At 32.5% G+C, this 72089-nt stretch overlaps 1 protein-coding gene and 1 long non-coding RNA gene across 4 annotated transcripts; one reads left to right on the forward strand and one right to left on the reverse strand.

The window, feature by feature from the left end:
* Nucleotides 1–1036: 1036 nt before the first annotated feature.
* LOC123538523 (uncharacterized) lies at nucleotides 1037–50541 on the reverse strand. 3 transcript variants are annotated; one of them, XR_008372090.1, is made up of 4 exons: nucleotides 49204–50541; nucleotides 42147–42527; nucleotides 5396–12771; nucleotides 1037–3158 (listed from the first exon to the last, which is right to left on the reverse strand). It is a non-coding gene; the product is annotated as an uncharacterized LOC123538523 (long non-coding RNA). The 3 variants fall into 3 exon arrangements; XR_008372088.1 differs by having other exon boundaries at nucleotides 1037–1515; nucleotides 2921–12771; XR_008372089.1 differs by having other exon boundaries at nucleotides 1037–12771.
* Nucleotides 50542–50700: 159 nt separating this feature from the next.
* On the forward strand, nucleotides 50701–54878 carry LOC123566252 (uncharacterized). The gene is made up of 2 exons (XM_045360194.2): nucleotides 50701–50843; nucleotides 50992–54878. Exon 2 carries the CDS (start codon nucleotides 51025–51027, stop codon nucleotides 52627–52629), a length of 1605 nt encoding a protein of 534 aa, XP_045216129.2. The 5' UTR covers nucleotides 50701–50843; nucleotides 50992–51024; the 3' UTR covers nucleotides 52630–54878.
* The last annotated feature ends 17211 nt before the right edge of the window (nucleotides 54879–72089 follow it).

Here is a 72089-nt window from a genome sequence, read left to right on the forward strand (position 1 = left end):
GTTAAAAATGAGGTATTTCTAGTATTGTATAGAAAGGTAAAACTGATAGCCATTTCAGACAATTTAGATCACTTTTCAAAAAGTTAAAGTCATCAGTATTACTTTCGGCAGAAAATCACAAATCAACTTCATTTAAGCATGCTCATTATGCTGTCTTTAAATATTTAAGTTTAAAACTGTGGTTTTGAATTAAATTGTAACTTGTAATAACAGCGAAAAAATGTGCAGCCCAATGCAGGACTCGAACCTGTGACCTTCTGCTTACAAGTCAGGTGCTTTACAAAGTGAGCTAATCGGACAACCGATATCACAGACCAATTATACACATTATATACACACTGCTACAGACTGAAAAATCTTTAAATTTATGAATTGTACGTACTAAGTGATTTAAAGTCGGGGAATAAAACCACACGACAATAGAGGCTGCTGATACATGTTTAACAGCAGCGTGATAGCTCAGTTGTTATTGTATTCGCACTGTAAGCAGCCCGATAGCTCAGTCGGTATTGTATTCACACTGCAAGCAGCCCGATAGCTCAGTCGGTATTGTATCCACACTGCAAGCAGCCCGATAGCTCAGTCGGTATTGTATTCGCACTGTAAGCAGCCCGATAACTCAGTCGGTATGTATTCGCACTGTTAGCAGTCTGATAGCTCAGTCGGTATTGTATCCGCACTGAAAGCAACCCGATGTCTCAGTCTGTATTGTATTGGCACTGTAAGCAGCCCGTTAACTCAGTCGGTAAGTATTCGCACTGTAAACAGTCCGATAGCTCCGTCGGTATTGTATTTGCACTGTAAGCAGCCCGGTAGCTCAGTCGGTATGTATTCGCATTGTAAGTAGTCTGATAGCGCTCAGTCGTTATTGTATTTGCACTGTAAGCAGTTTGATAGCTCAGTCTGTATTGTATTCACACTGTAAGCAGCCCGATAGCTATGTCGGTATTGTATTCACACTGTGAGCAGCCCGTTACTTAAGATAGCTTGGCACAGAAATAATAATACTAAAAAGAAGAACCCAAGACAGTTGTATGAATACATTACTTTTACTATTAACAATTTTACTAAAGCAAGCAATTAGTATCTAATTTCGTTTTAATTAATGGTTGGCAGAAACTGGACACAGCTTCACATAAATGTCAATATACAAATACATATGATATAAAGTATATGTTTAAAATGCAGATGTGGAGTCCCTGTGAACAGAGGCCTAATACAGTATACTTGAAACAAACAAACTTATTACACAACGTTTAGATATACTGGTGGAGGCTGACCTAACCGCCGAACCTGGGGTCAGAATTCAACGGAGATCAGGTATACAAAAACAGACATTCAGAATCAGTGACTACGTTAAACGTTTATATATAACACATACACATTTCACATTTCTTGAAAACAGACACTGTCATGTCCATACTTCAACATGTGAAAACTGCCGATATTCCATGTGAAGCTGTAACGACTGAAGGGAAGGATGGTGTAGGCTGAACTTGAACACATAAGATGTACCTGAAATTATAAAGAAAAAGGAGAACACAAGCAAAAAAGGGGAGTGGAGGGTGGGATATTAAACATCAGCAAGTATAAACAATCGAGGATTCCTTCGATAAGAGGCAAAATCAACCCTCGCATCTATTTGCAAACGACCTTCTTCTTCCATGTGCAAAGCTGAAAGGACCCAAAAGGAGATTAAATCGCAACAAGTATATTAATATACCAACAAGACATAAGCTAAAACGGGTCCTTACAACAGGATAAGACCTCCTTCAGTAACAGGTTTCGAATGGTAATCATTAAAAACACATTACCGAAGATAGCTTGGCACAGAAATAATAATACTAAAAGAAGAACCCAAGACAGCTGTATGAATACATTACTTTTACTATTAACAATTTTACTAAAGCAAGCAATTAGTATCTAATTTCGTTTAAATTAATGGTTGGCAGAAATTGGTCACAGCTTCACATAAATGTCAATATACAAATACATATGATATAAAGTATATGTTTAAAATGCAGATGTGGAGTCCCTGTGAACAGAGGCCTAATACAGTACACTTGAAACAAACGAACTTCTTATTACACAACGTTAAGAACCCTGCGGGAAGGAAAGATGGTGTATAATCCTCGAGCTACCATCTTTTTGGCCACAAGACTGATCGCGGATTGCCTGAAATTTGGAACAGGCATTTCTTTAAAAGGAACCGCAATTCTGCTTAACTGCTCTTCCTATATAACTTTTCATTAGCTACAGCAGAGTTTTGCCTAACGGAAAATAAAAGTTTGACATAATGTTTGGACTCTAGAACGCTGGTTTTGTAATGGAAACCCTTTGTTAGAACCCACTAAAATTCAGCTGCCACTTATTTATTCGGATATAAAGAAAGATAGACTTGTAATACTGCTAAGTCAATAAGGGTTTTGGTGAGGGAATGGAGGTTTAAGGGACCCTCTTTGAGATGCCGGTTTTGGCTATCTGAAGATTCCACGAGGTCCAAGTGACGAGTACCTAGAACGATATTGATTGGTAGCTACTAGTGATTCTGAAAAAAAAAACTTCCTAGAGTGTTTCCCATGACAACGCGTACAGCTATGTTCGTATACACAAGCAAATTTGGTACAAATACCTTGAAAACTAAAGTCATAACATTTTCTTGCGCACGGTATATATAGATACTCATGTACATTAAGGACCGGCAATGAATCTATCTTTTTTGCCCGAGCCTTTGACTTAAATTTTAGCTATCAGTCTGTTTCAGTAACAAGAAAACTCTGACCTTGACTGTTATTAATGTGATCTGAGCGTAACAATACTGTTTACTCTACGAATTCGCCATTAACCATCGTAATTTTAACATTTGCTGAAACGAGGTCTCCCAAGTCGTTATAAATGCTCTACGTCGGAGCCAACTCACCATTTTGTTGAACACAGTCTGACAGTGCAGCGAATCATCAGCCAAAATGCTCCTTCGCTGCGCAAACACGAAACAATGGTGTTCTGCTACAAGGCTCACCACAACCACAAGTTGTTGCGGGTTCAGATTCACCAGTTGCGGGGCTGAAACGGTTGGATGGCGTTGCGGTGTGGCTGTACCACCTGGACTGTGTTGCGGAACTCCTTGGGTTTTTTTGACGTGTTGATCGTGACTTTGTCTAGAAGCATTCAATTGTATACTTAAAACTTTGGCATAAAGTATATTAATATATGTAAATTTGTCGCTAGCCCGTTATAAACTTTGAGATAGAAAGGAAAATATGATAAATTTGCAATTTGGCAGCACATCAATTCGAAATCATGTCATCAGCATACACAATGTCCATAGTGGGCAATCAGACATTAAGACTGAAATGGTCAATCATTTAACAAATGGGCTAAAATAAGTTCATCAATATACATTAGTCATGAATTCAAAATCTAATTACCATACAACACAATGAATATAATGAGCAACTCTCTTTTTTATGATAGAATATAGCCAAATGGGCAAACACAGTTCATCAATATACATTAATCATAAATTAAAAATCCGATTACCATCCCAACACAAAGTATATAATCGGAAACTATCCGTTTACCATCAAACACAAATTATATAATCGGCAACCATTTTGTTAAAGATAGAACAGAGTCAAATGGACTAAACACAGTTCCTCAATATACATTAATGTTAAATTCAAAATCCGGTTACCATCAAACACAATGGATATAATCGGCAACCTATTCTTTTATAAATGATTGAACATAGCCAAATGAGCTAAACTTAGTTCATCAGTATACATTAATCATAAATTCAAAATCCGGTTACCATCCAACACAATGATTATAATCGGCTAAAATAAGTTCATCAATATACATTAATCATAAAATAAAAATCCGGTTACCATCCAACACAATGCATATAATCCGAAACCTTTTTTTTTTTAAATTATTGAACATAGCCAAATGCGCTAAACACAGTTCATCAATGTACATTACCCATAGATTCAAAATCCGGTTACCATCCAACCAAAGGGATATAATCGGCAACCTATTTTTATTTTATTATTAAATGATCGAACATAGCCAAATGGGCTAAACACAGTTCATCGATGTACAATAATCATAAATTCAATATCTGGTTACCATCCAACACAATGGATATAATCGGCAAACTTTTTTTTTTATTTTATTATTAAATGATCGAACATAGCCAAATTGACTGAACATAGTTCATCAATTTACAATAATCATTAATTCAAAATCTGGTTACCATCCAACACAACGGATATAATGGGCAACCGCAACCTATTTTTTTTTTTAATGATCGAACATAGCAAAATGGGCTAAATACTTAATGTACAATAATCAAAATATTCAAAAATCTTGTTACCATCCAACACAATGGATGTAATGGGCAACCTACTTTTTCTATTTTTTTTTGAAATGATCGAACACAGCCAATGGGCTAAATAGAGTTCATCAATATACATTAATCATAGATTCAAAATCCGGTTACCATCCAACACAATGGATATACTCGGCAACCATTTTTTTTTTTTTTTGAAATGATCAGACATAGCCAAATGGGCGAAACACAGTCATTATACATTAATCATACATTCAAAATCAAGTACCATCCAACACAATAGAGATAATAGCAACTTTCTTAACTTTCTCCTTTTTTTGTATTAGAAATGATCGAACATAGCCGAATTGGCGAAACACAGTCAATATACATTAATCATAATTTCAAAATCAAGTACCATCCAACACAATGGAGAAAAACAGCAACTTTCTTAACTTTCTCTTTTGTTTAATAGAAATGATCGAACATAGCCAAATGGGCGAAACACAGTCAATACACATAAATCATAAATTCAAAATCAAGCACCATCCAACACATGGATATAATAGCAACTTTCTTAACTTTCTCTTTTTTTTATTAGAAACGATCGAAGATAGCCAAATGGGCGAAAAACAGTCAATATACATTAATCATAAATTCAAAATCAAATACCATCCAACACAATGGAGATAATAGCAACTTTCTCTTCATCCTTAAGCAGTAATCATAAATTCAAAATCCAGTTACAAACCAAAACAAAGAATAAGGATGGCACCCTTTTTCCTAAGCCAGTACCGGCTGATACAATCAGACATTAGCAATTGGGCTAACTATAGATTTAGATCTGAAAGGCTGACTATAGATTAAGATCTGAAAAACAGTCATCCTTCTACAAATGACAATAAGTTATAACTACTTTTTTTTGTAGGAAGCCAACTTGCTTTATATTTATTCATTCGATTGTTTTAATAACAATATTCTTCTATACAAACCATATACATTAGCCATCAGGACTAAAAACAAACATACTGCAAGAAACGGCGGTATATTGAAAAGTGAACCTACCTATTTTCCTCACACATGGGCACTTAATTACTTGATCCGTGCTCATAAAAATTTAACTTTGCTTAATATATATGTGAAATGGAATTTTAATTACTTCACTTTAGAAGAAAATACTTTTCAGCGAGATTAAGTCTGATAAAATTGCTTAAACCCTCTGTTTGTAAGCAGGTATCATGAATAATAGACTCTTCCACGTGTTTATACTACATATATTTTAACAGACTACATGAATAACTCGCCACTTGTATACAGACGTCGTCTGCTACACTGCTAGCAGTGATGTTTACACATGTCTATTATTAACCCTGCATTACAAAGGAATGCATTGTTATCAAAATTCGCGTGGGAAAACACATAATTACCTACATAAATTTGCAAGACATATTACCAATTTAATAATTCATATTATCTTCGAATATCGACCCGCTCTTTTACCTCTCGTTTAAGTGTACACCTTCCAGTAACACACAAATAAACCCTCAATACTCAAGGATTAAATTGTAGCAGGTCACAAAACAAATACTAGTAGTCATTATGATAACTGCAAAGTATAATAGAAAAGCTATTAATCAATTTAATGTTTAAATCCTTCGATAATTACACAGATATATCCGTAAAAGAAATACAAACTTTATTAAAAATAAGCAAATAATACCAGCCTACCTCATTGCTATATAAACTGCATAACTTACAGATTTAAATCACTCAACAAAAATTTCAAAATACTATTTAAGTATTCTCTCACAATATCTAAATGCGCATAGAATAATTAAGTCCATATATTAAACATCAGCAAGTATAAACAATCGAGGATTCCTTCGATAAGAGGCAAAATCAACCCTCGCATCTATTTGCAAACGACCTTCTTCTTCCATGTGCAAAGCTGAAAGGACCCAAAAGGAGATTAAATCGCAACAAGTATATTAATATACCAACAAGACATAAGCTAAAACGGGTCCTTACAACAGGATAAGAGCTCCTTTAGTAACAGGTTTTGAATGGTAATCATTAAAAACACAATAGCACAGCCGGTAATGTATTCACACTGTAAGCAGCCCGATAGCTCTGTCGGTATTGTATTCACACTGTGAGCAGCCCGATAGCTCTGTCGGTATTGTATTCACACTGTGAGCAGCCCGATCGCTCATTCGGTATTGTATTCACACTGTAAGCAGCCCGATAGCTCAGTCGGTATCGTATTCACACTGTAAGCAAAATGTGCACCAATAGGGGCTCCTAAGCCCAGGTATGGCTACACATTTTTTCATTCTGTGACATTGGCAGTACTGATCAAAGTGCTCGGAAATAGTTGTGACTGTGACAATAATAAATTCTGAATTGACCTACCTTACCACAGTACATACGATACCTTTTGTTAGTCCCATCTTGATCTGAATTTTCTAGCTATTTATGATATTTAATGTATTATGACGAAATTTACACATTCTTCTATCCATAGCATTCTAGATACTTTCTGGCAGCATTTTCTACGCTTAAAATGACTGCAAAATCTTGGTGGATCTTTGTCTTGTTCTGTGACAGGAAAGGCCGTACCGGCGACAATAACTATTTCTATTTTCACGGGATTCACGATATAGCTGGGAAATCTGCTACTTTGGCGCGGATTGAAATTGACAATTTAAGGCCCGTTATAGTGGTTTTGGGGATAAAAACATAAATTACTGAAGTTTATAAAATATCAACTGTCTTATTACTGAACCGAATTTAATGAAATTTACATGGAAATTTAAGTTATGAAATACAGAAAAACATTAGAGGTATGTTATGCGTGAAATCTGACATTTACCTCAATAACTCAAAAATTTACAAAAAGATGATGCAATACCTGCATTTACACTACAGATAAAATAAGGCCCGTTTATCAATTTGTGACACACGTCTCTCCTTAAAAAGAAAATTTATAATTTTCTTAAATGAAAACAAATTGACATACTGAAAATAGCAAACACAACAAAAAGAAACAAACAAACAAAAAAAAAAACACACTGTCACTATCTGTACACCATATAATATAGCCACCTGTCTACACTCTACTCAAATAATCTGCGCCTACATTTTCTCTACCAGGAATTGCTCTGACACTGATCCTATCTGGCTGTAATGCCAATGCCCATCTCATTAGCCTGGAATTGCTAAGTTTAGCTTTATTCAAATAAGTGAGCGGCTGATGATCCGTCTCTAATACAAAGTCCTTACCGAACAAATACCGGTGAAACTTAGCTACTGCCCATACTATCGCTAAACACTCCTTCTCTATCACTGAGTACTTTTGCTCCCTAGGTAGTAATTTCCTACTAGCATACGCTACAGGTAGTTTCTCTCCATCACTTTCCTGAAGCAATACTGAGCCAAACCTACATCTGAAGCATCTACTCTCAATATAAAAGTCTGATCTAAATATGGCAACTTCAAAATAGGCGGAACCATTAAGCTAGCCTTCAAAGTCTGGAAAGCCTTTTCTTGACTTTCACCCCACTCTACAAGATTTGGCTGACCCTTTTTCGCCAAATATGTGAGTGGAACTGCAATGGCGGCAAAATTGGGGATAAACTTTCTGTAAAATCCGACTACACCTAAGAATGAACGTATTGCCTTCTTAGTTTTCGGTCTCTCGGCATCCTGTATGGTCTGTACCTTATTTGGAACTGGTTTAAGTGTCTGGACATCTCCGATCATGTGCCCTGGACATTCTAACTTCTGAAAACCTATAAAACACTTAGTCGGTTTTGCTGTTAACTTAGCCTCTCTTAGTCTTGTCTTAAGTCTTGCTACTACATGTTCTGGCCATGTGATTGTATACACCAGGATATCATCAATGAAGCTATCTGAGTGCCCCAGGTCCTTCAAAACCTTCCGCATCAGTCTACAAAACGTTGCAGGTGCGTTAACTAATCCAAAGGGCATCTGACGGAATTGAAACAAACCTTTCGGGGTTTCAAAAGCAGTCATGGGTTTAGCCTTTTTAGACAAAGGAACCTGCCAGTAACCTTTGCTCAAGTCTAGTTTAGAAAAATATCTATACTTAGATTGTTTTGAAAACATCTCCTCCATGTTTGGCATAGGTTCAGCATCGAAAACCGTCAGTTTGTTGACTTGGCGAAAATCTATACAGAACCTTATACTGTTATCTTTTTTCCTTATGAGGACAATAGAGCATTTGATGGTTCGATTAATCCCAACTCCAACATCTTATCTACTTCCTCTTTTACTACTGATTGTGAATGAAAAGGAATAGGATCACCCTTTACTCTTATCGGATTTGTAGTTGACAACTGAATATCATGTTCAACTAAGTTAGCATTCCCAGGAATATCTGTCAGTACATCTGAGAAATTTTCTAACAAATCTACTACTTCCTGTTTACATTCTACCGGTAACTCTACATCTTTGTAAGTTTCTGTACCCTGCTTTATAAAACACAAAACTATATCCTTTTCTACATACTCGAAAACTCATTACTACTTTCATTCGGATCTAATCTGTCATAATCTTTCTGATCCTCCTCTAAAATAGCTGCTCTAACCTTACTTAAAATACCCTTATCTGGTATAGACTTACTATCATCCTTTTTTTCACAGTAATGTTTTAGCATGGTTGCGTGAAAAGTTTTCAACTTTCCGTCTACATCTATCCTGTAATCTAGTCTATTTACTACCTCTACTACTACGTAAGGACCCTTCCAATGTAACAACAACTTATTATGTTTCGTAGGTAACAATACAAGTACCTTACTACCTGCCTTAAACCGTCTATCTTCCTATTGTAATACTTCTTGTATCTAGCACTACTTTTTGCTGACTGTTTCTGAGCCATCTTACACGTATCCTCCAACTTTTCTTGCAAATCCATAACATACTGGTAAGTGGTTTTAACCTCATCATTTTTCGTCTTACCAGCCCATAACTCTCTTAGCACAGTTATCGGTCCACGGATTGTTCTACCATAAAGTAACTCAAAGGGAGAAAATCCCAGACTTTCTTGCGGAACTTCACGATAAGCAAACAACATAGCATTCAAATACCTATCCCAATCTCTAGGTCTCTCACTACACATACGCTTCAACATTTGCTTCAAACTACCGTTTAACTTCTCTACTAAACCATTACACATAGGGTGATACGGTGTTGTAGTTAACTGCCTTAATGACAATAACCTACTAACTTCTGCCATAAGGTCTGACGTAAACTGCGATCAACAATCGGTAAGCATTTCCTCTGGCACTCCTAATCTACTATACATATCTACTAATGCCTCTGCTACTCTCTCAGTTTCAATACTAGGTAGTGCTATCGCTTCCGGATATCTAGTAGCATAATCTACCATAGTCAAACTATATCTGTTTTTCCTATCAGTCATAGGTTCGATCGGACCAACGATATCGACAGCAACTCTCTTAAACGGAGTATCAATCAAAGGCATTTTTCCTAATGGAACTTTACTTACTCTACCCTTAGCTATAGTACGTTGACAAATACTACATGACTGACAGTACCTCCTAACCTCTGCCATTACTCCTGGCCAGTAAAATTCGCCTAATACCCTATCACTAATTTTCCTTACACCTAAATGGCCTGACAGTAACGAATCATGTGCAACTTTCATCACAGTTTTTCTAAGACATTTAGGTACAATCAATTGTCTACTTTTGTCTAAATTCTGGGCGATATACTCTCTATATAACAATCTATTCCTAATCTCAAACCTAACTGAACCCTTACCTCTACACTGCTTAATCGTACCTTCCTCAGCCTTCTTTCTACACAAATCTAAAGTCCTATCTTTCTGTTGCTTTTCTAATAATTCCTCTCGAGATATATTTAAATTCGGAGCCGGATCTTTAAGCTTTACTTGCTTCTTAACTTGGCTTGCGCCCTAGTTTCTACTGCTGACGCTAAGCTACTAAACTGAGGTTCTACAGCTCCTTCTACATTACCAATTATAACATCATTGGTAGGATTATCTACAACCAACGCCTCTACTGTATCCTTAAAATACGGACAATCAATATCTATTCTAGCTACATCTAGCCTATGTTCACTCCCATCTATGTACTTACATCTACGGGTTTTCTCTACAAACTGACTTGCTTCTACTAAGTCACTATCACACATGTACAACCCGTATCTCGCATAGCGATTACATCCCTACCATTACAAGTACCGGGTTTTGTAGGACATGTACTTACACTAAGCATACCTAACTCCTCTACATCACTGAGTTCTATAATACTATTTCCACTCTCTGACCTACTTGACTTACTCCTATCTCTATCTCTTTCTCTATTTCGTCCTCTACCTCTACTCCTAGATCGGTCACGGCCTCTACCTCTATTTCTATTTTCCTTACTATTTCTATTCTCCCCTTTACTACTTTCTTGTTCCTGTTCTACCTCTAACTCTGCTGCTGCATTAGCACTATTACCGTACTTTCCACTCCTACAGTAATAAGAGCTATGCCCTATACGACCACAATTAGTACACTTCAGTACACCAAAGGGTTGATAACCTCTACCTCTATTAGTAACATTGCTACTACCTCTATTACTAGTGCCTACATTACGACTACTAGGATACTGTCTCTGAGGTATTTCATATGGTTTATGGCTCTGGTCCTTATTGGTTCGATTCACGACATACTTTGGACCTCCATGAGTCTTTGCAAACAAATCTGCATCTTCTGCTACATCCCTAGCTTTAACTAACCTCTTCCTACTCAAATTCTGGTATAGTTCTCTATTACATACATCTAAAAATTGGTCACTAAGTATAAAATCTAATAATCCTTCGTACGTTTTCTCTACCTTACTTAGTCTAAGCCAACCGTCTAAACATCTACTTATTCTGGCTAGAAACATCGCAAAGGTCTCATTATCACGAGGCCTTTCAGTTCTAAACGTTTTCTTATAGCCATCGTCAGTGAGTTCGAACTGACGTAGCAAAGCGGCTTTCAGTTTATCATAATACTTCCTATCTTCCAACGGAAGCCTATCAGAAACCTATCTTGCCGTACCCTTTAGAAGGAACGATAAGTTAAGTGGCCATATTCTTTATCCCAATCCTGCGCAACAGCGTACGTTTCGTACACATTCAAGTACGCATCCATGGAATCAATTTTCTCATCAAAGGGAGACATCTTAACCTTTACCTTTTTCTTACTCATCCTTTCTAAGTCTGTCTTAAACTTATGCTTTGTTTCTAATTTCCTACTTTCTGCTTCCTCCTTCTCTGTTTCTTACTTTCTAGCTAACATTAACTTCTCCTTTTCCATTTCTAACTTATCCTGTTCTAACTTACGTTCATACTCTATCTTTTCTTTTTGCAACCTAACTTCTAACTCTAATCTTTCCCTATCTGCTTCTAATCTATTCTTTTCTGCTTCTACTCTTAATCTCTCTGCTTCTAAACTACTTTGTTTTTCATATCCTATCTTTTCTTTCTGCAACCTAGCTTCTTACTCTAACCTTTCCTTCTCTGCTACTACTCGTAATTTCTGTGCTTCTAATCTATCTTTCTCTGCTTCTAATCTACTATGTCTTTCCTCACGTTCCCTAGCCTGCTCTTCCTAAACAAAGTTACGTAACTCCCCTCCTCATGTTTAAATGATCACACTATGTTAACACTATACAACACTACAGTACAACAGCTACTATAACAACCTGAGACACTAGTTAAACAATCGTGAGGGAATACTAGACTACACTAGTTTACACTAAGGCTCTAACAGCCACCACTGGAGCCAACACAAAATACTATAATCTACGTATATGCTACACAAAACGTCCTCACTAAAATAATAATACACTAAGTTGCGCAACAGTACTATGTGTCAATCAAGGTTGCATAGGCAACAATCAACAACGTACAGTGACAGTAGGCTGCAACAATACCCTAGCCTTATCAAATATCAATCAACTGTAACTAGTGTTAACACTTAGTGTAACAAATAAAACAAAAATAAATCAAAGTGCTTTATCCTAAGATAAAGTATAGATATAACACAACTGTTTAGCACTAAAACTTAAAAGCAGGTAAAAGTATATGCAAGTAAACAAGCTTGCTAACACGCACAAAGTAAAATACTGTATCTAGTATGTATACAGTACACTAATACATAATAGGATCACTGGGAGAAGTAGGGCAACGCACAGGTAAGAGTGAGTAGGCGGTCACTCTCAGCACAAATATATGGTGGCTTAATAATAGAGTGACACAAAATAAACCCAAAAGAAAAATTAAAGGAACGAGCTCACCCCAGAATCCAAGTGTCGTAAGCAACTGTCTATCAGTCTGTGACCACTAAAGCTGGTTAGCTGAAGCTATGGATCTGTCTTGTCTTGTCTGAGGTAAGCCGTCACTCTGAAAAATGAATAAAACTATTTTATGTGTACCAATAGAACAAAACAAGAGGAATCTTTACAAATTATTGCTGCAGTTAAATGGGTGTTAATAATGTTCGAATAGCTACTGTGTCTGGTCAACCAATCCCACTTCTGACACCATTGTGACAGGAAAGGCCGTACCGGCGATAATAACTATTTCTATTTTCACGGGATTCACAATATAGCTGGGAAATCTGACTACTTTGGCGCGGATTGAAATTGACAATTTAAGGCCCGTTATAGTGGTTTTGGGGATAAAAACATAAATTACTGAAGTTTAAAAAATATCAACTTTCTTATTACTGAACCGAATTTAATGAAATTTACATGGAAATTTAAGTTATGAAATACAGAAAAACATGAGAGGTATTTTATGCGTGAAATCTGACATTTACCTCAATTACTCAAAAATTTACAAAAAGATGATGCAATACCTGCATTTACACTACAGATAAAATAAGGCCTGTATATCAATTTGTGATAGTTCTCGTCGAAAATTCACAGGAAGTTTACATACAGGTACGCGGTCCGATACGATTATAACTGTTGTGATATTTGTAAATCAATTGTGCTTAAGGTCATAGGCTACAATTTTCTTAAGAATCTTACCACAAATATCTTGTTTTTATATCGAAAAGAAAAGAGTCGGCTGCTAATCCGTCATTTTTGTTTCCCCTTAACTGTGTCCTCAAAAGTTAAGGTACCTCTGTAGGTACCTTACTTTTTAAGGGAAAAAAGTCTTCAACTTAAGGAAAAAATGATCGACTTAAGGAGTTTTTTAAACTAAGGTGCTTTATGAATAACACTTAAGATATTCCCTAACAACTTAGGAGAAAATTCAGAAAACTAAGGCAAATCTCAATAACTAAGGAATATTATTTCCTTATGTGCTTTATGAATACGGGCCCTGGTCTGTGATATTGGTTGTCCTAACTTGTCTAATTAGCTCAGTTGGTAGAGCTTCTGGCTTGCAAGCACAAGGTCGCAGGTCGAGTCCTGTAAAAGGCTGCACATTTTCCCCCTCCTATTATTAGTTACACTTTAATTCGAAACCACAGGTTTAAACTTTAAAAAAATGGTTTCAGTAAGTAATTGCCAGTATTTCTTGCTATTCTTGGAAATACCAGTTTTTGGGGTTTTTTCTTTTTTTTTTTGGTGTTTTTTTCACATAAATGCCAACACTCTCAGACGTTGTACTTTCAAATCAAGGTGATGCTAAAGGTTACACAACAGTTTAATAATGACTGTAAATGCGGTGTTATTATTAATATGCAGGGGACAGAGAGTTTAAGACTGAGCAAAAGATTATGTTACATACGACATGTTTTGAATATTTGTTAACCCTTACCCTGCTAAATTTCTATAATGAACTTGTCCATCTTTCAATTTGGACAGTACCATTAACTGTTAAAAGGGGTGCATACCAAAAATATACTGAATGACGAACAGTGCAGATCTTTATCAGAATGCACGGATGTGCAGGCTGATCAAGATCTACACTGGTCGCAAAGGCAGGATCAATAGCATGATAAGGCAGGGGTGTGGAATTCCTATGCCCGACTTGTGCAACTCGGGACTTTTTGAAGGCAGACAAGTGAGCTTTTGCACTCTGTTTGTCTTCAGACAAGCCCAAATTTTCTGGTTTTGAAATGAGAAAAGGAATAATTTTGAAACGCCGAACATTGCTTCAAGGTTATGGAGTCTAAAAAGGAATTTGAAGTACAAGACGAATGTTTCACCGGTTGCGGGCCTCCCGATTTCAGCAGTTTTGCGAAAACCATACTACATCTAAACTTAGCATGTCATTTTCTACATTTTTATTGGTTCCCTGTCTCGGTCTTTCGTGATTTTGCAAATGGTCACTCGGCGAATAGAAACTGGAAACGTAAAACAGTTATCACAAAGTTTTGGACAAATTCGACGTTACAACTTCGTCTGCCGACAAAATCAACAGTCAAAACACAAAGAACTCGCCACTACGAGTCAGAAAGTTTCATGTGTCCTAATACGGCTTCGCATAGCATGATGGGCAGTTTTCTAGGCATTTTTGTTTAATGTTCCGCTACCTAGCGGATGAACACATGTAAGCAAGTGTTGCAATCTTATTTTTTGAAACAGTTACGGTATTACACTTTACTATGTTTGCTTTTGTTACTACCTGTAGATTGCTGTCCAAAACAAGGAAATTTGGGCGAGAAAGTTTTGACTGAGGACAAGTGGATTCTCATGTCTCATTTGTCCGTGGACAAGTATAAAATATTGGGATTTCCACACCCCTTTAAGGGTTAAGAAGAAAAAGATTAAATAGAAAAGAATTTTATAAAAAAAATATGTCCCTAACTAGGGCATGTACTAGTACATGTACATACCAACCCAGCTTTTGATATCATAGGTAGTGAAAAGGGGAACAATTTTATTTAAGGTTGTTCTTTCCCTTTTGTTGCGTTTAAACTTAAACCGTAGTAAATTAAAGAAAATGAGCGGTAAGGAATTCCCAATTCAAGACCAACCAAGGTGACTTTCAATTTACAGGTTACAATTTAATAAGGGAAACAGTCCTTGCATATAATTTTTTTTCATAACATGACATTACTTTTTTTCCTGTCTAACTATATGAACAGTTCAATCATCCTTCAAATGTTTAAATTAGGTAACACATACAATTACACTCCAGTGTGTATAATGATGTTTTTAGATTACCAGATGAAAGAACAATTTGATTTATCTCCTATTTACTTCCTCCTGTACTGATCTTAAAAGATCACAACTGTATGATGTTTAGACTGAATGAATTGAGACTTGAGGATTCCATCCATAGCTAACTACATCTGCACAAATTCATAATAAGAATCAGAATTACATTTTATGCCCCTAAAGGGCATATTAAAATTGCACTGTATGTGCATATGTGCTTCCGGTTAATTCTTGTCCGGGCTCTTCCATCCATAACGGGATTGTAAAATCACTTGGCATAAATGTTCACCATAATGAGCTGATGTGTCATGCGCAAGACAAGGACTCCTAGCTTCAAGGTCAAGGTCACACTTAGAGGTCAAATGTTATCGTGGTCTGTTTCCTGCATGGATGGCCATAACTCTGTCATCCTTGCAGGGATTTTCAAATAACTTGGCATAAATGTATACCATAATGAGATGACGTGTCATGTGAAAGATCCAGACACCTAGCTCTAAGGTCAAGGTTACACTTTGAATTCAAATGTTAACAGGGTCTGTTTTGTGTCCAGCCCATAACTCTGCCATTCATCAAAGGATTTTAAAATTACTTGGCATAAATGTTCCTCCTTATAAGACGCTGTGTCTTATGCAAAATGCAGACCCCTAGCTCTACGGTCAAGATACACATTTTAATAGAGGCTAATGGTTAACATTGTCGGTTTCTTGTATGGTCCATAACTCTGCTATTGATGAAGGGATTTTAAAATTACTTGGCAAAAATGTTTCCTATAATGAGATGAGGTGTCACGCATAAGACCCAGACCCCTAGCTTAAAGGTCAAGGTCACATTGAGAAGTCAAAGGTTTTTCTTGTCTGCTTCATAACTCTTCCATTTATCAAGGGATATGAAAATAATTTGAAACAAATGTAAACATTATTGAGAATGTGTGTCAGGCTTATGACCCAAGCCACTTAGGTCAAGGTCACAAAATGATGTGTGATATTTTAAACGCATACAGCTGTAGCATTCTTGGGCACTGTTCGGGGGCATTTGTCACCAATAGTGACAGCTCTTGTTTGGAATATACGTTAAAATGCTTCTTATTGCTTTTTATTCATGGTAGTTATTTTAGGTATGCACTATTAACAAAAAAAAGTTATGAAAAACATTTGATTATTAATTTAACAAAGAAGTATCAAACTACTTTGCACTCTAATGGAAAATATTCACATTTGATACACAACAGTTGACAGCTTTTTCCATCTGTTCCTTATTGCAAAATAAAAAATAACAAAGTGTCCAATCCGTTTGTTCTTACAAGTTACAACTTACCAGTGTAACATAATTTTTCAACAGAACTAATTCCCCAGTACAACAAATGTCTGTTCTCAAAACTGTATGAACAATGCTGCACAACATTGATTTAAAGTATTTATGAAAAAATAATATTCTCTTCCTCTTCAAGATAATTTTATGAATAATTTCAAATATTTGATTTTGGTTCAAGAATGTATATTTCTGGATTAATTTCAATATTCCCAAGTTCTTTAAATAAAATTATTGTTGAAAGAAACTAGGCAAAACAACAATTTTCATTGTGTCATTAAATAATGTATCAAAAGTTATTCTGATTATAAATGAAATTCAGAATATACCAAAATCATTGGATTTTCCAGTTTTACAACATTTAGTTTTCCTCTCCATAGTTCAATGTAAGAATGCTTCTTACTCCATGTAAGAAGAGGTCTGGGTTCAAGTCCCAGTGGAGAGTATCTTACTATTAAAAAGTTGTAAACTGGACAAAAATACCTTCTTTAAAATAAAAGTTACTGAAAGGAAATGTGATATGACAAAAGCCTATCAATTACATGTAAAAATCAAAGCCTTGAAATGTCTGATAGTTGGAGGGTTTTGGTTGATTTATTTTTTGTTTAAATACCACTCTATGAATGTACATGAATGAGAAACAAATACAAATTCAATGTGCCTCATATCTAAGATAAACTCTGCCTGACCCAGCTTTTGATGTAACCATGGGCTGGAATACCTTATCATTGATAGATCTTATATAACCTAAATGGTCAGTGTGAGTGGATACAGGTTGAATAAGAACTGCTTGTTCATTGATAATTCATCCGCACTGTTCATGAATGGGACAATTTTGTGCAGCACATAAACATCCTTTGGATGTGATTCGGAATCAAATAAAGATGCTATGATTGTCAGAAATACACTTTACTTTGGTAGCGGGATAAACCCGCAGCCAAAAATCTGAATGGTTGAAGTTTAGATATAGTAAGTTTCATTTAATGACACCATGTTTACTCATGCATTTTGATGGAAACAAGTCAAAAAATGTTCATTTTGCTTCCCGAACAGGGAAAAAATTACTATATTTAGTAACAAGTTTCCCATTTGTGAAGTAGGAAAAAACAAATTGATTTCCCGAACGGGAAGTTTCCCCTACTCTTTATTATTGCTACACATGTTATTATAATGTAATGCATTTATCAAGAAAATATTGAATGTTATAAGCTTGCTAATAACAAAAGTCTTAAAAACACCATTATTCACATTTTAGTGTCTCTAACATAACTTTGGGAAACAATAAATCTATACAACAATCAAAATAATTATATACTTTGTTTACTTTCCTCTAGAAAAAAGGCAAAATGATGGAATCTTCAAAAGATACTAGTAAATTCAGTGTTGGGACATTTTTCAGTAAGGTAAAAATGTTGCTATTAAGGTATTCATTGTACAGTATACTTTTGCACAACCTACTGTAAAATGTTCTTTAATAATTTAAATTAAATTGCCAAATGCAAAATTTTGATATGATCTTTCTTGTCAAGAACCTCACACCACATAGAAGATTTAAAATGAAAATTTTTCATTAGGTTATAAAAATTGTCATAATAAAACATTTCATCTTCATACAGCAAGCAATATCCCAAGTATTCACGTTAATGTTGTTGTTGTTTTCTTTCTGTCGAGCCCATAACGGAGCGAAGACACAGTTGTCCAAATGGCTGTTCGGTGTATGTGCGTGCATCCATCCGGATGTCTTTGTCTAGACCATAAGTTTGCCATTGATTTGGGATTTTAAAATAACTTTGCACAATTGTTTACCAACAATAGACGGCATGTCGCGCCCAAAACGCGTGTCAATATCTTAAAGGTCAAGGTCACACTTGGAGTTTAAAGGTCAAATATAGCTATAATTGACCTTGTCCGGACGATAACTTCGTCATTGAATGTGGGATTATAAAACAACTTGGCACAATTGTTCACCACCATGAGACGGTGTGTCACGTGCAAAACAGTGTCAATAACTTAAAGGTCAAGGTTACACTTGGAGTTTGAAGGTCAGATATGGCTATAATTGACCTTGTTCAGACAATAACTACGTCATTAAATGTGGGATTATAAAATAACCTGGCACACTTTTTTATTTGGCATAAATGTTTGTCTCAGTGAGACAGAGTTTCGTGTGCAACTCCCAGTCCTTTTGACAGCTGGCGGGCTCGACATGTTTCACTTGGGCATCTAGTTTTAAGATAATTGCATTTTTAGCTCAACTATTGAAATATGGTTTAGCTACTTGGTTAAGGCATATTGCTTTAAAACTTTTTTTCTTTTCCTAGGTCAAGTACCAATCTCACTGGGTCAAGTCACATAATTCTGACATGACATTTGGGCCAAATTTTCATTTGAATTGACTTAAAAAATCAAATCCAGGTTAAAGTTCTGCATGCACGTTACTATCTCCAAAACTAATGCAAATATTGAATTGAAACTTTACACATTTCTTCTGGTTTATAAAACTTGGTCAAATCCCACAACTCTGACATAATATTTTCCAAAGTTTGTCCCCTTTTAACTTAATACTTCTGGTAAGTTTTGCATGCAAGTTACTGTCTCATACTTGATTGAAACTCTATGGATATTTTAACATTTTATAGTAAAATTCCTATTTCTTGGACAACAATCTGATTGTTCCAGCACTGGCTGTCTTACGGACAGCTTTTGTTAGTGTTACATTTGGAATATACTGGTACTACATTAAATTTAACAAATGAGAACTAAAAACTTGCAAACTGTCATGACAATGACAATGTGTGGTCAAATTCACTGATCTGATATAGAAGTGGCAATCATGTTAAGTGTACCATTCATAGACGTATCTTGTAAGATACTTCATTTGGCATTTTTTTTTATTTTAGTGATAGCCGCGTGAGATGTACTTTGTGAAATCTGCGTATTTCCATGTTTGTTATTGTTGTATTACAATTTGTATTGTTTCTTGTTCCTGTTTTTACTGTTTTATATTTTTAAGTTTTCCTTGTTCTATATAGGTACTCTGTCCAATAAATGGAATATATCTACAACATTGCTGAGTTCACCATAAATCCAAATATATATACGTACCACTAGAAAACTAGTCTACAACACAAGTAAGAGAGAATCAACTTTCTTTAACTAATATAATTAAGACAGTCTCTGTGTTCAATTATTTTTTCATCAATAAAAAAAGATCATGGAATGAAAATATAAAACTATAAAACTGGAAAATAAATTTGAAATTGGTAGTCGCAATTTTAATTACATTTAACTTACTTATAATTCTTGTTTTTTAATTCCTTTTTTCAGTGTACATATAAATTATCTGATAAACAAAAATCTTTTGTTATACATGTGTATACAACAAACACTTTGAAAGTCCCCCTGACCAGGGACATCGTTATAAGCAGAGTTTACTGTACATATTTCCAGCACAGTTTAATTTCACTGTCTTTTATTTTAACTGTATGCCATAGCCTTTGATTTGCATTTATTCTTACTTTCTTTGCTTAAGGACTATGCATTTTTAATATTATGAATTAGGTGGGTGGGATACGTGATATTATTTGTGAGGAATTTCGAAGTAACTGTAAAACAAGTTTTATTCAAATACGACAATACATTAAAACCATGAAGTGCTGAACTCTTACTTTAATTAAAAAAAGTAAAGTTGGAAAAATTATCAGTATATTAATGTCCCAATTTTCGGTGACAGTATTTTATGTCATCAAGCATAACTGCAAAAAACTTTAACATGCATAATAAAGCTGAACTATCCGTGTAAATGAGCTGAGAGCTATTTTTCTAGTAGTGCTCATTTACAGAGATTGTACTGTTCAGGTATATATGAAATTAGTAAAATCCTTGTTCAGGTATAAAATATATAAAAGTTCAATTGCAAGGAATTAACAGAAGTAGACTTCTGTGGATTTTTTTTAATAATTTTAATTCTTCACTGCAGGCACTTTCAATTGTGCACATATCTTCAGGCAGAAATAATACAATGACGTAACGTCATAACAAACAAATGCGGGAAACGTCGTAAACAGACGTTGAGGCAAAATTCAAGAAAAATGTATAATACACTCGCCATGAGAAAACCAACATAGTGGCTTTGCGACCAGCATGGATCCAGACCAGCCTGCGCATCCGCGCAGTCTGGTCAGGATCCATATTGTCCGCTTTTAAACGCTATTGCAGTTAGAAAAAAACATTAGCAAATAGCATGCATTCTGACCAGACTGCGATGATGCGCAGGCTGGTCTGAATCCATGCTGGTCCCAAAGCCTCCATGTTGGTTTTCTCATTCTGCGGCTCATATATATTTACCTTTACTTTTTATACACTAGGGATATGTTTTGTTTTACATGTAAGATCAAAGCATTAACCCCTCGTGAAAATATAATGCATGTGGCGTTCACTGTTGATATATAATTGTAATATTATATTTTGACTTTACACTGAAACAAACGTTTTTGCATATTCATTTATACAAAAATGTAATAAAACAAACAAACAAACAAACAAACAAAAACGGGAACAATCTTTATTTTGTTTGATTGAGAGTAACACTGAAACGACAAAATGATTTTTTTCCCCAGGTTTTGTTGTAGGGGAAAGACTACAGGTGCCTCTCCAGACATTTTTGGGGGACTCAGACTAGTATCTAGATCGAGACAATAACCTAAACTGGATGGCTTCTTGAGGTGAAAAGTTTTACACCTCAAGTGAGGTTTTGATCCAACGTAAGTGATGGGCGAGGAATTCGAAGCCAGCCACCATGACCATCAAGTTAACTTTTTCTTTTGCAAGTATAAAACTTAGATATTTAATTAAATTTCGTGAACATATATGATACTCTCAATGATATTTACCACGTCAGAAATTACAAATGGTTTGCCGAATACACCATACTTTTAATTACAAAAGTTTACAAACCATGTAGATTGGAAAGCACGAAATTTACGTTCTTAGACGTATATGTGAATCGTCATGATTGAAATGTTAACAACGGAATAAAAGCAACTGTTTTCATGTTCGTGGTAAAGATCGAGTTGTGATTGTCAATGTTCCCGATACGGAATATATATATATATATATATATATATATATTAATGTATAAACACGAGCCGTTTCATCTTACAGGACTTACAAGAACATAGTAAGTGATTGTTTATTTATTGTATTCATGTTCAAGTAACCTTTGACACTGGTTTCAAGGACAAGCCGGGTTTGTAACATATACATGTCTGTTGTTGGCCTGGAAAAATATAGGTCGAAAATTAAAACTAAAAGCTATATTGCATAAATTCTTCTTTATTTCTGTGCATACAATTCAGTTTTTTAAAGGTTAGAATATCAAAAATACAGGAAATTAAACATATCTTCCAAAAGGTCCCGATCTTTCATCATTTGTTTGGTTGGCGCATGATTACAAATTTAATGTTAGTAGGCCGAGATGAAGCCGTGCAGAGTAAACGTTTTGATGACACGTTGGTTTTATTTTGTAATTGTGAGTGATCGTTAGGTGATCAGAAAGTTCGGACAGTGGGATATTATAAAAAAGTGATGCTTTATTTAGATTAGAAAGTGAATCGTATTCTACAATGAGGAAATCTAAGGTAAAAGACACCCTTTATTTCGTTCACTGAAGGAAACATGGCGGACATATTTTTGTAAAAAAGCGGTGCATGTATGATTTGTGTAACACAGTTAAACGACGATTTCCTAGAAAACTAACTGTCAGCTCATTTACAATGACATATCCTTGATTGATTAATATATATATATTGTATAGATATGAAAGACTTACGGTACCGAAAAATTATATGCATTTTCTTCTAGAGCACTGTTGGGACATGCATTTGAGAGTCATTGATACTTTGTGATTTACTCGGAGATACATTTTTATACGTCCGTTTGAAAAACGGGACGTATTATGGGAACGCCCCTGGCGGGCGGGCAGCTTCCATAGACGTTGTCCGGAGCATATCTTCTTCATGCATGGAAGGATTATGATGAAACATGGCACAATTGTTCACCATCATAAGACGGAGTGTCTAGCACAAGAACCATGTTCCTAGATCTAAGGTCAAGGTCACACTTAGAGGTCAAAGGATACAAGAATTAAACCTTTGTCCGGAGCATTTTTTCTTCATGCATGGAGGAATTTTGATATAACTTGGCATAAATGTTCACCACCGCAAGGCTGAATATCTTGCGCAAGAACCAGATCCCTAGGTCTAAGGTCAAGTTAATAGTTAAAGGCCAAAATTCAGATACAAGAATGACTTTGCCCAGAGCATTTCTTCTTCATTCATGGAGGATTTTGATGTAACTTGGCACAATTGTACATCATCATGAAACGGAGTGTCATGAGCAGGTCCCTTTAGAATTATTTCCCTTTGTTGTTACTATAAATAGCTTATATTGTAACTTTTTCATTACTAGTCATAGGGAAACATCGAGACCACTTTTCTGCAGTACAACTTTCATGTTACATCCAATTTTGAGGTGTATTTTGATCTATCTCTACCTTGTAAGGATTTTTGTGTGGACTTTTGGGTTTTTTTTTTATTTTATTATATTTTTTTTTATATTAATTTTCCATACTTGTTACTATAAGTAGTTAGAAACATGATGTTTTTGAAACAGTATAACCTCATTTGACCTTTTAACCCTTGGTCAGGACTGGTCAATGCCGGACAATTTAAAATCCACAGGTTTTAAACCCAGTAAAAACCTCTGATTTAACTAAAGATGATTTAACTAAAGATGATTTAAAAGGAAGAAAACATATGTCTTTATTTAAAAATAGTTTCCACTTAAAAACTTTAAACACTACACCGAGAGACAAAATGTAGAATAAGTTTGGCCTAATATAACATACATGAAGTAAAATATAATGTGGTTGAATTTATACCACATTTATTTTCTGTTTAATTCACTCTTTTACTTCCTTGTTTTGTAATCCTTCTACATAGATAAAACAACTGTTAAAGACATTAGAAATGACACAAAATGTACACAATACCAATAAATACATTAATAATTATCCATGAAACAAGAAAATTTCAAACTAAAAATAACACAGACCGGGAAACCAAATGCTAAATATAACAAATATAACAAGGTCAGGTTATTTACAAATCTATCCCCCTTTTTAATAATTGAAATTAAAAAAAAACAAGTAATATCTCCCTTTGATAACTGAAATTCATACAAATTATTTTAATTAATATTGGAAGAATAAAATTACTTTAGGAGTTGTTATTATTTAAAAACAAAAAGTAATTGAATAAATTATAACACACGAAAAATAAAATTATGATAATTTCAAAACCATAACAATATTATAATAAAGAATATACACTATATAAAACCGGTTTCAACTTTTATATCTTTGAGTCGTGTTGTGTTACGCTTAGTTCCGGAAGTCGATCTGACGCTTCCTTGTCTGTTTAAAGGTATCTTGCAGTATGGTTTGTGTACTGGGTCGCCTTGTCTGTTAACGGTTACAGACTGCTGTTATGACATTAACTGATTGTGCACATAAAGAATTCTTCCGTCAATGTTGTAATAGCACTGAATTGCCTTACTTCGTTCTTGTCTCTAGTTTCGAAGGTTTCGGGAGGAAACGAACCATGGGGTTGAAGGTGATTCTGGCTGCAAAACCGGACAAGTTTGTTGATTTAGGAAAAACCAGCTGTATGGTGAGCCTACAGATGAGGTCTCTTAGGAAAGACTAATGGTTCACCCCGGCGTCGGGTGTGCACGTAATAAATTCTACCTGGCGTCGGGGTTAAAATAAATGTATACAACACGGCTTTTGCATTTTTTTAATAACTATTAAACAAGTATTACAAGATTTATGTACAAACAACTGAAATCACTCAACCGTTTGAGTATGCTATAGGTATACACATGATTGAATATCATAATACTTTTATGTTATGAAAATCACTCAATCGTTTGAGTATGCCATAGGCATATACATGATTGAACATACGCTTTCATTTATATTATTAAATATTCCCATTATATTAATTATTCCAGTTAAATAAAAACACAGTAATTAATAAAAACTAAAGATTAACTCAAAAGTTTGTTTCTATCATAAAATGCATATTCATCCGATATGTAGAATCTAATGTAACTATCCGCCAAAAGCGAAAATATTACTTTTGTAGATGTTGAATCGTTATAAGGATGAATGTCAAACATTGTCCCTTGTGTTAAATAAATTTTAATTTTTTTCTTATACATAGATATTAACTGATCAGTGTCAAAGTCCTCAGCTGCTATATTTACATTTTCAAATATACCACCAAATAACCTAAAAAATGGATTATTAATCCGCTCCAAATCATTCCGCCATCTAAATATAAAATGTGATATTGGACTTTTAATCGGTTGATCCGGTTCGCCTATAGGCCTGGTCCCCGTTAATAAAATATTAATATCTATTATATAAATTCCAGTTTTTTCGACTAAAAACACACCCTTTAAAAGCACATCTGGTACAGCTAGTTTATATTCTTGGTCTATGTGTATAAAATCTTTATAATCTACAATAATTCCAGGTTTTAATTCAAATGCATTTAAATAGTTCAAACCGGTCATATCTTCATATGTTGAATATATCCAGGCACCCCGACGGTCAAAATACTTTGTCATTTTTACGTAATCATAAAAACTTTTATTAAAGTATTCAAAGAGAAACACTTCATGTTTTACTTTTTCTATTTCTTTTTCCAATTCTTCTTTTATTTTTTTATCATTCTTTTTAAGTTTAAGAATTATTTCAGCTAAATCATCAAGTCGTTTTGTTGTAGCAACTTCAGAAGCAGATAAATTGTCAACAACGCCTTTTGTTCTAGCTTATTTTGTTTCTTGTTCTAGAAAAACATTTTTTACTTTTGTAATTTCTTGGGTATTAGCAGTAATTACTTGGGTATTAGCAGTGATTGATTCTCCTTGTTTAGCTGATATTTCAACTACAGAGTCCAGATAATTTTTTATTTTTTTAATTTTATCATTAAATTTATCTTTAAATTCATTAATATCTTTTTGTAATAAACCTGTAAGTTTACTTAATTCCGCGTACTTTATATTGTGACGTGTGTCAACAGTACTAATCAAGTTCCGAAGTTGTTTCTTAAAATTTTCTAGCTGATCATTAATTGTGTTAATTGCTTTAGCATTAGCAGTGATTGATTCTCCTTGTTTAACTGATTTTTCAACTACAAAGTCCAGTTCATTTTTATGTTTTTCAACTTTAGCATTAAATTCATTAATATCATCTTGTAATTTTTTTGTATTATTACTTAAGTCTGCATACTTTAAATTATGACGGTTGTCAACAGTACTAATTCAAACTCGAATTTGTTTTTTAAAGTCATCTACTTTAGAATTGAGCTCTTTTTTAAGGTTATCTAATGCTGTGTCATGATCATCACCTCTTTGTGAAGCTGCCTTTTCCAATTCAGATTTATATTCTGCAAGTTTATTTGAAATTAATTCTAATAAATCTTTATGTTTATTTACAGTTTCAGGATTTAGTTTATTTATTTCTGTTCTGAATTCTAACTGATACATATTTTGTAACTTTTTCTCAGCCTCAATAATCTTGTCTTTTAGTTCTTCATGTTTAATCATACTATCTTTTAATTCTTTAACTTGATTGTATAACTTTTCAAAATTGGTTCTAAATACTTTTTTTATGTTGTCATCTGTCAAATCAGATTTCTCTTCAAGTTCTTTAATAGAATCAACCATAGCTTTCATTTCTTTTTCAATTTTATCTTGTAATTCAACTATTAATAATGAATTATTTTTAAAATCTTTTCTTAATTCTTCAATATTCTTTACTTCTTCTTCTAACGTCTGTTTTATAGATTTGATGTCTTCAAGATTACAGTTATCTATTACACTTTGAACATTTTTAAACATAAATCGTCTTGAAACTGCATCGTTGGGTTTATCTGGGTCTCCTAGGTTTATATGGTTATTACCTCCCATATCTAATGCTCTGTTCATTGTATTATCAAGTTCCTTATTTTTGTGAAGATACGATTCCGTTTCCTTTTTAAGTTTTTTGAATTGTTTTTTAGTAGCATAATCACTTAAATCAATATCAAATTTAACTTTACTTATACTACCAATATCACTTATTTGTTCTATATTATTAAAAACTCCCATTATATAATTATTATATATTACCAATAAACTTTTTTCTAAAAAACTTCCTTGGTTTGTCAATATATAAGAAATCATATTTTTGATTTGTTGCATTAGCAAAAGATTTAGGGTTAATATTTTGCTCATTACAAATCATATCATTTTCTCGTTTACCTGGACTTTCAAATAAAATATAATGTGAACAGTTAATTCGGATATCTTTTGGTGTTTTATAGTAAGACTGACTTAAATAAATAACACAACAGTTTTTGTGACGTCCTTGAATAAAGTGTTTTGTTATTTCATTTTGAACTTTTTTATCTTCACATACAAAATCATCAAATATTACTACTTTTTGTTTTTCTGATTCAAGATTCTCACAAGGTTCAATTTGGTTGGAATCAGTGAATATTCAAGTATTTCATTTGGATCTACTTTAATTTTTTTTGCAATTTGGCTTAAGTTGTTAATTAAATCTTGATATTTAGATTGTTCTAGGTTTTTAGCATACAAGTATAATTTATCATAATATATAAGAGGTTTTCGAAGTATATGCATTAGTGTATTTGTTTTTCCAGATCCAGAAGATCCACATATTAACATTCTAAAATATGAATCTGGCATAAAGGGATAAAAAATTTAAAGTTATTGGATTTATTACTTTTTGTATCATAATTTGGAATTTCCATTTATATATAATAATACATTATTCACGTTATCTTACGTTATCTTACATTATTTTACATTATTTTATGTTATTATATAAATGCAATCAAAACTCAATGAAATAAGAATAAGAAAAAAATAAGTCGGGCAAAAGATGAGAGCTCTTAGAGAAGAAATAATGAGAGAAAAAATTTAAAAAGCTACAAATCGGGATATGTACACTGAAATGTATAAGCCAATTACTGAAGGAATAAAAAGTCAAAAAGAAGAATTGTCAAGTCAGTTAAAAGCATTACCTGGAATTAAAGAACAACTGGCATTAATTCCAGAACAGTTTGCTGATAAAATACAAGAAGCAGAAAATCTAAAAGGGTTGGAAGAGCTATTCCAAGAACCAATACGATTGTTACCGCCGAAAGATCATATGGGTTTGGATGATGAAGATGATGAGTTTGAAGACACTAAAGAATTTCCTGAAGAATCAGAAGAATAAGAAGAAGAATTGGGAGCAAGACCAAAAGAATTTACAGTTAATTTTAATAAAGATATTGATTTAGATCTTTTAGATGAAAAACAATATCATACGCCGCAAGAAGTGTTTAATATTTTTCACAGCAAATCTAAAGATCCACATAAAAAAAATGACTAGAGAAGAAGTAGAAAATATCATAGAAAAGGTATCAAAGGATATAAAAAATTTGGGTAATGAATCTGGTGCAATAACTAGAAAGAAAAACAAAACAAATTTCGATCTGAAGCAAAATGAAGCAATTATAGCTAAGTCGGAAAATTATAAAAAATATAGAGACGTAATCATTGATATTTTAAAACAAGGAAAAAAGTATATGGGAAAAGGAATAAGATATCATAACCCATATAAAGTTTCACCAAATGGACAATATGGTAATTTAATTATTAACTTAAATAAACTTTATGGTCACAACAAATTAATTGCTAAGGATCAAAGAACTGGAAAAGAAGTAATAAATACTGAAGTAGATAATGATTTGATTGAGTTGATTAATAAAAGATATAACAATAATAAAAAACATTCATTTCATTCCAGAAAAATATTCAAAGAATTAACAGAAAAGTCAGGATTACCTATCAGTAAAAGATCTATGAAACTTAAAAAAGTAATTAGAGGACAAGGTTATGACGTTTGTCCATGTAATCCAGAAGAATTGGTTAATGAGTTGGAGTTAATTTGTGGTTCGATTGATGCAGGAAATAATAATGAAGAATTAAAAAATGAAGGTATTAGGGTAGTAGATCAATTATTAAAAATGGATTCACTCTTACCAGAACAACATGAAATGTTATATAAAAAATATTTTTCTTGAATTTAAATTTTAGTTATATATAAATGGAACAAAAAATAGTATTAAGTTCTGAAACAGTTAAAAATAATAACAAAAATACTCCGAGTGATTTTACAATCAGATTTAGTCGTTCTTTAATTTTAGATAAAAATAAAACTTATGTTGTTGGTTTGGATAGTATTAACACTATGACCTACTCTTGGCATAATATTAGTGATGAATATGATAATAAAATAATTCGTTATAATAATGGTAAGGATTGGAAAGATATCATATTTACAAATGGTTCTTACAGTTACACAGATATTAATAATTATATTAGGGAAACATTAATAAGTAATGGTGATTTTGAATTTGATAAATCAGACAATGCTCCAATAAGTTTGGAATTTGATTTAAGTAGTTTTAAGATTTTGATTTCAATTAAAGATCATTTTATGTTGGATTTAAGAATGTCAAATTTTCATACATTGCTTGGATTTGAGAAAAAAAAATGGAAAATACTGAATGGGGAACTACAATACCAAATATAACTAACTCTGTGGATACAATTTACATTCATTGTGATCATATTGATAATTCACTTGTTGATGGTAATTTCAGTGATATTATTTATGCTTTAGGTACTGCAGATTTAACAAGAGCTTATCCATTTACAAAAGAACCACAAAGAGTTGGATATTCAGAAATTAATAAATATATTATAAATTCAATTAGAATATATATCACAGATGTATTTGGTAGAATAATTAATTTTAATGAGGTTGAAACAAGTTTTACACTAATTTTAAAAGAAATATGAAATTATAAATTTTAGTTTTATATAATGTACAAAAAAGTTTATGACAAAAATAAAGGAATATTTATTTATGTTGATGCTCAGACCGAAGAAGAAATTATACACGGAACAGGTATCTTTGACACTTTAACGAAATTGTTTTCAAGCGGAGTTGCATCTTCAATTAGCACAGCTGGAAAAAAAGCTCTGGAAACAGCAGGAAAAGCAGCACTTGAAAGTGGAACAAAAAAGGTTGGAACAGAAGTTGGAAATTTAGCTGCTAATAAAATTGTTGAAAAATTTAAAAAGAAACCTGCTCCGGCAGTTGGTAATTTAATTGCTAAGGAATTACAAGAAAAGAATAACTGTAAAAATAATAATAAAAATAATAAGGAGGAGGAGGATATTAATATAAGACTAAATAGATTATTGTCAGGATCTGGAACACATAAACGTATTAACAGATTAATTTATAAAAACTAAAGTTTTAACTTTAATAAAAACTAAAGTTTTAACTTTAATAAAAAATAAAATAATATATAATATATACATGTTTAGAACAAAACAATATTGTGAAAGATATGAATTAACTCCTATTCAATTAGATACAGCTTTAATATCTGTCCTGGGAAATAATGTTAAGCAACAAAAAAACGGATATCACTTTACAATTAATGATAGAAGCTCATATTTTGATTGGTTTAATGCTTATTTTGAAGTAAGTTTTAAAGTAAATAAGCTTGCTAACGGTAATAATTATGCTGGTGGAGATCAAATTGCTTTAATTAATAATGCAGCTTCATTAATTGATCAGTTAGTGGTTAAACAAAATGGAAAAATTGTTTATGATTGTAATAATTTATATAAAGTAGTAAATGTAAATAGTTTGGTTGAATTGTCTGAAGATTATGTAAGAACAAATGGAACAAATGAATTTATCTATTTAGATACTACTGGTGTTGCTGCTACTGCTGATAATTCAGGTTTTGCTTTTAGAAAAGGATTAATCCAAGGTGGTGCTGAGGTAAATGCTAAGATTCCATTAAATAATTATTCATTTTTTCAGGGTTTAGAAACTAATATTTTACCTTCAAGTCAAATTCAAATAACACTGCAGCTGACAGATGATGATGAATTAATTTTTAGAGCTAATGCTGCTGATCCAGGTAGGGTAATTGTAACAAAATTAATTCTATGGGTTCCACGTTTGGTTTTTAATGAATTTGGACTTAATTTAATTTCTGAAAGATTTACAAAAGCAAGATGGTCATACCTTCGGGAAATGATGACGCAATCAACTGATACACAACGGATTAATACAACTTTTAGGATAACGGCTGGTGTAACAAAACCACAACATGTATTTGTTTATTTACAACGACCTGATAAAAGTAATTCACAAGAACATAATCCACATTTATTAGATACATTTAAACTTAATGCAGCAAATGATGATTATAATTGTACTTTGAGTTCTTGTCGTCTTGAAGTTGGTAATGGTGTTTTTTATCCAGAAACAGAATATACAAGTATATCAAGAATATATGATGATGTAATTAATTATTATTATAAACAAAATAACAAAACTACTGGAAGTCTCTTAAATAGATTTAATTTTCGGAGTTTGTATGGATTTGTTCATTTTAACTTGGAATATAAAAAGGAAGTAATAACAGAAGATCCTAAGCAGATTACATTAACAATTAAGTTAACTACACTTCCCACTGCAAGATATCGTATTTACGCAATTGTATTATATGAGGAAACAGTTGAAATAAATACTATTGGAAATGAACTTGTTATTGTTTAAATAAAATAAATATAAATTATATATAATGGTATCAAATTATATTGAATATAAAGTTAACCTTACAGATGGACAAAAGAAAAATTTAGCACAAGCTTATAATAATAAAATTCCACATACTTTCAGATTAAAACATGAACAATTACATGGAAACTTTCCTTTACTTTTAACAAAAACACAAATTAATCAAATTAAAAAAGCTGTTGCAAATAAGAAGGGATTAGAAATTAAAATTTCAAAAAAACAAATGTCCAGTCAAGGTCAAAATGGTGGATTTTTAGGAGCTTTGGCTGGTTTGTTAGGAAAAACAATTCTTCCAATGGCAGCAAAAATAGCTCCAAAAATATTAGCCCCTCTAGGCATCGGAGCCCTCTCTGGGCTGGCCAGTACTGGTGTTAGTAAGTTACTTGGGAATGGTATGATCGGACCCAATGGGTCCTCTCTTCTCCCAGGGGGAAGAATTTCAGTAGCTAATGATAAGAGAAATATGATATCACCATATCTTACACCTAATCAAAGAAAGCAACTAGTAGGATCTGGAGTGATTAAATTAACACAAAAACAAAAAAATAAAATGGCGGGTTCCTGGGTATGCTGGCTGCTACTCTAGGAATACCTTTGATTACATCTTTGTTAAGTGGTAAGGGACATGTTCAGGGTGGAATTATAAATTCCCCAGGAATCAAAGGTTTTGGTCTACAGATTGATTCTCAGAAAAGACCTTATACACGAATTCCGAAAATAATATTAGAGTTCTTGTTATTATTATTATCATTGTAGTTGTTATAATTATTATTTATTATTATTATTATTATTATTATTATTATTATTATTACTGTTAACTTGTTGTTGTTGTTATTATTATTATTTAAGAAAATCAGTTGTAATTACAATTTGTTGCGTAAACTACCAAGAACAGATTCTATATATGAAAATAAGAATAAATGGGGGAATAACCCCATTTTCAAAACAGGAGAATAACCCCATTTTCAAAATAGGAGAAATTCTCCCGCAGGTGAACTCTTCCGCTGGAGTTCGCCAGTATCACATTTTCAGAACGCTTATTTTCAGGTCTAATATAGAAACAACACGAGAGTAAAGACTAAGAAATACTTACCAGCGATAAATAATGAATTTCAGAATTTTTGTTAAAACCCAATGGGGTATTTCTCCCGCAATTCTTAAAGTGGGAGAAAACCTCCGATTGGACCTCCCATGGGATAGCGAAAACCCCGCGGGAGAAAAAAATACTCCCATGGGAGGACCAACTTTGAAGCCGTCCCAAAAGTTCGTTGTTTGAGATATTTTAAAGGAAATGGCCAATTATTTCTCTATGAGACCCGAACTATTGTTAGGTGTCAAAAGATCACAAAAAAGTCAAAGATAAAAGGTAGCTGAGTTTGCGAAAATTCCGGATTTGCAAACTAAATCCGGAGACTGTTAAAGTATGTTTAAATGCAGACATTTAAAGATGATGAAGATAAGAATTACTTCGTTTGGCTTTTATGTCTTCCGGGGGGCTTATCTAATTTAATTGGTATATGTAAAACAAAATACAAGAATACGCAATTTTCACGTTTCGACAACGTCATGCCTCTAAAAGATTACGAATATTTCTTTTAGCATGGATTGATTATGAACACATAACATATTATTTCATGTAGCTAAAACGTTATATGACCATCGTAAAATGACAAGTTTTATTTATTTATTATAATTACAGAAAATAAAAGTGTAACATTGCACCATTTGGTATGCCTGTTTCATCCGGATATCAGTAAAAATAGGAAGATGCACAAGTACGATACTTAAAGTATTAAAATATGTAATCTTTTACCTTTTGCTTTTATGTTTAGACATTCGATTAGAGCTGTTCTATATCGATCTTTTTAGATCGTTCAGCATGACTTTTAAGTTGTACTATTGGTACGTTATAGTTTTTCAGCTTAAACATTTCAGCGTTGTGGTTCTAATACTCCCTCAGCTTGCCGAGCTTGCATAAATTTCTTTTTATGCCCCCAACGGTGGGCATATTAAAATCGCACTGTCCGTCCGTGGGTGCGTGCGTCCGGTAAATTCTTGTCCGGGCTGTAACTCTTCCATCAATACAAGGATTTTAAAATAACTTGGCATAAATGTTCACCATAATGAGTCAAAGTGTCATGCGCAAGACCCAGACCCCTAGCTCCAAGGTCAAGGTCACACTTACAAGTCAAAGGTTAACAGGGTATGTTTCGTGTCCGTCCATAACTCTGCCATTCATTAAGGGATCTTGAAATTACTTGGCATAAAAGTTCACCATAATGAGACGACGTGTCATGAGCAAGACCCAGACCCCTAGCTCTAAGGTCAATGTCACACTTAGAGGTCAAAGGTTAACATGGGTTGTTTCTTGTCCGGTCCATAACTCTGCCATTGATGAAGGGATTTTGAAATTACTTGGCATAAATGTTCCCTATAATGAGATGAGGTGTCATGTGCAAGACCCTGACCCCTAGCTCCAATGTCAAAGTCAGACTTAGAAGTCAAAGGTGTTCCTTGTCTGGTCCATAACTCTGCCATTTATCAAGGGATTTGAAAATAATTTGACACAAAGGTTAACCATATTGAGAAGATGTGTCACACTTCTGATCAAGGCCTCTTAGGTCAAGGTCACAAAATGATATGTGATTATTTTGCGAATACAACTGTGACATTCTTGAGCCTACTTCGGGGGCATTTGTCACCAATGGTGACAGCTCTTGTTATTCGTGTTGGGCAACCTGTGGAGTTTCCGCGTTTTTCTACTTTAAAGATATTTTTGTCACGCAACCGTCACATGTAAGACTATATTCCAAGCATTGCAGAGAGTCATTGTCAGTTTCCTTTCAAATCTGTCAGACACTGATATCAAAAAGTAGAATTTTAATGAATATTAAGATATATATTGCTACATTACGCATTACATGTATTATTAGAAATGTTATTAAAAAAAAATAGTTATCCTGGGTTGATTTCATCATATTTAGGAGAAACGGCAATCACATATAATGATAGTCTGAATTTATGTTTAATGAAAAAAGTCATACAATAATCTCATTTGACTGAAATAAACTATCTTGAAAAGTACTGATAATGTTGGCAAATATCAATGTGCTGTAATTTTATTTGGAGCCAATAATTTTTGTCTTTGCCGTCTGTGATTTTGTTTTTTCAGAAATTGAAAGTCAGAATATTTTTTCTCAACAAAATTTCAAGCGCAATAAAGAGACACGAACTAGATGAGTGCAAGTCTATCTGATTTTTTTTTTCTAATAAGAAACAATTTAACCCAAATCAATGTTCCAAATCAAAAGTAGATGTTGGTCAAACAAATTTGGATGAGGGGGTGGGGGAGAGTCCTCCTATGAAAAAAAATATTAAAAATTTGCAGCTCTGGTTCATTTCGATGCATATTTGGAGATACTACAATTCTGTCTTTTTATATAGGAAATTATACCTGTGAGCAGCTTGAGCATGCCTGGACTCTGAGCCTGTGTGGCTTATCTGATATAAATGCAAGCAAATTGTTTTGTAAAGTTCACCTTTATTTTTAGTAATACTTGCTGTTATGTAAAATAAAGGTCATAACTGTCTAGACCTAATACTAGGTACAAGCATTCTGATGGGTAGAGAAACTAGAAGACAGTGGTTGTTTTTTTTTGCTCTCATCCTGGCAAAAGCTTAATCTACAATTATTATATTTGCAAGCGCAGCAACCAGAACATCTATTTTAACTGGCTCTGTATTCTGAATTAAACTTTAAGAGATTTATGCTTGAAGTTTTTTTAGAAAAAAATGGTGCATTGGGTGCACCCCTGAATCAGATAGTCTATAACCTTATTCATCTGGCGGGTTGTAAAGGCTATATGCCTTTTAAATATCATTTACAAACTAATATAGTGGAAGTGACTTTTCATCATATAATTGGAATTATCTTATTATGTATGATTACGATATGATACTGCTTGGACTGCGAAAAATAAAATAGATACATGTGAGTCAGTTTTAAAATACTGCACCGCAAGGACAATGTTTTAAATATTTGTGTTTTTATTTGCAAAGACAGAAATTAACTTACATGTAGAAAAGGTGAACAAAATACGTTCACAGACCGATTTCGTTAACCATCGAAGCTTTCAATGCGTGCATTTATTTGGTTCAGTTTCGGTGTACTGTTTATTTTGAAATAATTCATTCTGCTTTTTGGTTCGGCTTGAACAGTTTCAGTTCCTTTGATATTTGAAATGGTCATTACATTTTTACCTTGATACCTTTCAAATCTAAATCTACGGATACTTATCTTACTTTAACAGAAACATATTTTTCCCATTTCAATTTTAGCAGCAAAAATAAATACTCATATTGTCGTGTGTTTAAATGACGTTTACTATTAATCTATTAAAGGCAATATCCATTAAGCATAAAGCTTAAAATATGACTTATTTATCATTTGTATAACTTTCTTTAAAACTATCAAGAACGTTTCAAAACATTGCATTTTTTCATTTTGTTATGAAATTTGAAATGAATGCTTACAGTACAAATGAAACGCATCTGCACGCTTTTGCTTTCAGTGTCCCTGATTTCTGTAACAGTACTAACCTGTTCTCTGCAAGTAACTGCCAGTGACATCAGACACAGTGTCTTTAATCACACTACTACAGAGAACACGCGCATCACCCATGGATTAAAATTACGACCTTGTGATCCATAGATCTGCGCTCTCCCCATTGAGCTGTTTTGGCGTGTTTCTTTTATTTCTCTTGTAATAAATGTGTTATTTGTTCAAAAACTAAAAAAAGATTGTTGCAAATAACGAAATATTTTCATCGCTTAAGTGGTATAGATTCCTTCAGATGTAATAAGTAATATAAAATATACATACATCTTACAGTATGTTTTCATCCTATCGTCAAGAAATAAACTACTCATTGAGAAAACAAAATAATTTGAATGTCTTTAGAACATAAGCAAGTCAAAAGGGTAGAAGAATCCGATTTGGGGTTGGGTGTGTGTGTTTGTGTGCGTGTGTGTGTGTGTGTGCGTGCGTGCGTGCGCATGTGCGTGTGCGTTCGGGTTTAACGTCTTTTTCAACAATTTTTGAGTGATGTAAACGACGGCGTCTACATGAGGCTGTAAGCACAATGCAATCCGATTTGGGGTTGGGTGTGTGTGTTTGTGTGCGTGTGTGTGTGTGTGTGTGTGCGTGCGTGCGTGCGCATGTGCGTGTGCGTTCGGGTTTAACGTCTTTTTCAACAATTTTTGAGTGATGTAAACGACGGCGTCTACATGAGGCTGTAAGCACAATGCACACTGTTGCCTCACTGGAATATCACGCCGTAGATACGTGACATAATATGTCACCCAATCACATTATACTGACACCGGGCTGACTAGTCCTATCACTATCCTCTTAATGCTGAGCGAAAGTGATGAAGCTACTAGTACCATTATTCACGTCTTTGGTATTGTGCGGTCAGGGATCGGACCCACGACCTCCCCAACTCAAAGCGGGCGCTCTACTACTATGCTACCGAGGTGGTCCCGAGTGTAAGTTGTATTGAAAAAATAAGTATTAATGTCATATTTATTATCTAGGATGATTATAAAACCAATCATTTCAACTATTTAATAATAGTTGTGTAAAATGTCTGAATGATGGATTTTTTTTTCGTGGCTCCTGAGAGACAATTTCTGCTAAGTGTTAATCTGAGGTGTCTGGAGTCAGTCAAAACTTGAACTGATCCAGTATAATATAGATTAAACTCAAATTTGCAAATTCAGATAAAGGGTATACCACTTTTTTGTCACTCCTTGTTTTCATGTAGCCTCATACAATAAAAGCATACTTCCCTTTTAGGTTAGTCATTAGACTGTCATCAGAGTCTTTTCAAATAAATATCTCTGCAATAAAATCCTCTCTAATAGCACTTTGTTAAAAACGGCGTTAAACCCCCACCACCATCCCCCACCCCACAAAAAAAAATATATATATATTTATATTTATCGCATAGTGCGGCAATTTTCCTTTGATCTTTGCAGCATGTTATACATAGTAACACACATTATTACTACAAAACTGTGCTGATATCTTACAAAACTGTTGCGATATATATCAACACGGAAATCTCTATGGAGTTTCATAAGAAAAAAAGTGTTCCGATATATATCAGCACAGTAAAACTGTCCCGATATATATCGGAACACTTTTTCTCTATTGAGGTCCTATCAAGGGAGTATAATTTTTTCCTTTCAAAGAAAAGATGATTTTAGCTCCAATTTACAGTTCACAGAGAAAGAATTGTCACAAACACCTACATTTATAAAGTAAAAGAATAAATAAACTAGAATATTTCAAAAACTTGATAGTTATTGCCAAATTCAGAAATACATGAAATATATGAAATTCTGAGATTTCTCAAATGTTTCTTTTTCTTTGATTTTTTTTACAAACATAACAACAAGTTTTACAATATGTCTGGCCAATGAAATGCAAAGATTTAAAACCAGTGCAGAATTTTGTTGGGTACTTTTATCTGGGGAACACATTTTCTAAAACAGATGTTTTAGTGTTTCAGTCAGCGAGGCGCAGAAAGGGAATCAAAACAGTAAAAATAATAATAAACAAATTTAAATGAAAATAATATATAAATTTTAATGATAAACTATGCGATAAAACAGTTATAATATGTAGTGCTCGTGTGTTACCAGGATATATCAGAGCTAGGGGTACATCTCGTTATTTTTCTCTTCACATATCTGTCTCGGCCTACCGGCCTCGACGATATGTGCAGAGAAAAATACCCTCGATGTACCCCTAGCTCTGATATCTCCTGGTAACACACTCTCACACATACTATAACTATTACATATAATTATATCCCTTAATGCAAATTATCTATATATATTCAATGTATCCTCGAGATCCAGTTCAATTTCAGAGAGAGAAAATATAGCTTCTCTGGTCCCAACCAGTTATAAAGACTAAAAAGTCACTACTGATTTGTGAGACATGAAAACAGAGATTTGAGTATATATATGCAAATGTTGAACCAGTACGAATATGTAGTACAATTCGGGCTCGTATATAAAGCAGCATCGAGACTAATCTTATTGGGTTAGTGGACTTGCTGTGGCATGTGCGTGTTCGTTTGTACTGCTAGGCGCTTTGCCGTAATTGGTCTGGTATATTGTGATGGTGATTGAGTTCGTATAAATTCTCTCTACCATATATATATATATATATTACCTCTGACTCTACCAACTGTACAAATGCGATCTGAACTTGGCAAAATTCGGATTAGCTAATAATCACCATGAAATCGGAAATCATTGCAAATTTGTTCAGGATGTAACATAACCCTTGATTGACTCCAGTGCCAAGGACCATAGAATTCTTAATGGCCTTCGCGGTTTGTATAATGAAGAACTTGCCAAGGAGTACTTTTTTATTACTAGGTGCATAGAAGAGGTTTTATCCAACCTTTACTTCAAGAATATTTAATAAATGTTTAATCTTTAAAATGTTAATAATGTAGATATGAGTAAAAAAACACAAGGATGAATATGCAACAGGAAAGCATCGTTCTAAAATCGCAGCCTCCCCAAACCTAAACCTAGCAAGCGGGCGCGCACAAGACCAACACACACAAAGTAAGCACACAAGGACAAAATGAACAAATAAAGGAACACAGTGGGCAACGCCTTGGAACGGTCAGTGGCAAAACCACCACTGGTGAGGTTAAACCGGTTTATGGTGCACCTATCCCCACTCTTACCCCCACCATGTTCCAAAGTCACAGGACAGTGTAAATAAAAGTTATATACCTAAGCATGTGGAAGGGTGTAATTATTTAAAACAAGAAGTCATTGTTATGTTAAAACATGCTTTAGATTCAGTTACAGCAATATCCTGTAACATAGTTTATTCTGTATATAGAAATACAAAACCATTGATGATAACACCAACCAAATGTTGATCATTAATCGGAGAATGTTTATTAATGAAATCACAATCGATCAAAACAATAACTCGCGGTCACGTTCATGAAATTCTTTAATTACACTTTTGCACTGTCCACATAATATCAAGAGATGCCTCCATAGCCGATTGGTAAAGGTTACATTTAATTGCTGGCATTTCACCACTTTTCGTTCCAAACCCCACATAAGATGTTTGAATTCTTCAGGCATGTTAACGGTCCAGGTCGCTTATGGAATGCTTGTGTCTGCCTATGCCTGTAACAATGCCTGAAGGTGCATCTGGTGTTTTCCTCTACCATTGGATACCGCCATATGATTAAATGCTGACAGTTTGACTCTACCCACATCCCACATCCCGCAAAAATGAAAAAAAAAAACATTAAAAAAAATATCTACGAATTGTTGACCCCTTCATCTGTGAAATTGAGTATTTATACTAATGACGTCTCTGTGAGACATTAAAAGAAGGAACATTTCTTATCATTTACAAATATATAACATTTAAATATTCATGTCGTTAAATGACATTATACATGTTCTGTTAATTTTTGTTTCTCTAAAAATTCACATTACCAGTATTTCATCAAAAAAATCTTAGGGTGTCAAAAACATGTGCATGCTTAAATTGACCACAGAAGTGGCTCTGCTGTAATATTTTTTTTTAGTTTTTAAGGAGGAACCATACTATAACTTTTTTTCAGAGCCCACTTTATTGACTGGTACCCACAAAAACTGAAAGGTATTTCTGATTTAGATCTGTGTATATTTTCACGTTTTATGCATCACTGACGTTTCCATGACGTCGCAAACATGACCACTTCGCGCACTTTTGACGTCAGATATACGTGGACAAAATCTGCCTTGAAATTATTATACCGGCAACATTTTTAACGTAAATCCATAAATTATAATGAAATGAAAGCTTACATGAATCACCAGACGATGGTTTAATCGGAATTGCTCTACGTTTTCGCTTAATAAAATGAGAGCCAAAAATACGAGTTTTCTTTTTACTTAAATTTTCCACAAAGAATTGCTTCGCTCAGCATTAAAAAATATCCATCCGTAATTTTTTTACCAAAATTGAATATGTTTTACACTAATACGTCCCGTAAACACAAGTTTTACCGTGCCGTTTTGTGGCTATAAGAACTTTTTAAGCATAACTACAGTAACATTTTTCGACGCCGATGTGAATATATGACCCTTAAAGTTAGGCAAAAAAAAGTTGTTTCTGGTAACGTGCTAAAAAATAGGAAAGGTAATTTTCCATAAAAATGGCTTCGCTCAGCATTAAAAAAATATACATTCGTAATTTTTTGACTAAAATTGAATATGTTTCATTTTAGAATGTTTTCTGAATAACAGCCAGAATTTAGAAAGTTCTGCGGTGTCGTTTTTAGGTAATTAGCTGTTACGTTGATACTAGGTCAACAAATTTACGTTTTTTCGACGTCATCGTTTTAAATTTTTTTTGGAAGAATTGACAAGTTACGTAACGTTCAGATGAATGTGAATTTACATGTGTTATCCCATTATTTAGTAATTGTGGTAGCTTTTATGAAATGTGTAATCACAACGACGGTAACAATATCATTAGTTAAAATACTGCCAGATCCGAATATCTATCGTTCAGACCCGAAATACCGAAATATTATGTTTCTGCGAGGATATAAGTACTATTTAAAGAATAGGCTATCAACTGAGACTATGGCATTCGTTTAGAGTGATAACAATAATCTTCACATCAGTGGAAACACTAGTGTAAATTTCCTTTCAGTGACCTCGTTATCTGCGTGATCATATTCGAAGTTATGCAAGATAATAAACATGTATTATTTGAAACTCTTCTAACATATACAAAATTATTTCTAATACATTTTCCGCAAAAGAGAGTAACTGTTATAGACATGAGCCTATTTAAAAACACAAATAGTTAACATTCTCTATATACTTGGTATAAAGCGTACCATATTTATGTAGTACTTTTATAGAAATGACCGAATTTGTCTATAATAGCATAAAATATTTCACATTTGTTCAGAGCAAATTGGCCGATCGCAAACACGTGCTTTTGTGGTCAAAAAGACATGTAGACTCAGATAATAGCACGTAGTTCTGCACGGATTTCTCGACGCATATTTTACGATTTTTATCGCTTCTTTATTACTAGGTATGCGACATATTACTCTATAGTACTAGTAGTTACAGAGTTATTTCTCTGTTTTGCGGACTTGCGAGAAAATAATATTGACCTAAGACTTAATCTCCAGTCAGTATAAATTTTCACAGGTCAGCGAAACTAAATTATTGACCTCAAAATTAGTCTATAAATGTACGATGTACAAAATTACTAGGCATACGATATACTGGGATATTTCTTGAGGATAATTATATGTTATTAACTTTGTATTGGGAAATATGCACGAGTTCTTCAGCGGAAATATTGCGCGACTTTATGAGCGCAATATTCTTCCGCTGAAGAACGAGAGCACATTTCCCGATGCGAAGATAATAACCTTTTTATTACATACGCGTCTATACGTATAAAAATTATGCAAATATCATAAATATACCTCCCTGTAACATTTTGCAAGCCATTTGATCGGTGAGGATTTTCTTGTTTTGTCCAGCGCTTAGTTGTGTTGGCACAGAATTGACGTTTACTCTGAATTTCATCTTTTCTTTTGCCTTCGTAACAGACGATGTTATCTAGATTGGGTGGGTATATTCAGGTTTTGGAATATTTTAGCCAAAGCGACTGCATCAGCTGTTGCATCATGGCTTTCGAATTGTTCACCAAATAGTTCATTGTAAATATTTCCAAGTGTGATGTCTTTGGTAAAACATTTTTGAATATATCCATGCTGTCGACGACTCCAGCGACGACTTGTATGAAACGTGGAAGTAGACGATGGCGTTCTAGGTTTCTGTATAATAGCGATATGGCCTTATACCTAATAAATAAACAATTATGACAGTTAATTATAACTGTGTAAATAAAAACTGACGGCACCTTAGCTACCTATCCTAATTTTTAGAATGTTACCAGGAACAAACTTTTTTTTTGCCTAACCTTAAAGGTCATATCACGTCATTATTTTTCAGCGTCGAAAAATGTTACTGTAGTTATGGTTTAAAAGTTCTCATAGCCACAAAACGGCACGGTAAAACTTTTTGTGGGCAGCGAAGCGTGACCACAGATTTACCATACCACAAATTTACAGTCAAAATGCTTATCCGAAACTGAAGAACAAGTAGTTCCATGTCCTCTATAAATTTTACGTAATTTAAGTCTGGTTAACTTTCAGAAAGCTTCTGAGATTCAACTTTATCAAAAAATGCACTGCTTAAGTACAAATTTGCCGTGATCTATATTTTATAACAAAAACAACGCGTATGAAAATGAGCATGCTTGCTTTGATCACATGACCAAAACAATTCTTCATCACGTGACCAAAATAAACTATAAATAACCTACGAAAATATAGTATAGTAGGCTACTTCAGCACCATCCGCGTACATCTATAATCGGTATTAAAAGCAAGTTGCGTCTTTTGTGAACGTTTTAAATTAAAACTTAGTTCCTGCTAGAAAAGTTAGTCGAAATTTTATTATCGTAACAACACCAAAAAGCTTGTTTTGGTCACATGATCAGAAAACATATAACTAGCACGGCGTGCGTTCTATTTTCGGATAAAATTGCACCCAAGCATCCGTTGAACTTTGTAGCAAAGAAATGGGTTTATGGAAATATATTGCATGAAATCAACAGAAGAGGTGTGAGCCTATTTATTTTTCATAGAGAAAGATACGATAATTTCATAATATTTACGTAGATAATTTTTATTTGCACGACTTAGGAAAATAATTGCAGCCGTAACGGAGGGGGGCGAAAAATTCGTACCTGTTTTCCGAAAACACGATCGTATATATATGCACTTCAATTTGATTTAATATTACATTCCAGCTGGTGTTTGTGATTGACAAATCATTAAAGAGTATAATTAATTCGAAAGAAACATAATATTTTTAACAAATTCGCCTTTTTAATCGCCGGTAGATTTGCAGTGTTTTCGTCCCCAAATATTCACGTTCTGGCGTACGATTTCTTCTCGGATAATTATACAATAGCGGGATTTGGAAAACTGCAATTAAATAATTTGAGATCATTCAAACAAAGTTGGAAAAATTTCAGTTTTTAATATTTGAATTTGAACAATAAAATTCGTAAAAAGATACTCTGAATGCATAGAATGCAGCCAAGAAGAATAATAGCAGCTAGACTCGGTTTGACTAAGTCTGTTCATGAGAGGTAATGAAAAGTGCCCCTAGCGCCAGCTTAAGCAGAACTTTATTACACATATGTTGAATGGACTCCATGATCCCAAAGGACCAGAAAATATAACAACACTAAAACATGCATATTGGAATGATTATGAGGCATATAAGATTAATCTACAGCTGAAAATTGACTAAATGCAACCCGAAGATCATGATGTGTGCTGATATTGGAGATAGTAGTAGTTGTTTTGGTTGTTTTAAAATTGAATGAAACATTTAATTTCATTGTAAATATTCTTTTATGATTGTTTTTAGTTTAAGAACTATTCTGTAGATTCTTTTGTCTATGTAATTTACGTATAATATATTCATAGCCTGCTTTTACCAAGATGAGATCTCAGTTGGAAAAACAATCATCTGTCAATGTCACAGGGGCCTGAACATGGAAAACCCGTTTCTGATCAATAACTGGAGGACCACTTGACCCAGAATGTTGAAACTTCTTAGGATGATTGGACATGTAGAGTAGATGACCCCTATTGATTTTTGAATCACATGATCAAATGATCAAAAGTTAAGGTCATATGAAAACAGTTTCCAACCAATAACTTTAGAATCATTTGAGATAGAACATTCAATCACGATTATAGGAATTACAAAGTCGATGACCCTTAATGTTCTGGGGTCACTTGACTTAAGGGAAATGTCTTGAATCACTTGACCCAGAATGTTGAAACTTATAGGATGATTGGACATGCAGAGTAGGTGACTCCTGTAGATTTTGGACTCACTCGATCAAAGATCAAGGTCACAGTGGCCTGAACATGGAACACGGTTTACTTGAGAACCATTTGACCCAGAATTTTGTAATTTCATAGGGTGATTGGACATGCCAGGTAGATGATCTCTATTGCAGCAAACATTAGTGTCTCTTTGTCTTTCGCTCCTATCCTCTACTGACTTCTTGCCTAGTACGACAATGCATTTGGGTACTAGGGAGAGACATGGGCATTTTCTAATTTGAAATTTAATTGTCCTCACTCGTAGGAGGAGGGGTATATTGTAAATTTTAATGTTTGATGATGGATGTTGGTCGGTCTGTAGACAAATCAGTTTCCGGATGATAACTGGAGAACGCTTGCGCCTAGGATCATGAGATCGGGAGATATGTCATGACCAGCAAATGACCCCTACTGGTTTTGAGTTCAGTAGGTCAAAGGTCAATATCACAGTGACAATAAAAAAAAATTGCCAGAAAACTAGATTATGCTTTGGTCTAAGATTACATTTGATACGGAAGTCATTTAAGACTGGTAAATGACCCATGATTATTGATTTAGAATCAATACGTTAATTGTCCAGTACGCAGTGACCTAAATAATTTCTGTTTCTTGTCAGTTAAGTTATGCAAGTGTTCTACAAGCTCTTATATAACTAGAATCTCCAAATAACATATAATTATCAATTAGTCGATGACCTTTACTCACATTTACTGTTATTCCCCTTGTTCCGGTAAAAGCTGGGTGTTTCCCATTGATTTGTTTAAAAAACACTTATAATTCAAAAAAGGTTTTGAGGTTAAAGGTCAGTAATTCAAATCCTTCTTTGTTTCATATAAAAAACAACAACTTCAGGTCGTCTTTACGTATCTTTAGAGAACATCACTTTTTCCTACACCTATTTTTCATGAAAGTTCTGTCACAAATTAACGAAAAAATGAAAAGAAAATAGGGGGTTATATAGTTCCTAGTGAAATGCCAATCAGTTGTGGTCTGCTACCCTTGCCATGTGGGGTGTATGAACATGAAACCCGTCTAATTTCATGCAGAATATATTCTAGTAGTGAAAAATGGTGATTAAAGCACTCTTTCTACACGAATTTCTACCGAATTACTGACCTTATTCCTTGAGCAAAATTAACCAAACCTGACAAAAATATTAATAATCACACGAGCTTTGCTCATATATTATTTTATTCCCTTTGACGCAGTAAAAGCAAAGTTTTACCCCTTGATTTTGGTAAAAGAAAGGTTGAAAATGCTTATTAATGAAAAGTAGTTTTACTAGAATCACCAAACTTAAGCTAACTCTTCATGCGCATTACCAAAAGCTATCAACCGCTGCCCACATCAGTCCTCTCAGTGCTTTGATTTACTATGTGTTTACGGGACGTATTAGTGTAAAACATATTTATCAATTTTGGTAAAAAAAATACGGATGGGTATTTTTATTAATGTTGAGCGAAGCTATTTTTTTGTGGAAAGTTTAAGTAAAAGAAAACTCGTTTTTTTTTTGGCTCTCATTTTATTAAGGGAAAATGTAGAGAAATCCCGATTAAATCATCGTCTGGAGATTCATGTCAGCTTTCATTTCATGTATAAGTTATGGATTTACGTAGCCGGTACAATAATTTCAAGGCAGATTTTGTCCCCGTATATCTGACGTCATAAGTGCGCGAAGTGGTCATGTTTGCGATGTCCTGGAAGCGTTAAAATATAAACAGGTCTAAATCAGAAATATCTTTCAGTTTTTGTGGGTACCAGTCAATAACTTGGGCTCTGAAAAACAGTTATAGTGTGGTTCCTTCTTAACTTTCACAGAATGTCTGGCTTCATGATGTTCTCATAGTGTTCTACAAAATGGAAATATCAAACGTAAACTTCGCGAAAGAATGACTGTCGCTGATTGCAATATGATACTTAAATATTCTGGTAGACATCCTTTATTATCATGTTTAACCTCATTATCTGTTCCTTCGTTGATGAAAGTTGCTCAAGAAGCTGACGATAATGTTATACGTTCACACCCATTTTATAAAACTGCGTCTCTGATTCAAAGTTATACACATCATTTTCTCATATTGATTCTGATTCCGATCATAAACGCAACTTTCTAAAATTATTTTTCCTTTATTAGGGAATAGAATTTGTTGATTGAACCGGCCAGTCATATCTTACGGATGATTTGAAAATCATTGATGATTAAAGAATCAGAAACAGTTTCAAAATATAGAATTCCTTCATACGTAATCTTTGAAACTTGTCTCTCTGAAATAACTCGGTCTATTGATGACTATGCTAAGAAATGGTGTCGGAAAAAAATGGAGACCCGAACGTTCTTACAGAATGGAAACAAAATAGATTTAAAATCATTAAAAGCGATTACAATTCTATGAATCAAACCCTTGCTTATTACATCCTAAACTTAAATTTATACTCCGAAATTTAACGAAAGCTATATCTAAGTTACATACGAATTTTGTCTTAACTCCTGCAGACGAAGCTTCAAGTAATATTATTATTCTATGAAGTAGCCCAAAATGTAGTTCCATGTGGTTGATGAAATCTGGTATAATGAGTTATATGAGGAAATGGCAGCTATAGTTTTGGCTTAGTTTTGTTGCTTATTGTATTGAGAAATGATCTAGACCATTTTCCTTGTGAATATCCTGCTTTTAGTGCAATGGAAAAATATCTACATTTGCGTAATTCCTAAACGGTAGTTTAAATGGGAGCATTTTAAGAGGGTGACGATTTTCAGAACACATTATTTTTCTTATTCTTCGTATGTAACATAACATCTCAATAGTTTTATTTTTAATAAGAAGACATGCTATGCTAAATGGCTATGTATGGCTTTTATACCATTGAAATGCTCTAAGTACTGTACTAAAAACGAGGTCTTAAATTTCATTGTTGATATGAAACAAAGACGGATGTGAATCGGAATAGTGTAACCTATAAGTACTTTTTTCTACTCTTTATACTTATTTACCACATGATCTCATAAAAGAAATAATGGAAGCTTTCATTAAGAAAATATTTGCAAGAGGAAATGCTAATTATCTGGCATGTAATGAAACCATCTAGTATTTTCTTTCTAACATTTAATTTAACAAACACACCGTATGTAGTTTTTATCAGAATTGTGAAGCGCTAAAGTTTCTGCTTAACACATTTATTTAAATTGGAAATAAAATTTATAGACAAGTAATTTGTAAACAGATGGGGACCCCCTGCGCCCCATGCATTGGTGATTTATTCGTATACTGTTATGAACGAGATTTCTATGCTCAGTTTGTCCACTGAGACAAAATTTGACATTAGTGAAGCTTTTCATTGAACCTCAATGTACATCGACGATATTTTAGACATGTACAACCTATATTTTTTCAGAAATGGTGAAGCACAATTATGCAAGAGTTGCAGCTTAACAAGGCTAATACCTCAGATAAAGAAGCGCCATTTTTGAACTTAAATTAAACTATTGTGAATAGTAATTTAGAAACAAAAAGATATGATAAAAAAGACGATATCAACTTTGAAATTGTAAACTTCCCCCACCTTGATAGAGATGTTCCTCGAACGACATTAAACGGTGTCTATATTTCACAACTTTTTCGTTTTGAAAGAGCTTGCTCAATAAGGATATTAATGATAGAAATCATCATATCACCAAAAATTTATTACAACAGGGTTACCAATATCATAAACTACGGAAGGCTTTCACTACATTTTACTACAAATGACCAGAACTTTTAAAGAAATACCGGTATTACACAAACCTTGAAACATTTTTAAAACTTGGTATTACACACACGGTATACCATGGATATGTAGTTTATAAAATTCGGAAAATTACACATAATGCTTATTTTAATCAAAATTTAATATTTGTAAAATGTGTAAAAAATATCAAAAGAGGATACAATGCGAAAATCATTAAGCACAGTGCATGTTTCGAGATGGACCCCTCTACAGTTAGCCGCTACGCTTTCCTATATTTTATTGTTTGTGTTCAATGTTTAACTCTCTTTCAAAATCCCACAAATAAGCTTAACATTGACTCTACGCTAGGTCAAACAAAAACAAAATGATTTTACAAGAACTTCAATATTCAATAACATATATTGTTGCAGAGAAGAGCTTTAAGAGCTTACACGGTTAACCTTTCACTAGTGGTCATAAAAGATCCACTATTAATCTTCACTATATCAAAGCAATTAGAAATTAAACAAACTACAATAATTCTCCGTCGTAACACACGTTTTTATTTCCGAATATCATTCGACCTTTTTATCGACAAGAAATTCGTTTCTTTATTATTAACAAACAATATGAAGAGCATCAGAAAAATAGATGTGTTTAGTTACACTTACTCTTATTTAATATTCTCATAGTGCAGTCCTCTAGATACAATCGAACTAGTTCATAAGAAAAACAAAGCAAAATTCTTTTCATGTTTTTGATTTGTCTTTTAAAACATAAATTAGGGAAACTAGCAACAACTGTGCTTTTATTACATTAAAGATTAATGTCTAAACGTTCATTTATTATAACAATACATTACCTTTTTAATGTTATCTTTCTCTGGTGTGTAGTTTCACTAGAGTACGCGTTTTTAAAAATATTAAATCACACTCTTAGACTAGCTCTTAGTCTGATAATGCGATTTATACTACACATTTACTTATAAGTAAATGAAGTTTCATTCTGTAAATTTAATGTATTCTGTCGAATATTTGGCTATATTATTGGCAGTAGGAAGAGTTTACCATATTATGACTATGAAGCGAGTAATTTCTCATTAGTAGAGTAATATACATGGTTTGCAAGTTTTAAAGACTGTAACAAGTTTAGCACGCTCCGAGAATGAATCTGGAAAGTAAACTTTATCTAAAATACAAGTTACTATTATATCTAATGGTTTGTCTAGAACAAAGTACCTTTACATAATATGACTAAAAAGAGATGGCTTTATTTGCGCCCAACTTTTTAACTGCTTTTCTTATCTCATCAAATGTGAGACGTAAATCAATGTCCTCAAATACATTATGTTTGCATTACTATCTAAATATATTCTATTCCGTCATCTGCAAATGCTTAATTCCGAATATGATTGTAAAACCATCGGTATATTATCACCTAAAATCGATTTGTCTGGCGGAACATGTTCCGCAATTCTTAAGCTATTTTATTTCTCAATACATGCACACTTGATGCTGCGAATTTAGAGCGTGACTTTCCTTGTCTAATATTCCTCCTTGCTTCTTTCTACTCCATACCGTTGTTTAGCATTTTGCATACACTTAAAATGTACCTGTTGTAAGATTGTAAAGGCAATATCTCTCCACTACGGATGTATTTGTTGTGGGTCTAGTTTGCGATATATGTGCTCTGTGTTTTTGGGAGATCTATCCTAACATTTTAGTTTGCTATTGTCTGAGTCGAAGTCGAGGATACCAACATATCCAAAGTTTAGTGTCTCTATTCTTGTATGAAACCATGACACGATAACAAAATGAATTGTTTTCAAAGGTGATGATTTTACCGTTCCTGTGCACTTTTTAATTACCATTTTGTTGTTTTTGGAAAAGGTCAAAAAGTTTTAACTTTTCATAACATTTGCGCGTAAAAAGAAATAATAGCACTACCAAAAGCATGAATTCATTTTTTAATATAACTTTTATTTCTCGTTATCACAAGCATGACACTCACCATAATTTTGAATGTCACTTAAAAATTGCGAAAACAAGGCAGCAATTTCGAAAGGGCAGAAACAAAGTCAATAGTGAGTTAGTAGATTTTTGGCTCTGGTGGGGCAGATGACAGGGCGTTTTGGGTTGGTACTTTATTGAGGAAAACATATAACGCATTATATTGCATTTTTAAGCTACAGAAAGATTATTATGAAAAAAAAGACAAGACACAGATTCCACATGCCCTTCTGTTCAGGAATCCATCAATTTACATTCGTTTACATTAAAACACTGATCTGATACTAAGTATTTGTTATTCAGTACTATATTGGATTTAATCAAGATCAAATATTTGTCGTAGGCGTAGACAATCAATGAAAATAATTTTTGAATATATTTATAACGTTTAAAGCAATACATGTATACTTAGATATATACCCTACTACCAAGAAGACAAGTCAAATAAATGCAATATTTTGTCGTGGAGATATCTGCTTTAGCTGGTTTAAATGTAAGTTTTCGTTTTTCATATTCAGGGATATATTAGGTACACTGTTGATTTATTTGAAAAATTTAACGTAATTAAGGTATTTCCAAACAGAAATTTACAACTCAATAAAACATTTTCAATAATTTCGTATATGTTTCTTTTTTTTCAGAACAGTGAATCAATAAGGAAAACGTACTAAACAATGCGAAGACCTTTTCCTCAAACTTTGGCTGCTGCTACCAATGCTGGCATGCACTTAGGTCAACCTGTAAAACTCGCGAGAAGAGCTTGCAGTATATTAAGACAGGTCAGCATGCCTATCGTTAAAAGAGAAACATTTAAATTCAATAAACATAAGTTGTTATTGTTGGGTTTTCTAGCATTTCTAGTATTTGAATTCATGACAAACAACAGCACTAATTCTGAGGACAGGCAAATTACGTCATACTCTACTGCGAAGTTTGTACCGAATCATTTTAACAAAACCTATAGAATTGGTATTTTGATAATGTTTAACTACAAAGAAAACAAAGACACATTATCATTGATGACTGCAAAATTGTTAGAACAAAACATTCAATCTATTTTTAGGACAGTGGAAAATGATTATATTTACACAATCTACGTCGGTGTTACAGAAAGTTTACGACAACATATTTCGTCTAAATACAAGGAATTTTCTGTTATGACATTAAATAATAAATCTTTTTCTGACGGAATCAATTCGCTAGCTGAGAAAGCACTAATTGATCAAAATGATTATTTTGTAGTGTCTAGTTATATCACAGTGTTTAATCTAAATACTTGGACGACGCAGGCTATATATTCATTAAAAGGACATTGTCCATCAGATGTCGGTGCTGCTTTTCAATATTGTTGCAATAAGAACACAACAGCAATGGTTCATAAAACACATTTTACTTTGTTTGATAGCCTATTTCCATCTAAACTGAATATTATTGACTCACTAACATGGCTTCAGAAAATATATTATCCCAAATATCTATCTGCATTACCTGTTAACACAGAATCATTTAATGCTGACCTGTTAAAAAGAGCAATGCATGGTTCGAAAGGCAAATATACAAGTTTTAAAAACAGCTTAAACACTGATAGAACACTTTGTGTAATTTCATATTCGCTATACGGTTCAGATCCTAGATACACGATCGGCGCTTTGGAAAATGCATTTCTCGTAACAAGAGTATACCCAGGATGGCAGATATGGATTTATCATGATAACAGCGTTCCAAAATCAGTTCTGGATACTGTTTGTGATCAGTCTATCATTAAATGCATAGATATGTCATCAAGTATGATCAAAAACAAAAGATCCTGGAGATTTCTTATTGCATCTGAAAGAAACATTTCCCGTTATATCATACGAGATATTGATTCTAGATTAAGTTTTCGCGAGAAAGTGGCAGTCAACGAATGGATATACTCCGGCAAAAAATTACATACAATGCGTGATCACCCTAACCAGAGGTATTTTATAAACGCTGGTATGTGGGGTGGAATGGGGGACACATACCCAAATATGGAAAATGCTCTTTATGAAAACATGTTGAATGAAGAATATACAAGCGATTCCGATTTCCTTAATGCTATAGTTTGGCCGGATATAAAATGTTCTGTCATGCAACATGACTCAGTTTCTTGCCTACGTTTCGGAGGAGTGCCTTTTCCTACTTCTCGTGTTGGATATGAACATGTTGGAAGTGTATACGTTAATGGAAAAATGAGAAAATCTGATGTTATTGCATTAAAAATGTTTAAAGCTCCTAATAAATGCAATACGCGTTAAATTCCAAAGCGATGTAAATGATGTTCAAGTAAACAAGTTAAGCAGAAAAAATGAAAAAAATAGCACGAAAATTAGTTCAGATAAAAGATGCCTAACGTCAGCAACAACATAAAGTGTCCAGGATGTGATTATATTTTATATTACAAATTATTTTGTACATAATCAGATTGCAAAATACTATTTTGAAGACTGCATTGAAAACGCAGCAAAATATTTCTAGAATATAGGACTCTTTGGCAATGACTCCGTAGAATCCTGGTGTCCTATTTTATATTTGTATTCGCAGATCAACTGTCAAAATAGTATATATACCTACTCAAACATATATAGAGAAGTATGACATATCAATACTGATTCTAAATGCTAAAAAGTGAAAATACATGGTTTGAAAATCCTAAGGGTAATAGAGCATCGCTAAAATGTAATTTGATTAATATTTTACATTTTTACAGTGAAAACATTTTTCGGAATTTTATTTAAATTAGTTTCAATGTTTGTGTTTGTCAACTCCTTAACACATTGAAAGATCATAATCTCCCTTCTAAACAGACAATGATCTAAAATATACTTTTTAATTTCCAGTTAAAGAAATAAACAAAAAACATGACGGCAGAGAAAACGCTATTGTCTGCTTCTCACTTACGAGATCAAACGCAAAGAAATTTAAATTTGACTTAGCGCCCTTCTTCGATCCAATTAATAAGACATAAGACCCTAGTAGTTTATTTTCTGGCTTTTTACTATATACCTTATGTCCATAATTTAAACTGATCTAAGACAAGCTTTTATAATTTAATTCAAATAATCGTGACGACCGAAATCATTTTTCGCTTATGGTATTTTCCCGACTGTCTATCTCGAAACAGTATTGCTACTCAATGAATGATTCTTCGATCATACAGTTGCACACACATGTCTGTTATTTATTACATAGCTATCAAAATTATTGAAAACTGAATGAAATATATTTGGATATTTCGCCGTGAAACAAATGAAATATATTTTCAATACCTGATTAAATGAATTATTTGATAATAAGAATTCAACTGTACGCACAGATACTATATTTTTAGGGTTGAGGAATTAGGCACAAGTTTATATTTGGATAAAGTGGACAATGCGAATACAATGCTACGTTCAAACATGTTTAAAAAAGTGTCAATTTTTACAGCCGATGGACTTTCTAGATAGTTATCAGAAATTGCCGTTTTAACTTTGCAACTTAACATTTTCACTATAAAGTATTGTACTGCAACCCTCTTAATCCCCAAAGCAGTCCTTTACGTGTGTTTAACTAAAAGGCATAACCAAGAGGTTCAACCTTAGAGGTGGTAGGTCAGAGCTTGGTCATGAAATGGATTTTTTCAAACCTTTAGCATTTGAACACTTTATCCTTTTAGCACATACTACAAGTTTGCTTTCAACTCATAGTATTTTAGAACTTTGATTTTTTATCATAATTGCCAAACTAAAACGAGGTACTTCAGCATCAGTATAAATGCGATGAACATACTCTGTCTTATATAAGGAAAATATCTACTGCACTTTAATTGTTAAAGAATTGCACTATATATCCATCTGAAATTCATTACAAATACAAGTTTGAAAAAAATGTTATAGCTTCTATCGTTGTTACGCATCCCTATAGATTGAAAAAAATATATACATGACACTGTTTCAAAACCTTCGTTTTGGTTCTGCTTGTTGAAGTACAGCAATGTATATCGAATGCAATTGTAAAGCTAGAAATCATATTGAAAGGAACTCTCAGCTTATCATATTATTTCATTTAAAACGGATTTTATTACAAAATATCATAAACATCAATGAACTATATTTTTGTATATAAAAATGCAATGTATGTTTCTGTTCCTTCCAAAATCTCAAATCAACAAATGCACTTGTTTATTAAAAAAATTAAAATAATGCGTTGATTGAGGAACATATGTAACAAAAAAAAAAAAAAACAACAACAATGATAATAACTACTTTAGAAAAAAATAGACATTCACAATTGTAAAATAACGGAGTAAACGAATTCCTATTATTACAGGTTTACACACGCGAATTTTCCCGACACCGAGTCGTTGTTATTAAAATATTCATAACATATTCAGGCAGCAAATTTTTGCGACACCAATGTCGTGTTCTTGATGCGGAATATATCATGCCGCGTTAGAAATATCGATTTTTCGGATATGAAATAAGAAATAAGAAATGCTTGTGTGTGTGTCTATATATATATATATATATATATATATATATATATATATATATATATATATATATATATATATATATATATATATATATATATATATATAATAATAGCAACCACATAGTTCATTTGTTTCGTCTTGACATTTTATTTTGATATACTGAACTGATTGTTTATATTTCATTAATTCCTTCGGAGATGGTAATTCAAGTGGATCAAAATATATATTATCGACATAACACACCGAATACCCAATAGAGTTATCTAAATTTATTATTCTACCTTACTGCTGCTGACCGTGACATTTCGATAAAGCATATTGCTTTCCGAAAATTTTAGTTTCATGCAAATTGTTTCTACTTAATGCATCCTTAAAGAATTAAAGTTTTAACTGATTAACCAATTGTTCAATTTCAAAGTTAAAAAAGGAACTCGGCACTACGTTCTTTGCTATAAATCAAGTTGTATACGCTGGCCGGTCAGTTACAACTCAACGATAATGTAATCAAAGGTATTCCAAAACTAACAACCCAATAAAACAGCCATTCTATTTTGTTTTTTTTGTAAATTTTACATTTGCTGTTTAAATGAAAGTCTTTAATTAATGTTTTTGACTAGGTGATAGATTTGTTGCTACATTCTGTTTTTATTGTTTGGGGATGATACCATTCCCTGCCCCCCAAAAAATTGTAGACTCGGTAAACCACTTAATGCCCCGCGATGAGAAGACAATATTTTGGAGCACCTTTTGCTCTTACTTGTTAGACTGCTTTACCGAACAAACCAGCAATAGCACTAAGAGAACCTCTGCTTTGACCTTTAAGTGTGCTTTTGCGATTTTTAATGCATCTGTTAAATTAGCTTTATATTCAATTTACCTCATATTTATTATATCTTTATTTTTTTTGTTTAGTGGATATCGGTCATGGACATAAACCCCCTTCAAGCCGCCGCAGTTTAAAAAATTACAAGTTCGTTTCTGATAGTATTTCATTGAATTTTTGTAAATACATAACAATTGTATAGAAACAAAAATTACTGTTGGTGGAAAATTCAATGTTAATGTTATATGCCTAGGATCCCAAACGTCTTTTTTTAAAAAGAAAAATGAAAACAGGGATGTGTGCCTATTTTGTTTTGTGTCTTTGCCTATTTTGTTTTGTGTCTTTTATTTTTTGTACTTGCAAACTTTAAGGAGATATGAACAAGGCATAATACCAAACTAGTATTTCCAAATAATTATCTGATTCTAGTATGATCTAGATTTGCAAATGCAAGAAATCTGATCTTTAGGGATCAAAGCATCTGTTTATATTGTGCTTTACATCTTGAAAAGTATACAGGTCTCAGTAGTAAAGAGGATTTGAATAGAGGGAAATGAGATTTTTTTTTTAAAAACAACCGTAAATTTCAATGGAGCATTCGGACACATTTTTGTAGATTTTGGCCAAAGTTCACGATTTGGGGTATTTTGTACTAAATTTATTACCTCCCTTTATGTTATTCAGTTAGGGGAAAAAAGCCTAACTAAGAAATCCCATACTCTACAGAAGTAAAACGTTAAACGCTGAAAATTAAAATATATAATTGCATCAATTGTAACCTATAATTCAGCATGTTTTAAGCTGCAAATGCCTGTTTATTGTTTTAGAAAAACAGTTTGCAGTTTAAATGTTACTCAATATGTCAAAATTGAAATGGATTTGAAATAAAGAATGAAATCCCCCTATGCCCATTCTCATTACTCTTAACCTAACAGTTCAGGACACAAGATTAATTAGGTGCACCTTATTTAAATTAAATTGACATAAATTCTGTTCAAGTGTGACTATAAAATGCACTAAGAGTTTATGTTAAAAAATAAATATTTGACCTTTCAAAATTTTAAATAGCCTTATAGAAAAAAAGAACTTCTTCATGATAAAGAGAGCTTTTGCCCTTAAAGTGGTCAATATAATGCTGAAACTTATTGAATCCTATATATGTCAAACTGTAAGAACAGTAAGAAGCATTTAAATGTGCTTCACATAAAATAAGTGTTCTGATTCGCATTATTGAATTTAAGGATGTACGAGCCTTTTTTTTCAGGATATCCGCCATTTGGAAAAATGTTTCTTCAAATATTGCTTTCCAACAGAAGTTTGGCCGAAAATTAATGCTAACTCATTAAAGTATGGCTAATAAAGTACCATTTAAGCATTTGCGGAAAAGAAAATTCACCTTTATTTTTGGCTGGTATGTGCATAAAATTGACATAAGTTTTACAACGGGGCAGGGGTAGGTAATTTCAAATATCTATGAAAGTAGATCAGGTTTGGTTTTGATATTCTCCTGACTGATATATATAATGATAAGCTATAATTGAAATAAACATTTTCAAGGTATCACTTTATTTTATCTAGAAAATATAAATTAAATAAACAAAGAGCACAAAATATCAAAATTCACCAGTTTTTGACAGTTTTTTCTTAATAAATCTCTAAGATGCACGGTGACCCCTACTTGTTTCTTTCCATACCTTGGATAAATGACTTCCTATAACGCAGCCTTTACTATACTATTCATTCAGCAGTAGCGGTACTGTCTAAAAAAATAAAATATTCTAGTTGATTTTGAATTGTCTTTAGAAGTTTAGATTTTTTTTCATATATTTACTACTGTATACAAATTATCATAATCATAAACATTTTGTCTTAGTTTGTTTAGAAACGAGTTGATAAATTACTGAACCTGCATTATTGGTTAAAGCAATTTGATAAACATCATCATAATTATTACCATCGGCAAGATAATTTACTTTAAATTTTTTAGATTTACATCTCTCTATTTATGACAATATTATACATACCAAAATTTATGACAAGAGGGATGATTTTAATTTTAGTATTGTAAATTTTCCCCATTTGGATGGGGATATACCTCAGGCTACATCTTATGGGGTATATATTTCTCAATTAATTCGGTTTGCCAGAGCGTGTAGTCATGTCAAGCATTTCAATGAACGTAATCAATCTATTACAAGTAAACTTCTTCTGCAAGGCTACAGTTATTACAAATTGCGTAAATATTTTGCTAAATTTTACTATCGTAATTCTGATTTAGTTTTAAAATTCAATAGTAATTTAAAGACACTTCTGCGAGAAGGTATTTCTAAACCCGTTTTTTATGGGGATGTGGTTTACAAACTTCGTAAGATATTGGGTCATGGCCTGCGGAAAATGGTTCCGTATACGGGAGTGTACGCATTCCGTATACTTCTAATATACGGGCGTATACGGAAACATTTTTCCCGTATATGGAACATTCCATATACGGGAAACCCGTATTCTTTAATTGGACATTTATGTTTTTCTCACATGGATCCGTTCATTCATACTTAGCATAAATACGTTTCAACAGTTTATGTCAGTATTCAAAGTTAGGGATTGTCAAGATCCAAAAGTATGTTTAAGGCGTAGGTTTTGATCATACTTTCAGGAAAGATACCTTTTATATGATATTCGTATATTAGACATATACGGGACCGTAAACTCCCGTATATGCACATATTTTTCGCAGTATGGTAATTTTCCAAATGTACTTGATAAAATTATAAAACTTTTTATTTAAAGAGGTTACGACCCAACTGTTTTGAGACATACCGCATGTTAAGTGTTCAACCCGTTTACAATTGGACACTACGCTTCCCACTTTGATTGTGTCTGACGGAAGAGGGGGAGTACTCTATGATAAGCAGTTTATAAATCCTACCAGGACTGAACTGTTTTGATATTTGTCTTCTGGCCTGTTTCGTCGGGCCCATAAGTGTGTTTCTCTTGTTGCTCTGTCTTCTGAAAAGGCATTGAGTACATACGTTTTTGGTTCTTAAGGTTTGCTTTTTTATTTATTTATTCACGAGCATTTTTGTGTTTTACATGCCATGCCTTTTTGTTTCCATTACGTGTGTTAGAGATTCACCTGGAGGGGATTACTTTTATTTACACTGTCCCGTGTCTTTGGAACATGGTGGGGGTAAGAGTGAGGTTGGGTGCGCACCATAAACCGGTTTAAGCTCCCCAGTGGTGTTTTTGCCACTGACCGTTCCAAGGCGGTGCCCCACTGTGTTCCTTTGTTTGTTCGTTTTGTCCTGATGTGTTGGCTTTGTGTGTGTGTGTGTGTTCCTTTGTTTGTTCATTTTGTCCTAATGTGTTGGCTGTGTGTGTGTGTGTGTGTGTGTGTGAGTGGTGCACGCGTCTGCGTGCTGTGGGTTTCGTTTTGAGGAGGCTGTGTTTTTGGTGCGTGGCATTCCCTGTTTGATATTTGTCTTTGTTTTTCAAAATAGCCATTAAACCAATTGAAGTATGAACTTCTATCATTAATTGTGGAGTGATGCCTACTTTTGTGTTGCTAAATATTATTTCCATACACATATATTAAAGCAGTTTCGAATTGAATAGGTGTCTGTTCGTATCTTTCCCTATACTTTTTCGATCTAAACATGTACACATTTATGTTAGAAAATATTTTGTTTTCCGTATAATAGTATACTTATTTTATTGTGTTGTGTTATATTTTATGACCAAAATAGAGAGTGGAAGTAAACATTTTAGTATAACACTATATAAACTCCATGCAGCTCTAAGGTTCACCATGTAAATCACTACAGATAAAAGGTTTTTTCTAGACATTGTGGTCAAAATGAAAGGAAGATAAATTGAAACAGACATTTATTATAAATCAACAGTATTATAAACAGTATTTATTGTTCAATTCGTGTCATCCTAAACATACAAAGCAGAATATTCCCTTTTCTCTATCAAGACGCTTTTTACAATTATTTCAAAGAAAGAAACTTTACATTTACGAATTATGGAAATGAAAACAAATGGGATCCTCAATAATATCCTCTAAAACTAATTGAAACTAGAATACAAAGAGCATTATTAACTGTTCAAAAATAATTAAGAAAGACCAATGAACAACAAGGTGAACATTTAATACCTTATGTATCAAGTTGACACACAAACCGAAAAAAGGTTTGAATTTTTTAACATAAAATGGTCGACAATTTAATATCAAATTTTCCGGTACTTGTGAAATACAAAATATCATATGTGCAATGAAATGTTCCGGGTGTTCAAAAGATTATATTGGAGAAAGGTCTCATTTACAAAATCGAGTAACTGTTCATAACCAACATAAGGAATCCGGAAAACGATCTGTTACCAGTTAGACGTCATATTGCAGAATGCTCAAAAGATTTGACGCAAAAATTCAGAATAATATCAATTTACAAGTTACAAGAACTGGACAGATTCAAAAGAAGGAGAGAAGAAACTTTATAAATTATTACTTTTGCTTCAGAACTGAATGCGAATAACACATTCATAGATACATTTTACAGTACTTTATCGTATTTTATTGCATATAATTTTCATTTCTACATATTTACATAACATACAATTTAAATAATCATGTATTGAAATGAAAAGAACAGCAAACGGATTGGATTTAAAGTTATGCTAACATTATAAACAGTCATCCCCACTTCGTCAGCATTACGTAGATTAAACCGATGACAGAATATATCTTCAAGTGAAAGATAGATAAAAAGAAACATAAGTCATAGATATTGACATAAATATATTGTGACGTCCCTTTAAAAAATCCAAAGAGTGACGTCCCTAACCACAATTAAACGACGTCGTTACCAAACGACGTTACTACTGTCAACAGTACAGTTTTACTCCTGAAAATCCCGTAAACAGTTAAAACCGGTTGAGTTACATTCTCTTTTTATACTACTTAATTGGATATGTCAAAAAGCGTCTTAATTCATCAGGGCAATAATACAATACTCTGAAATCCCGAAAGTAAGCTGCGCCTTATTTTAAAATTTCGTAAGGATTTGGTGGCTTATTGTCGATACCGGCTTATTTTTGAGTTTGGCGAACTTTCGAGTACATATATCCGGTAACGGTTTAAAAACCGGCGTATTTTCGAGAACAAAACTTCTGCAGATACGGATGTCATTTTGTTACGACGTATGTAAATATTTATACTTTTAACATGCCTGTTGTGTTGCAATTTTTAATGACAATAATCCGATGCAAGCATATGATTACCCATTAAGAAATTTTGAATGGCCTTACACACATTACACCTATGTACAAGTGAAAAATAACGTATGTTCTCTTCTTTTCTGTCCTGTTTCATCGTAAACGTTTTGGTCATTAAATCAATGATTCGGAAGCAACAATTTCTCAGAGAACAATAGGTCCTGATTCGTATTATAGTTATTTTGAAATTAATGTAAAATTTGTTTCAAACTAATAAAAGTTTTCATTCTACCTACCATGTCCGTAGTATAAATTTCAAATGAATTGATGATAATTGTATTAATTTCAGAATATCCAAATCTGGTTTGATCTCTGCAGACGTTAGAGCTTCCAAAACATTTCCAAAATGTTCGTTAGCAAGGGAATTATCAATTTGATTGCAATGAACGTATATTGTGTGTACAAACTTAGTACTATATTATGGTTTAGACCTCCATTCGATTTGAGTAAATATGCTTTCTAGAAGCCAGTAATTGTATGAAAATTTGACATTCTTAAGTCCAACAAAATACCATCAGGAACAGACATTATATAACTACTTATATCAAATTAAAAACTTAAAACCAGAATATCGAATCACAATCTAAATAACCGTATGTTATTAATGTTTCACTGATATAATCATTGACATCTGTAAAGCTGTAAGAACCATGTGAAAAAGAAAAAGAAAAGAAAGAAAATAAAACTTTTTGGATTTTTATTTTCTCTCTAAAACCAAAGGAAGACAAAATCTATCTCGGATTATTCTGCAATAAACCACTCGCGTGCAATGACGTCATCCGATTCAGGTGCGTAGCACGGTCGTAAAAATAGTTACTTTTTTTTCTAACACTGTTGATACTAGTATGTCGTGTTAGAATCGAAAATACACGTTCCCAAGTGTGATTTATCGTAGAATAACCCTAGTTTTTCGTTCTTATGCGAAACAAAATATATTCTTACGCATAAGAACTCAAAACACGGGTTATTCTACGATAAACCACACTTTGGAACTTATTATTTCTTAAGTAATTTTTGTAGTTTATACCTATTTTTTTCAAGATTATTTTAATTTAAATTTCATAGATCTTTCCTAAATATGTAAGCCTGACATTTCTGTTATGTGTCTAGAAAGCTTTGAATGTTTTTCACTATTGTTACATCAATCAAGTCATGATCTACCTTTTCATTTATTACTTCTTCTCTAATGATTTCATTCTAAGCGATTAGTTTAGTTTTCCAATAATGTTTATAAAGATCAATCAAAAAATTACCATATAGACAATCAATACATTACCATACAGACCGTAGAAAATGTGTATCGATTAGGAAATTTCATTTTTTTTTCTCAAAGAACATGAAGTTCTGATTACTTTTCCCACAATTTTCCCTTATTTATAAATAACTTTGATAACGTCCCTATATTTTTCAAATTATATACTTTATACATTAAATCTGCTGCTTCTTAATGTTAAAAAATGTAAAGGAATTAAAAACATGTTGTAAATAAAACAATAGTTCATAAAAATTACAAAGATACTTTGTTTAATTCAACTCAAATTAACCATACATTTAAAGTTATTCGTTCTGATAAACACAATCTTTCCAGTTTTGTTGTAATTAAAACATCTTTATCATGTTATGACGATAAAAGATATATTCTTGATAATGGTATTGATACATTAGCTTATTCTTAAATTAATTCTTAAATTATAGAACCATAAATTGTTAATTGAATATTCTTAAAGTTTAAAGAATTAATATAAATTACATCATTTGTTTGAAATTGATTTGCATAATCAATAGAAATAGATTCATTTTTTTCTGTTATTTTTTACATTGTAACTTTGAAGAATTTTATTTTCTTTGCATTTTAATTCCAATTTCGCTTCTCCTTTATCTAATTTAATTGCATCTATAAGAACAATTAAAATGCAAATATGCTTGATTCCTACATTATTACCATTTTGAACCAAACCAGGACTAGCATTTACAACTTTCCATTGAAATAATCCAGCAACATCTTCTGTTGCAGATGTTAAAAACAATGGAGGTTTTCTTATTATTTGTTTTTCTATTTTATTTACTTTTTCATTTATATTATTGAATATTCCCATTATATTTATTATTCCAGTTAAATTAAAACACAGTAATTAATTAAAACTTTAAATAATGCTTTAATTCAAAAGTTTACTTCATTTATAATTCATATATTCATCCAATATGTAGAATTTGACATAACTACCTGGCAAAAGATAAAATCTTGTATCGAAGAATGTTGGATCGCCGTTATAAGGATTAATGTCAAACATTGTCTTTTCTGTTAGATTAATTTTGATTTTTTTCTCATACACAGATACTGACGGATTTTTACTGAACATATATACTATATCAGCGTCACTGAGGTCACTGATGTTACTGATGTCACTAACCACGGGTGTTATATTTACACTCCTGGAGGGAAATTCACCGATAAAACCCTCTCGCCACCACCTAAAAACTAAATGTGATATTAGGCATGCTGTTTCCCCCCTTACATTTGACTTTAAATAAAACCTAGTATCTATTATATAAATTCCGGCTTTTTTAACTGAAAACACATTTTTTAAAGGTACACCCGGTACAGCTAGTTTATATTCTTGGTTTATGTTTATAAAATCTTTATAATCTACGACTTTCCAGATTTCAAATTAAATAAATCAAAATAGCCCACATTAACCAGGCCTTTCCCTTCAATATAATCCACATCCACCAAAGTATATAATGATAATATCCAGACACCGTGGCTATCATAATACTTTCTTATTAATATTGATATGCGAGAATATCTTTTAAGGCCGTCGCGTGATATTTTATAATCATCTTTACTTTTGTATTCAAAAAGAAACACTTCACGTCTTACTTTTTCTAGTTCTTTTTTTATTGTTTTATATTCATTTTCATGTTCAAGAATTACTTCAGCTAAATCATCAAGTCGTTTTGTTGTAGCTACATCAAAAGCAGACAAATTGTCAACAGTATTTTTTGTTCTAACTAATTGTGTTTCTTGTTTTAAAAAAACATTATATATATTGTCTATTCGTCTTTCAAAAACAACGTCTTGATTATCATATGCATCTAGCTGATCATTAATTATGTTAATTATTTAGCATTAGCAGTAATTGATTCTCCTTGTTTAGCTGATATTTCAACTACAGAGTCAAGATCATTTATTATTTTTTTAATTTTATCATTAAATTCATTAATATCTTTTTGTAACAGACCTGTCAGTTTTCTTAAGTCTGCGTACTTTAAATTGTGACGTGTGTCAACAGTACTAATCAAGATCCGAAGTTGTTTCTTAAAATTTTCTATTTTAGAATTAAGCTCTTTTTAAGGTTATCTAATGCTGTGTCATGGTCATCACCTCTCCGTTCAAATTTATATTCTGCAAATTTACTTGAAAATGTATCGAATAAATCCTGATTCTTTTTTTTCAGTTTCAGTATTTAGTTTATTTATTTCTGTTCTGATTTCTAACTGATACATATTTTGTAACTTTTTCTCAGCTTCAATAATCTTGTCTTTTAGTTCTTCATGTTTAATCATACTATCTTTTAATTCCTGAACTTGATTGTATAACATTTCAAAATTGGTTCTAAATACTTTTTTTATGTCGTCATCAGTCAAATCAGATTTCTCTTCAAGGTCTTTAATAGAATTAACCATAGCTTTCATTTCTTCTTCAATTTTACCTTGTAATTGAACTATTAATAGTTCACTCTTTTTTAAATCTTTTGTTAATTCTTCAATATTCTTTACTTCTGCTTCTAGTGTTTGTTTTATACTTTTAATATCTTCAAGATTATAGTCATCTATTACACTTTGAACTTTTTTATACATAAACCGTCTTGAAACTGCATCGTTGGGTTTATCTGGATTTCCTAGGTTGATTATTTCATTACCTCCCATATCTAATGCTTTGTTCATTGTGTTATCAAGTTCCTTATTTCTGTGAAGATACGATTCCGTTTCCTTTTTAAGTTTTTTGAATTGTTTTTAAGTAGCATAATCACTTAAATCAATATCAAATTTAACTTTACTTATACTGTCAGGTTCACTTATTTGTTTTACATCATTAAAAAGTCCCATCTATATAATTCCTGTAAAGTTTTTTCTTGAAAACGTCCTTGGTTTGTCAATATATAAGAAATTATATTTTTGTTTTGTTGCATTAGCAAAAGAGTTAGGGTTAATATTTTGTTCATTACAAATCATATCATTTTCCCTTTTACCTGGAATTTCAAACAAAATATAATGTGAACAGTTAATTCGAATATCTTTTGGTGTTTTATAGTAAGACTGACTTAAGTAAATAACACAACAGTTTTTGTGACGTCCTTGAATAAAGTATTTTGTTATTTCATTTTGAACCTTTTTATCTTCATATACAAAATCATCAAATATTACTACTTTTTGTTTTTCTGATTCAAGATCATTAACATCAATTATTTCATTATTAGAACATTCAAGTATTTCATTTGGATCTACTTTAATTCTTTTTGCAATTCCATTTATGAATTTAATTAAATCCTGATATTTAGATTGTTCTAGGTTTTTAGCATATAGGTATAATTTGTCATAATATATAAGAGGTTTCCGTAGCATATGCATTAGTGTATTTGTTTTTCCAGATCCAGAATATCCACATATTAACATTCTAAAACATGAATCCGGCATAAAAGGATATTGCTTAATTTGTTTAAAGTTATTAGATTTATCACTTTTTGTATCATAATTTGGAATTTCATTATATAATAATATTACATTATCTTACAATGTCTTACATTATTTTACATTATCTTACATTATTATATATATGTTAGCAAAACTTAAAGAAATAAGAGAACTAAACAACCTAGTTGAACAAAAAAGTAAAAACTTAAAGAGAAGAAATAAGAAGAGAAAAAATAAGAAATGCTACTAGTCAAGAAATGTATAATGACATTTATAAACCAATTAATGACTTGGAGTTAATTTGTGGTTCAATTGATGCTGGAAATAATAATGAATTACTAAAAAATGAAGGTATTAGGGTAGTAGACCAATTATTAAAAATGAATGAATTGTTACCAGAACAACATGAAATGTTATATAAAAAAAATATTTTTCTTGAATATATAAATGGAACAAAAAATAGCATTAAGTTCTGAAACAGTTAAAGATGATAATAAAAATACTCCAAGTGATTTTACAATCAGATTTAGTCGTTCTTTAATTTTAGATAAAAATAAAACTTATGTTGTTGGTTTGGATAGTATTAACACTATGACTTACTCTTGGCATAATATTAGTGATGAATATGACAATAAAAGAATTCGTTACAATAATGGTAAAGAATGGAAAGATATTATATTTATAAATGGTTCTTACAGTTACACAGATATTAATAATTATATCAAAGAAACCTTAATGACCAATGGTGATTATGAATTTGATAAATCAGACATTGCTCCAATAAGTCTGGAATTTAATATAAGTAGTTTTAAGATTTTGATTTCAATTCATGATAATTTTATGTTGGATTTAAGAATGTCAAATTTTCATACATTGCTTGGATTTGAGAAAAAAAAACATTGAAAAATACTGAATGGGGAACTACAACACCAAATATAACTAACTCTGTGGATACAATTTACATTCATTGTGATCTTATTGATAATTCACTTGTTGATGGTAATTTTAGTGATATTATCTATGCTTTAAGTACTGCAGATTTAACAATATCTCGCCTTTTACAAAAGAACCAAACAGAGTTGGATATTCTGAAATTAATAAAAATATTATAAATTCAATAAGAATATAATCAATTTTAATGGGGTTGAAACAAGTTTTACACTAATATTAAAAGAAATATGAAATTATAAATTTTAGTTTTATATAATGTACAAGAAAGTTTACGACAAAAATAAAGGAATATTTATTTATGTTGATGCTCACACGGGAGAAGAAAATATACAAGGCTCAGGTATCTTTGACACTTTAACGAAATTGATTTCAAGAGGAGTTGCATCAGCTGAAAAAAAAGCTTTGGAAACAGCAGGAAAAGCAGCAATTGAAAGTGGAATAAAAAGGTTGAAACGGAAGTCGGAAATTTAGCTGCTAATAAAATTGTTGAAACATTTAAAAAGAAAACTTCTCCGGCAGTTGGTAATTTAATTGCTAAGGAATTACAAAAAACAAATTCAAATAATGAGGAGGAGGATATTAATATAAGATTAAATAGATTATTGTCAGGATCGGGAGCGAACTTTGGTTCCCTGTCGTCTGCGGCAGCTTCAGCTCAGCGTAAACGTATTAACAGATTAATTTATAAAAAATAAAATAATATATAATATACATGTTTAGAACAAAACAGTTCTGTGAAAGATACGAACTAACTCCTATTCAATTAGATACAGCTTTAATTTCTGTCTTGGGAAATGATGTTAAACAACAAAAAAGTGGGTATCACTTTACAATTATTGAAAGAAGTTCATATTTTGATTGGTTTAATGGTTATTTTGAAGTAAGTTTTAAAGTAAATAAGCTTGCTTATGGTAATAATTATGCTGACGGAGATCGAATTGCTTTAATTAATAATGCAGCTTCATTAATTGATCAGCTTATAGTAAAACAAAATGGAAAAATTGTTTATGATTGTAATAATTTATACAAGGTAATAAATGTAAAGGATTTAGTTGAACTATCTAAGGATTATGCAGAAACAACTGGAACAAATGAATTTATTTATTTAGATACTACTGCTACTGCTGCTGCTGATGATAATAAAGGTTTTGCTTTTAGAAAAAAGATTAATCCGGGGTGGTAAAGAGGTAAAAACTAAAATTCCATTAAAAATTATTCATTTTTTCAAGGTTTGGAACAAAACATGTTACCTCCAAGTCAAATACAAATAACACTTCAATTAACAAATGATGATGAATTAATTTTTAGAGCTAATGCTGCTGATCCAGGTAGGGTAATTGTAACTAGATTAATTGTGTGGGTTCCACGTTTAATTTTTAATCCATATGGAATTAATTACATTCAGAAAGATATACGAAAACAACAAGTTGGAAATACCATCTTGAAATGATTTTATATTACGAAAATACGGGATGTATATTTCCCGTATATGTTTCGTATGCAACCCCGTATATTTCCCGTATATTCTGGAATACGGGATCAAAGACCTCCGGGGTAATTCATCCTTCTTCTTGCATGTTTCAAACAATTTTGATTCAATGTTTATATTGATTGATATTTCAATACAAGCAATTAGGATGGATTAAGCTTTTCCCATGTCAATACTAATGAAAAAATGATTAATAAATCCATGCTGTCAACATATGTAGTGGAATTTATATTATCCGGCCTTTTCAAAGGTCAAACGTTTTGCATGTTTTCGAACTTGTACATGTATGCAGAATGAAAGCCAATATTGAAAGAATGAAATGTATAATACTAATATTATCATGAACTGAAAAGAAAAGCATTCACGGAGCAAAACAAAATCACCGTAGTATACACTGTTCCGAGAATATTTTTTTTTTCTCGTGGTCGTACTTTCCTTTAATATTGACCTAGCACTCATGAATATTTCGTATATTTCCGTAAAATTATCTATTATGTCCAAACATAGATAGCAATATAAATACTACATATATAATTCTTAGTTGATATACTGTGCTGGTAGCTGATTGGACAAATCGTTTAGCTGCCAATATCAGGGTAGCGGGTTCGAGTTTTGGCCATGTCTTTTCCCTCAAATTTCATTTGCAAACTAACCACTTATTTGTCAAACGTATCGTGATATTTATGGTCCATTTATTAAAAGTTATCTTACTCACAGGTTGTAAAACAGTGGACTATTAAAACTATCTCAGACAAAAAGACATTACCTGTCACAAGCGTACTAGAAAATAAATACTTCAAGAGAAAACAATTAAAATTCTTAAAAATAAAACAGGTAGCAATAAAATTACATTACGTTACTTTAAAGAAATGATACCCGTGGTAACGTGGGTGGAAGTCAGACCCACAGTGACACTGAGTAACTTTAAAATATAGATAGTTTTAGGATATAAATATTGCGTTAATTAACTAAAACGCCCGAAAAATATTGGCAAAGATTAATGAGTGCAAGGTCAATATTTACGGACAATATATGATTTTTTTTGAAAATAAACACAATCGTTTAACATAAGCCTTTCATCAAATGCTACATAAGCATTTACCTCCTCGTAAATACACTGTACAATATTTCTATTTAACAGAGACGTCTGTACCCGCTAGACAGTGCTCTTGTTTTAAAATGTGAATGACCAGTATTTAGTGGTAGTTGAGTAAGATATCCTTTCTAAATAAATTCAATTTGGCAAACGAATGAATAAATTCGGTACTTTTTTCTGACCTTTTCTGCCTTTAGTAAACGCATAATATTAAATCCTATTAAATAATATAGCTTTGGCATCACTATCAGTAATATCTAGTACATTTTGTGTAATAGTTATGACATACCAAAGCCCTCTTTTAATTCTAATATTCCGGATTAATGTATAAATACATAAGTATGTATGCATGTATGTATACATATATATATATATATATGTACAGTGGCTTTTAATTTGAATTATTATTATTTTAAATGTGTAGTAATTATTGAAAACTGTGATAATATTATATGATGTTTTAGTTCTCTCTTATAAATCTACTAAAGGGTGGCAAAGTACATGTATATATAGAAATTTATCATGCCTTTAATATTGTACTTTGACGAGACTTTAATTAACAATAAAAACTATAATTTCTGCGGAACAGTTTTACTGCAACATTAATTGAAAATCAGTGTATGCAAAACTAAAACTAAATTTAGAGATAATAGACATGACCAATGCACCATGCGCCTTGAATGGATTCATCCAATCAATGGAGAACACGCATCGCGCGTTCATCTATCCCGAGGCGATAACATCTGATTGAAGTGACCGCACGCGATAATCTGTATATTGCATTCTACAGAGGTAGAGGAAGTCAGGGGTAAGTACTTATTTGATTTAATATATTTTAATTTTTAATTAACTGAATTTGACCGATATTTTTTCTCAATATGATTTTTTTTTGTAACAAAGCAGATCATGAATTATATTTCAATTAATCGGAAACACTAATTGCTTCCAGTATGTCGATTTAAATGAAAATATTTAATGTACATCAAATGATACACTTCAGAAGAAATACTCCTTTATTGCTTTAACGAATTCAGAAGCATCAGAAAAAAGTCAATTTACTAAATTTTGTAATCTTAATATGAAAAAGGAAATTCAGAATAGCCGTTAAATAGTTTCATCCATTCATTCATTTATTCGACCGATCAATTAATCAATCAATCAATCAATCAATCAATCAATCAATCAATCAATCAATCACAACTCATCATTAAAGTATTTTTTATTCATTTTTTCATCCAATAGTCGACAAGAATGTCTGTCACCAAAAGTTGCAAGAGTTTGAAATAAAAATATCGTGCAAAAACACCATTGGGGTTAAACGAGAATAAAGTTGCAAGGACAAAAACAGCTTCTGATAAAAAGTTTTATTTCGTTGAAGCTCAGTAGCCAAGGCTAGCTTCTTTACGAAGGAATGAGGGGGCACATACATTCATTCATTCGATAAAAACTGGAATCTCAGGAAAGCATTCATGAAGTTAATAATTACGATATTTTATCTCACGAAAATGGGTAATCTAACTGACAAAATATCGTCTTTTCCAGACTAAAATGTAACAGGTTGTGATGCGTATTATCTTTTCAAAGTATTATATAAAAATGATTGGTTATAATTAAATTTCATATTATGTAGAATTTGATTATTAATCTTAAAGTGTCAAGAATTTTATATTAACCTAAAAATACGAGTAAAAATACAGACATACTCTTATCTCTTTCGTCGATAACCGTACTAAGTGTTGTTGTTGTAGGTTGTGTAACACGAGGAGGGGGGGTGGGGGTAACTGATAACCAATAGCTTTGGTCATTATAATTTAATATTGCATTTACAGGCGGGCGGTTTACTAAAGGTTGTACTTAAATGAAGTTAAACTTAATATTAAAGTGAAATGCGGAACAAGTCAAATATATATAAAATACTTTATTAATTGTCAAATAAAAGTGATATTTAATAATATGAATACCGGTATGTTGTCTAACATATTTAGAAAGCGTTACATATTATACATCTAACACAAACATTTACTTTCAGGAACATACATGTACAAACAAATAATTGTTCAGCTAAATCTGTTATTATATATATCCGCCACCGACCGATCTTCAACGGCTTATTATGAAATTTTCAAAAATTAAAGTTGACGATATTTCCAACTGACTGGTATTTTTTCAGTTCTCTGTTAGTCTCCATTTTGCAGCTGTAAATCTTCAAATATTACCACAAACGTCATTTTTTTTTTCAGCAGAGCACAAAATGATGTACTTAACCGGTTTTCTAAGAAGCGTTTGTATATACAACAAAAATATGGCAATTTTTTTTTGATTTTCAAGTTTGTGTTAAAATTATCTAAGCAATGATATATAACTTGTCAAGTTAATTTAGACGTCACATAGTGGGCAAACAATTTATGAACGCAAAACACGTAAAACTGACGTCGAGCTTCACCCAAAATTTTGCGTAAAGACGCCTATATTTAAGAAACTGCACGATAGTTTTTGAACAATTTTGAAAAAGCGTACATAATTTCAATCTCTATCGATTCCAAAAATTAAAAAAAAAAAGAAAAATGGTGGTCACCGTTTTAGATTTCGCTCTATTTACCATTGTGCTTCCCCTATCCCAAGTAAGAACAATGATACCTTAAGTTGTTTTTCGTGAATTTGGGCCAGGATCTTTACTGTTCGCTATTCACCCAGTAAAAACAACTTAATTAACAAGTCCATTCCGATAACTTATTACTGTTAATTCTAAAGCTAGGTAATAGTTTGTACTGATTCTTCATACTGTCATAAGATTTATGAAAAAGTGTAAAAATCATAAAAACTAAATCCTCGAGAGAAAGAAAAAAGACAAAAGAAAGTGACACATATTAATGAAGGAATATTAAAGCCGTTTTGCCTAGGGTCTATGTATTT

This window comes from Mercenaria mercenaria, chromosome 8 (genome assembly GCF_021730395.1).
Source record: "Mercenaria mercenaria strain notata chromosome 8, MADL_Memer_1, whole genome shotgun sequence".
Taxonomy (NCBI): Eukaryota; Metazoa; Mollusca; class Bivalvia; order Venerida; family Veneridae; genus Mercenaria; species Mercenaria mercenaria.

Coding starts and splice junctions, on each gene's coding strand:
- LOC123566252 (XM_045360194.2), top strand. CDS start 51,025: ATGCGAAGACCTTTTCCTCAAACTTTGGCTGCTGCTACCAATGCTGGC.